We start from the raw sequence: 72,089 nt of genomic DNA on the forward strand, positions 1-72,089 counted from the left end.
GTCTTTCCATTTTGTAATATCTTCTACAATATACTTTTGCAGAGTATTGTACTTTTCAATGTCTTTTACATCCTTAGTTAGACCAATTCCTAGGTATTTCATTTTTTTGGGATGCTATTGTGAAAGGTGCTGTTTCTCTGATTTCTATCAGTAAGTTTTTATTCGTATATTTGTGCATTGATTTGTGAGTACGACAGGAAATGAAGATTTAAATAAGCTTTCAGAAAATGCAAGATATAGACTTTTCCACAATAGACCATCATTTAAAAAAATATATCTAAAGAATATAACTCACAAAAGGGAAGTTATACTGTAAAAATGTATGGAATGAAAGAAATGGGAGCAAAAATAATAAATGTGTAGCTAAATGTAAACAAATAATAGTATAAATGTCTAAAAATGAAGAGTAGAAAACAAGCAAAAAAGGTATTTACACATGGAGGCAATAATTTTTAGTTAAAAGGTTGTACGTTCTTTTACTTTGTTGTATTTTATTTTATTTTATTTCATTTCATTTTGATACCAGGGATCAAACTCATGAGCTTATGCTTACCAGGCAAGGGCTTGAGCCACTGAGCTAAATCCCCAGCTGCAAGTTCTTTTTAATATTTTATTGCTTTCTACCAGTCAAGGAGTAATATATTCTATATTCCTTTATTTAGTTACTGATCTGAAAACATACTTAATATATAAAGTTAACCAACACAAGGAAATCAGAATAATACAACTCACAAAATTAAGACTCTAATAATACCAAGTACAAGTGATGAAAGACAACCATGTATAATAAGAACATAAATTTTTAAAATTTGGGAAAACAACAGGGTAGTGCCTTTAGACTGGATTTCCCATCATCTGATTCTGATCAGGAATTCATCTATTAAGACATGATAGAAACATAGTGACAGGGGAGTGTGAAAGTGGAACAAGGAGGGAAGAAAGTCAAACAATATTTTGAAAACAACCAAGCTGCCAGTGGAGGTTCACTTTGGCACAGTCGAATAGAAAGACTCTAGAAATAATACAGATGACACTTTGAAGCTGTCCTAATCAGAGGCAAAAGAAGCAGCATGTTTATACTCACATCTGTACCACACATTAGCTAAAGTATGCTCTCTGGAGAATTTCAGTTCCCAGGCACTGGTTCTTCATACAGGTAGACAAGGTTCTAAAGTCTGGTGACAATGAACCACATATCCTAGCTATTGGGAGAAAAGGCTTACGGGAGCTGATGAACACAAAAATGGTCAAGAGTTCCAAGAGGATAAATGTTGGGGACCACGAATGATAAATAACTGGGACATGAAAAGGCCCAGTTAGCTAATAGACAAAGACAATTAGCCATATCTGCTTCAATGGTATAGTTTTAATATTCTTAAACTCTGAAAATAATATGTCAGCTTGAGTCTGAGCCTCTAACTAACTCTGCTTACAAGTATCTGCACTAAGAGCATAAAATAACAACTTAAAATATCTGGAATACATTTTGTTATTTGCAAATGTGTTTCTGTCTTGATCTGTCCTGGTCTGAAGATGTAAAAAGAAATCTTGGTCTCATCTTAAAATTATGAAATAAGGTCATGTACATAAGGCACATCTAATATATTCCTGTACATATTAGGACCTCAATACACATAAGTCTCCTTTCATATATTTAAGATACTAGCATGTTACGCAAGGTGAGGTAGTACTTGCCTGTAGCTCCAGCTAAACAGAAGGCTGAGGCTGGAGGCTCCCTTGAGCCCATTTGTTCCAGACTAGCCTAAACATTGAAGCAAGATTTCATCACAAAAGAAAAGCAAAAACAAACAAGAAAACAACCCAAAGATATTAGTGTGTTTTAGGAGAGATAACATTAAATCCCAACCCATGCATCACATTCCATTCTCAGTCATTTTATCTTATTTTATTTTATTTTATTTTATTTTATTTTATTTTATTTTATGTTGAAACAAAGTCTTTCTGAATTGCTAAGTTCCCTGGGCTGGGCTTGAATTGTTGACTCTCCTGTCTCAGCCTCCCAGAGCACTGGGATTATAGATGTACACCACCATGCCTGATCAACATGCTTTATTTTTGGCAAATGAACAGGGATGGCTCTGATGTTATGGCTAGGTACACTGCAAGTTCTTTGCTCCTCATCTTTATGGCTTTACTTACACAAATTGCATAGATGCCAATTCATCAAATAATGGGCTCAAATGATCTGTGATTGTCTGAAGTTTTAAGGCTGCCCAGGAATGAACTGTTTCTGTTGTCAGCAACCTGTTAAAACCAGACATACAAGCCGAATATTCATTAAAGTCACTTGGGAGATGACTGGATGGTTGGTCTGGAGTATAGTCAGGGACTTATACTTCCTGTCAAGTAATGACTGTACAGGAAAGTGTTGAGGAGGATGACTGTAGATAGGGCATTGACCCAGTTTTTACTTCCAAGATAGGCTGTCTGTGTGATTTTAGATCAATGTGAGTGTGGTGAAATCCTTGAAGTATTATAGATAATCCTTCAAAATTTAAAGTACATTTAAATGTAAATAACATTCAAACTTTTATTCCCTTGTAGGACTAGTCTAGAACCACTTTAGCCTAACTGGCCCTCCACATTTTAGTGGATGTAAATGTGGGTCCAAATTATATCACTTCTATGATTTTGTTTGATGGCTGGTCTTTGTTGTCTTACATTTACAGGCAGGTATTTTTTCCTTTTCTTTCACCACTCTATTTGGCAATTTTGCCAGTTCATTACTTGAATATGCATTCGTTTATCCCTTTGGGAAGATGGGAACACATCTGTGTCAGAGATCTTCCTGAATTCTGAAAAAGTGTAAATTCAACTTGCCATTATATTTATCCTTTAAGACAGTGATACCTTGGTTGATGTTTCCACACTTCTCATTGCAAAATGATTTGGACTAGAACCAAATCAAATTCAGTGTTGTGGTTCAATGTTGACCTTATAGGGAAATTTGACTCAGTTTTTGTCCAGTTCAGTTTCTGACCAGGATTATGGAAATAATTAAATTCATAAACTGAGGCACCACTCTATCTTGTAATGCTCAGTGTCTGAAAGTTGATGATATGCTTTTGTACTATAAATTAATGATCCCTGTAGAGTCCTAAATATGATATTAGAATTTCTGTTATTTCCATATTTCCTAGAACCTAATGATTTGAGAGATGAGAGTCAAATGTGGAAGTTAAAATGTCCCAAATATCCCCATTTTGGTAACATAAAAGAGAAAATCAAAGAAAGTCAAAGTTTTTACAGAGTCTCATCATTTTATAGACAAATAAGATAGAACCAAAAGAAGACATTTTAATTCTGGAGAAAGTATTTCTTGTTAGGAATATTTTCTCTATATTAAAAGTTTAATGATGACAAGGGCAAAGGCAAAGGAAATCCTCTCATATTACTCATGAGAATGTAATTTAAAAACAAACTATCTGGAGCAAGATTTTAACAGGCCATAGTATTAACATATTACATGGTCTTCAACCTTCACATTCATTTTGAGAACATATCCTACGAATCTTACAAAAATGCGTTTGGCTTCCAGTGTAAATATAGTCTTCTATTCAAGGTTTCGGAAAAGTACTACTGAAGCCTTTAGACTAAGGCCCAAATTAACAGGCTTATTATAGTCTTACATACAACAAGGCTGTGAAATTCTACATGATCCTTTTTGATCATGTGACAATTTGTTGTCTGCTGCCTTAAGACACAGAATCAGTCAGGCTCCACTGCATGACCTCTGCCATCAGTGGGCTGGAGAGGGCAGATGATTCGGATCTGGCAGGGGCTCAGGTGGGGAGAAGGGACCCACACATTGTGTGAGATTCAGGAGCAATATGGATTTGGCCAGTGTGCTATGGAGATCAGTAAGAGGGTGAAGACACAGAGGAGAGAGGATGGGTGGAGACGGTGGTGCAGTCACTAGAAGGGCTCACAGAGGAGAAGCAGGAGTTGTTATGGCCCAATGCCTACATCTCAGGCCCAGCAGCTTTCTCTGAACCACATTCTCCATCTTTACAAGGTCAAGGATTGTTTTCCATTTCCAGATACACACAAAGTCTGGGTACTTTCCGTATAAGATCTGTGATAAGCAGCTGTGGTGATAAGACAGAAGGACCTGATTGCCCTCAGTGTTTTGTTTTGTGGCTCTTTTTATTTCCTAGTGTTAAGATGCAACCATGTTCACATGCTATTAAACAGTCTGTAATGACAATTGGTTTTCATATTACTTAATTTCACTGGGTATGGTGCTAATTTCTGTCTCATTTCCATGTATCAAAAGTTATTAGTTATCATTTTACATAGAATCATAGGTGTTCATAACTTCTTGTTGGAATACCTTAATTTCCGTACCTCCACAGAGGAAAACAAAGCAGTATGTCAACACCTATTGAAGCAGGTAGGTCATATGACCACAACGGAAACCCATGGAGGAAGGGTTCTTTCATCCAGAACTTTAGTTTATGAACTCTTAGCCAACTACTTCAGCTCTCTCCAGCCTTTTTATAGGAAAACAGCTGAGACACACTTCTAAGGGGTCCCTTGGGGATTCCCCTTTCTTATACCAATGACGCGATGTTATGGTCATAAACTTCTCTAATAATTGAAGAAAAAACAAATCACTGTACACTTCTATGCATGTTAACCTCAAATCTACTATGCTGAAAAGCTTCTATCACATCTATCAACTGGGAAAAAATCTCCCACAAGAGCCTGATAATCTCTTTCAACTCTGCCTTGCTACTAGGGTTAAGGGGAGTAAAGTTTTTCACTAGTACATTCTATCAGGATTCTCCTGAGACCCAAGGCCTTGGGACATTAAACCAAAGGCTTTTCTGTGTCTTTAGGCAGCAGATAGCATATTGTCACTTGTATCTAAGAATATTAATTAGACTCTCCCAGTCATTATGGGACCAAACACACACACAAAAAAAGGTTAACTGAATTTTTCTCTTACATTCATTTTCTTTATTTCCAATCTTTATGTTTCCTGAAACTTACAGGTAAGGCTCTTTGGATTTGGATTGAATACATCGATGAGAAAGAAGTAAAAGGCAAGCAGAAAAGCTATTGCAAGGGTGAGATTGGAAAGTAATAAAAGAGAAACTCCCTTCTACATTTAAAAATGCTGTTCCTTTGCCCCCATCTATGGAATCCTATTAAAGTGCACTTGATTGGTTCTTGTGAACTATAGGCCTCCCCAAGACAGTTCTAACACAACAGAACTGAGGACGACAGAACTACTGTGAACCAAAGAAAAACTCCTTAACACAAGCGTTCCTGTAGAAGAAACTGCAGGGGCATTGTAGGTGAGGTGGACAGGGGAATAAATATTGCTCAAAGGATACCCAGGAGGTCTCTGGCCATTCTAACTACCTCCATAGCCAGGTGGACAGACCATGGGGAATATGCTTGACTTACCTGGTAAACTGCACTCAAGACACTTTTTAAACCAAGTCAGTAGAAATCTGTTTAAAAACCAAGTAATGAACATGTTTAATGCACTCATTCATTATCTCCGCCCAGGAAGGCTGATGCCAGCACCTTGAAATAGGTCTCTTAATTAGTTAGGCTTCAATTGTTTTAAGAATCCTGCTAGTTATAAAAACTTCGCTTTATTAAGTTACTCAAATATTCCCACTGGATTCAAGAAGCATTTCATCTACTCCAACCCAAATTATAAACTAATGATTTTAATCATTTCTGGGAATAAAAAAGTTGTGAAATACAAATGGAGTTAAGGTACCTCTGGCTCCATGGACAGCCCTATGAACCACTGGATATGGCACATGTAGCAAAGGTTTCCCTCTTTAAATGAAGAGAGGGGATAATGGGAAAAAATTTGTGATTTATTCCTCATTTGTAAGGTCTGGAAAAAATCAAGCACATAAGAAATAAAACATACAGTTAACTGTTACACTACAGGCACGACAGGATTAGTTTTCTCTATGTGTATATTCAACTTTTCCCAGGGATATATGAGTAAGAAGAGCTTTTCAATATAATAGATTTGAGATTAACATGCAGAAAAATGTGAGGAAGTAATTCTTCTATTTATTATTAGAAATAGTTACAGTTGTAATACTGGGACATCAGCCAAGTTGCACCTGACTTAACTACAGATCTGAGTTTTTTTCTATTACAAAGCCAAGTAAGAAAAAGGTAAAGGCTTTTACTGGAATATGTATGCCATTTCACTGGTTCTCTAATGGATTAAATAAGACTTTAACAAGGGCTCACCAACACATGTACAGAACATATGGTAAAAATTAGGAACTGTGCAGATTTCTGGAAATGAAGGAATCTTTCCCACAAGCAACTCTCAGACTTCTCCATACCTTGCCTTGACAACATCAGATCAAGGTCCATTTCCTAATAGACATGAAAGTGACTGCATTAGAAAATGATCATTTGAGATGGGATGGCAGCCAATAAGATCTCTACCCTTAGGACCACCACAGGACTCAATCTCCAGGTCCATATAATGAATGAGTCAACTTCACACACTGAGCTGCATGACATACATACATATATATATATATATATTTTTTTTTTTTTTTTTTGGAATAGGAAGTGGGTCCCATTTCAGGCCCAGTGAGAAAAAGATATCATATGGAATAAGACTCAGTTTTTCTTTGCAAATAGTGTCTGACATTTATTGAAAGGAAAAGACTTTTGTACAGGTAGTGTATGTAGAAGAACTGGAAAGACCACAGGGGTGACTGTGTTGAAACAAAGGCACACACGCCAGAGAGAAGTTGCAAACTCTGAAGAAAACTGGACACCAGGGAGAACTGAGCAGTCCTCAGGAGAAAGCAAGGACTGACTGTGGCTGCCAGGAGGAACACAAAGAGGTCTCTGGGAGAGGGCAGGGAATGAGTCCCATTGAAGGAGAGGCTGGTGTGGTCCTGCAGAGGGAGGAGCGGCCTTCTGAATCCCAGTCCAGGGACCTTGGCCAGCTCAGGTACCTCCGAGATGAGTCCAGATCACAAAGGGTGGCAGTCCGTGGGTGGGTGCGGTGGATGGGCAGAGTAGGATGGGCAGGCAATAGTGTGGGCAGTGGTGCAGTCAAGTGGCTGGCAGGGCAGGACAGGACCAGGCCGGGTGTGAGTGGTCTGTCCAGCTCTGGGTAGCAGCCCGAGACAGTGTCCCGAGTGCGCGGGAGGGGGCAGCTGCAGCGGGAGCCTGGAGTACTGTTCTTGGTCTTTTTTTTTTTTTTTTTTTTTTTTTGAGACAGAGTCTCTATGCAGTTCAGGCTGGCCTTGAGTTCACTTTGTAGCCCAGGCTGGTTTCGAACTCGCATCGCTCCTCATGCCTCAGCCTCCCGAGTGCTGGGATTACAGGCATGAGCCACCATGCCCGGCAAGCCTGGAGTACTGTTCCTGGAACAAAGGCAAGCAGGGCAGGGGCAGGAGGGGACAAGAGCGCAGAGACAGAGAGCCAGCCCAGCGCGGTGACTCGCGGCTGGCGGGGGAGGGCTGCAGGGCGCAGGCAGGGCGCCCGCGGCGTGGCCACAGGCACAGCCCGCCCTCCCCGAGCACCGGGCCGGCCCGAGGGCCTGCGGCCTAGAAGTCCTCCTCGTCATCCTCCCATCCGAAGACCAGCTTCATCTCGGCCAGGAAGGCCCGGTAATTATTGAGCAGCGGGCTGTCCTTCTGGATGTAGGGCATCACCCACTCCAGAGCCCGGCCCGTGAGGCGGGTGATGAGGAACGTCACCTTGAGAGCGTCGCTGGAGAAGGTCTTGTCATCCATGAACATGTAGGAGCCGGTCTGCACGATGAACTCGGGGAGCCGGTCGGTGTCCCCGTTGAACGTCTCGGGGAAAGGAATCGGGTTCCTCCAGCGGCGCTGGTTGCGCCGGGGCCAAGCCATTAATACCTTGGTCAGCTGCACCCGACCATCCATCGGGCCTGGCGGGCTGAGTCTGCAGCTCTGCCCGGGTCTCCGTGGAGACCAACGGCGAGCTGTGGCCGGAAATATTTTTGGAAGGGGGCACAGCCTTGGGAGGGCTGGCTGTGCCAGGAGCCACGGGCTGAGCTAGTGCGCCTGCGCAGAGACAGGCTCAGGCGTCCTGGTCATCTCTGTTGCGCAGGCGTGTCTCTGGGCAGGTAGGCAATAGGGAGAGAAAGGCAAGTGTAATGCCTTTGAGTTGAGGAGTTCGTTAGAGGAGCATATCTTCGATTTTCTAAGATGGAGTAGAGGCAAGGATAGGGTTCACGGGAAGACCCCCAAAAACTTGGAAATGTGTTATGAGAGCTCAGCCTACCTGTGAGGCTGAGGAGGTGGGTGTTCTGAAAGTGTATGAGTCCTCCAGCCATACCCAGCTTCCTGACCCCTCATTCTTCTAGTGTCTTGTAAACTTCTTTGCTGACACATGTCCATGGACACAGTTGAATGACATATTGAAAACACATTTTACTTCTTCATTCATCTCAGCCAGGGAAGTGTTGACACTTGCCCACAAATGTGGTTATTTTACAGCATTAACAAGAAAAGTCCACATATTATCAAACACAATGTACAGCAGCCTGTACAAATAATCACCAGGTGAAGTTAATGCAAGGATAGTTAAATGTCTTAATTTTCTGAATTAAGGGAAGGTAATCACAATAGAACCAAAAATTAATTTTAGGTTATCTTGAAATAGTATTTCAAATTATGTCTTGTGGCCTGGCTAACCCAGAAATTTTAAAGGAAAAGAATTTGTAAAGTTTTGTCTCATTAAGTTTCAGTTGACATAATGCAAATACATTACAAGAGTGACCACAGTTGTGATCAATACACTGCAGTGCAACTCCTATTTCACTGTAGTTCAACACTTGTGACTTTCAATGGTCTTAGGTCAACACTGACGATATGATGGTGGTTGGAAACAGGCTCTTTCTGGGGTAGAATGAAATGAAGTCATGAGGATAGGACTCAAAATAAAATTATAAGAAGAAGCACCAAGGAATATTCCTTCTCTGTCTTGCATGTGAAGACATTTTGAGAAGGGGATATTTGCAGGTGTGAAAGAGAGCCTTATCAGAGTCCAAACATGCTGGTATCTAGAATGATGACAAATACATTTTTTAAACCATGCAGTCTGTGTTGTTTTGTTGCACCACAAGTTGATTAAGATCATCACTAATCCAACTGTTTGAAATTTTCTTTTAAAAATTATTTAACTGAAGAAAAAATCTTCAGGCAGGAAGATACTCATAGTAATCCTCAAAAAAACTTTCAAATATCTATGGAGGTTTTAACTTACCCACAGTTATTCATTAGCACCTTAGAACTACATTTAAATAATTATAGAAACTATGCAGAAACAAGAAGTGTTTTAACAGAATATTAAATTAAGAAGCAAAGTCAAAAATTATGTATTATTTTATAACTATACCAAAATCAAAATGGAAATATGTAGAAGCTCCAAACATCTAGTGCTATGAAGCGGCTGTCTAGTCAGGTAGTATACTTTTAGTCTCCATTTCTGTATCTTCATGGGTTTATGTTTAAATGTAGAACTTTCATTGCCTTTCCCGAAATACAGAACTTTATAGCTGCTACTATGAAGCTAGCAAAGCATAACATGAGAACCTGCCATGGATATTATGAAACAAGACAGTCATAGGCCAATCTCACTCATAAGCACAGATGAAAAATCTGAACCAACATGTTAGCATATAGAAGCTTTCACCATATAAAAAGAATACTACAGCACAACTATGCTTAGTTTATTCTAGGGCTATGTAATAAAAAATAAATACTGTAATTCACCATATTTAGTAGCAAATGGGAAAATAATTATTGTGGTTATTTCTCTAGATCAAGAAAAAAAGCATTTAATGCAATTCAACTACTATTCATGATAATTCCTAGTAAGCTGGGGGAGGTATGGATCACTGTTATTATGCTGAAGGGCACTTGTGGAAAATCTATAGTGAACAACACACATCTTGGGGAAATGCTGAACATTTTTCCTCTGAAGTAAAGAATGAGACTAGGATGCTTGACATTATCATTTCTAGTCAAAGTTATTGAGGTAGTATAAATTAGTATAATAAAACTAGAAATAATAAATTTATCAAAACTGGAATAGAAAAATTCTATTATGTATAGGATAGAGTATTATTTATAGAAAAATTAAAGAAGATACAGGTACATTACTAGAAAATATGAGTTTATGAAGTTTGATGGAATCCAAAATATATAATGTACAAATAATAATTTTACATACTTGCATGAGATTAAAAAATAGGGAATATATTTTACATATCTGATGTGAGAACATCAGATGTGTGGAAAATGTAACAAGATACATAAAATTTGAAGCATTGAGAAAAATCAATGATAAAAATAAATGGAGTAAAGCTAAGTGTTGTGGTGCACACCTATAATCCAAAGCACTTGAGAGGCTGAGGCAGGAAGATCACTGTGAGTTTGCGATCAGCCTGGGTTACAAAGGGAGCTCAAGACCAGCCCAAACTGCACAGTGAGACTATGTCTCAAAAAAGATAAATAAATAAATGGACTACTTGTGTATTGAAATAGTCAACATGATATATATGTTGATTCTCTACTATTACTTAAAGTAGTATATTACTTATCCCAGGGTCTTTAAATGGACAAATCAAATTATAACAAAAATCTCAGAATCAACCAATACATATATAGTTATTTGATTTGCAAAGGTGAGGTTTATTGCAAACCAATAAATGATGAAAGGGAAATTGAATATCCATGTGAAACAAAATGAAATTTGATACCAACTTACACTACCCATAAAAATGAATTGCAGGCAGTAGTTAAACTTTAAAGTAAATAACAAAAATGACTAAATTTCCGCAAACCAATGTTGAATTCTTTCAATAATTGGGAAAACATCATTTTAAAAGACACAAAAAGCTGACATTCCTGACGAGCCTGAAATCCCTGCTCCCTGGAATGCTGAAGCATACCACTCATATCTCAGTGTTGGCCTAGCTACCAATCTACTAAAAGGAGTTAAGGCTAAAAGAGACAAGCCTACATTTAGGGAGTCTAAAAAGGTCAGAACTCTCTCTAGGAGCTGGGACAATAACTTCTCTGGAGCACACATTTATTGAGTTACAGAGCAGGGGATGTATAGAAAAGTGGAGGACACATCTTGAGGCAAAGGCCCTCACGAGTGGGCAGTCTTGAGAAAAAGAAGAAAGACAGTAATTTTGTTAACTAAGAAATCTGTTTCATCTAATACTGACAGCTTTATAGCTCTAGAATAGGGGGTGTCAGCAGCCCACATTCTTCAGGTGCCTCAGCTGTGGTGTTATCTTGTCTTTAGAGCACTGTGAACATCAGGTTCTCCAACATGGTGAGGGGCCCTTTTATGGTCAGCAATTTATCCCTAACAGCCCACTTCCCAACACACTCGCAATTTAGTGACTAACATGGAGAAATCAAGAGAACCTAGTCTCAAAAACAAAATTTAAAAGGGTCAGGAAATATAGATGAGTGGTAACATGCCCCTGATATTAACCAGAGTATAAAGAAGGACACAATTCTCCATAAAAACAGAAACATAAATTAGATGACTTTGAAATTAAAGCAAAGTTTATATTCAAATGACATGATAAATGTATATTCATAGCAATGAATGAAAGACAGTCAAAGAATGAAGGAAAATATTTAAAAATCATTACCAATGCAAGTATCATATGTAGAACAAATTTGTTTAAAAGCCACATACAAGTCATTGAGAAAAAAATAGACAAGGGATTTGAGTAAGTACTTTAAAATGTGCTATCCAGCTCAGTGGCACAAGCCAAAGGCCTGAACAGCAAAACCAATCCAGCCTTATTACCTCACTTGAAACCTGATAGGGTCCCACCTAGTGTCACCAATCAGCCAAGGACCTTCAGGTAGGCCCCTTGGGGCCTGGTTGGGCCTTGCCCAGTGACACCAAGCAGCTCAGTAGATTTGATGCACCTTATACCATGAGGTGAATGCTGACATAGCTTATTCCATCTAGCTGTTCAACCTTGGTAAACCACTTAGAACCTGGTAGAGTCCTGCCCAGCAAACTCAAGCAGCTGGGGAGCTGCAGAGTCCCACATGGGGTGTGTTGAAGGCCCATCTAGCATACTCTCCAGATTTGAGGAGTTTTCAGTTGCCAATAGGGACCTGGTAAGGCCTGACTAGTAATATCCACTCAGCCAGGAAAACTCCCTGCAGTAAAGACAGCTATCCTCAACCCAGGAAGAAACTGACTCCTAGAATTCAGTATCTCAAGCAGAATATAGGAAAATGACAAAATGAAAGAGCAAAATGCAATCTCTAACCTCCAGGTCATCCGAAACAAGATTAGGAGATAGGGAAATAAAAGACATTGTAAGACATGGACCTGAAATTTCTGAAATGAGAGCAACTGATATAAAGAAACAATGCCACGAAACTGCAAATGAACTCAGATCAGAAATACTTTCTCAGGTAAAAGAAGAAATAATAAACATAAAAGAAATGTTGAACACATCTAAAGAAGACATAGTATAAAAAGCGTGAGGAGCACTGCAAAAAGATGGAAACGTTGAACTAACAATATAACAAAGAAACAGAATGTGTGAAATATATTCAAAGAGATATACAGGAAATCAAAATTCTATCAAAGGTTGGCAAAACTGCCTAAATGAAAGTGAAGACGGATTTTCAGAACTTGAAGATAAGACTGCAGCTAGTGATCAGGGAAGGAAAGATCTTTTTAAAAATAACAAGGAATTAGGAAATAACAATTCAACAGTTGCAAGATGATGCAAAGAAAAACAATATAAGATTGATAGCTATAAATGAAAAAGGTGACAACACAACTGATATCAAAATACTATTTACAGAAGTAATAGCGGAAAATTTCCCAAACATGGGAAAAGAAACTGACATACACATAAGTGAAGCATGTAGAACTCTAATTAGCCATAACCAAAATACACCCAGACATATAATAACTAACATGCCAGAAATTCAAAATAAGAACACAAAATTAAAAGCTGTTAGAGAGAAGAGACAAGTCACCTATAAAGGAAAGCCTATCAGAATCACAACAGACTTCTCAACACAAGCAATGAAGTCAAGATGAACATGGAGTGAAGTATTTCAAATCCTAAAGGTAAGCGACTTCCAACCCAGATTGATGTACCCTGCAAAACTGTCCTTCAAAAGGGATGGAGAAATAAGATACTTCCACAAAAAGAAGAGCTGAAGAACTTCATGATTCCAAAACCAACCCTGCAAAGAATATTGTAAGACATTCTAGATAGACATAGGAAAAACCCCACTAAACAAGTAAAATAATTAAATAAAATGGAAAGATAAAGAATCAACAGTAGGAAGATAATATGTCAAAATAAATGAATATATTTCAGTGATAACCATTAATATAAATGGCCTCAAATCATCAATTAAAAGAAACAGATTGGCAGAATGGATCAAGAAACAACATCCAATCATATGCTATATACAAGAAACACATCTAACCCAAAAGAAAACTCATAGAAATGAAATTCAAAGGGGGGAAAACAATACTCCAACCAACAGGAACCCACTCCGAAAAGCAGGGGTAGCTATTCTGTTTGCAGACAATGTGAGCTTCAAACCATGAATGATCAAAAGAGATAAAGAAGGTCACTACATACTATTTAGGGGAAAACTTCAAGAGGAATACATAACAATCCTAAATATCTATGCACCAAATTTGGGAGCACCCAGCTATACAAAATAAATATTAATAGAAATGAAAAATCATATAAACAATAACACAATTATAACAGGAGACCCTAACACCACCATTAACACAAAGAGACAGATCAACTAGACAGAAAATCAGCAAAGAAATAACAGAATTGAATCACACCTGTGAACAAATGGACATGGTGGACATATACAGAATGTTCCACCCAACAACATTAGAATAAACAGTCTTCTTAGCTTCACATGGGACATTCTCTAAAACAGACAATAAAAAATAAAATAAAATAGACTATATATTAGCCCATAGAACATGCTTAAGTAAATGCAAAAGAATTGAAATCATCCCATGTATATTATCTGATCATAGTGCCATGAAGCCAGAAATTAATGACTAAAGAAAGTGCAGAAACTCTGTAAACACATAGAAATTAAATAATATACTCCTGAACAATCAGTGGATCACAGAGGAAATTAAAGAAAAAGTTAAACAATATCTACAAGCAAATGAAAATACAAGTTCAGCTTACTGGAACCTGTGGGATGCAGTGAAAGTAGTCCTCAGAGGAAAAATCTATTGCAGTGACTGCCTGTGTTAGGAAAACAGAACAAATACAAATAAACAACCTGATGCTAAACCTCAAACATCTAGAAAAAGAAGGAAAATTCAAGTATAAAGCCAAAAGAAAGGAGGAAATTATAAAGACCAGAGCAGAAATTAATGCAATAGAGACAAAGAAAACAATACAAAGAATTAATTTATCAAACAGTTGCTTCTTTGATAGAATAAATAAAATTGACAAGCCCCTAACCAACCTTATTTTAAAAAGGAAGGAAGGAAAAAACTCAAATTCATGCAATAAGGAAAGAGAAGGGCAAAATCACTACAGGCCCTGTGGAAATACAGAAGACCAATATCTACTTTGAAAACCTTTACTCTTGTAGCTTTGATAACATGAAAGAAATGGACAGATTCTAAGAAACATATGAATTACCAAAGCTGGATAGAGAAAATGTAACAGTGCTGAATAACCCAATTTAAATTAAAGAAATTAAAAGTACAACAAAACCTTACCAACAAAGAAAAGCCCAGGTCCTGATGGATTCACTGCTGAATTCTACAACACATTCAGCACTCCTCACACTCCTCAAACTCTTGAAGGAAGTTGAAAGGGAAACAATTCTCTCAAACTCATTCCTGGAAGCAAATATTACCTTATTATCAAAATCAGGGAAATACCCAACCAAAAAAGAGTACAACAGGCCGATCTCTCTAATGAACATAGGTGCAAAAATTCTCAGTAAAATACTGGCAAAAAGAATCCAGCAAATCATCAAGAAGATTATATACCAACCATCAAGTTGGATTCATCCCAGGAATGCAAAACTGATGCAACATGTTCAAATCAATAAATATAATACACCATATCAATAGAACCAAAGATAAGAATCACATGATCATTTAAGTAGATGCAGAAAATGCTTTTGTCAAGGTCCAACACTCATTCATGATAGGAATCCTACAGAATATCAGAATAGATGGTCATTACCTCAATCTGATAAAAGCCAGCTGTGACAAACCAACAGCCAGCTTCCTATTAAATAATCAAAAACTGAAAGCTTTTGCTTTAAAATCAAGAACAAGACAAGGATTCCATTAGCACCACTCCTATTCAATATATTGCTGAAAATATTAACCAGAGAAATAAAAGGAATAAGTATAGGAAAAGAAGAAGTTAAATTATCATTATTTGCAGATGACATGATCCTCTACATAGAAGACCTCCCAAACTCCATTGATAGACTTCTAGTATAATAACCACATTCAGTAATGCAGCTAGATACAAAGCCAACACTCAAAAATCAGTAGCATTCCAGTACACAAACAACAAACTCACTGAGTGAGAAATAAGTGGAGTTTCAGCCTTCACAGCAGGATGCAAAAAATAAAATACTTAGGGATCAATCTAACAAAGGAAGTAAAAGATCTTTTAAGTGGACATAACAGTACTCTGAAAAAAAGAAACTGAAGAGGATCTCAGAAAATTGAAAGACATTCCCTATTCATGGATAGGAAGAATAACCATTGAGAAAATGTCCATTTGTCAAAATTGTTATACAGATTTAATGCAATTACAATCAAAACACATTTATCACACCTCAAAGATTTGTAGAAATCATTCCTAAAATTCATCTGGAACCATATATGGCCTCGAGTAGCAAAGGCAATTCTGGCCATCAATGGCAAGGCAGGAGATACCACACTTCCTGACTTCAAGTTACACCACAAAGTCACTGTGATAAAATCAGCATGGTGTTGGAATAAAAACAGACCTGAATATCAATGGAAAATGTTAGAAGTTATAGCTACAACTACAAACACACTCATCCACCTTATCTGTGACAAAAGGGCCAAATATGTTCACTGGAAAAAAGATAGCCTTTTTAATAAGTGGTGCTGGAAAAACTGGCTTTCCATATGCTGAAAACTAAAACTAAACCCATGCTTATCACCATGCACTAAACTAAAGTCAAATGGATCAAAGATCTAAATATTAAAACAGAAACACTAAATCTGATGGAAGATGAAGTAGGTAGAAATCTTTAAGACGTAGGAGTAGGCAGAGAATTCATGAACAATATCAAACTGCAAGGAGTTACCTTCCAGAATCAACAACAGGGGCCTTGTCTTATTAAAATTTTTTGCATGTCAAAAGAAATCTCCAAAAAGGCGAAATGAAAATCCATGAACTGGGAAAATATTGTAACCAACTGTCTCTCAGACAAAGGACTCCCATCTAGAACATATAAAGAATGAAAAAAAAAATCAGACCATCAAAATTCAAAGGCCCAATCCAAAAATGGACATCTGAGATGAACACACAGTTCTCAGCTGAAGAAACATAAATAGCAATTAAATACATGAAAAAATGTTCAGCATCATTGGTCATTAGAGAAATGCAAATTAAGCCCGCACTGAGATTCCATCTCACTCCAGAAAGAATGGCCAGGATCAAGAAAACTACCAACAACAAATGCTAGAGAGGCTTCAGGGAAAAAAGGAACTTTTCTGCAATTTTGGTTGGAGTACAGATGGGTACAACCACTGTGGAGGTCAGTCTGGAGGTTCCTCTAAAAGCTGGGATTGGAAGTCCCATTTGACCCAGGTATTCCACATCCAGACATATTCCCAGAAGAACTGAAAACATCATACCACAGTGATATACGTGTACCCATGTTTATAGAAGTACAATTTGTAATAGCAAAGTTTGGAAACAACCTAAATGCTGATCAACTGAGAAATGGATAAAAAAAGATGTGGTAGGGCCGGGGATTTGGCTCAGCACCATAAGTGGCTGCTTGCCAAGTGCAAGGTCATGAGTTCAATCCCTGGTACAAAAAAAAAAAGAGAGAGAGAATATGTAGTATTTTTATATAATGCAGTATTACTGAGCTATAAAGAAGTATCACATTGAGGTTTTTATAAGTAAATGGATATGACTTGAGACTATACTCATAAGTGAAACAAACCAAACTCACATGTGTAAATACCATATTGCTCCCTAGTGTAAGAAACTAAAAGAGTAAATAAGATACAAAATCTTCAATAAGTATTTTGAAAGGGTAAGGAAATACTCAAAGGAGAAAAATAACTTAGGGAAAAAGAGAAAAGAAGGAAGGGAAGAGAAAAAAGATGCAAATTTGTATAAACACACTTAAGATAGCTAAGATGATTGTGCTAGAAATTCTATTAGTTCTTTGAACAAAATTGTTAACATTCATCATATTAGATCAAGTTTGCATTGCTACCTAAACCTAACCCTAACCCTAACCCTAACCCTAACCCTAGCCCTAACCTTGAGTAATTCTTGTGAAGATAACTATGGAAAATAACCACCTTAGTTATGTTGCTACCACCTTGTTTTGAAAATGATATTGTAATTGTTTGGGGCTCTTTGATACTATTATTTATTTGTCTCTTTTATTTCTTTTTTTTTTTATAATATGTTTTGTTTTTGTTTTCCCTCTAAAACAGAAAGGATAGATTACATGCATAGCTTTATACATGCCTAGAACTTCTCCTAAATAGTTTACAAAAATTGATTTTATTACATGTGATGTTATCAACAGCTACTTTGAACAAAATGAGACATTATGCTAGCCATTGCTGATTTCCTATCGTCTTGTTGTGAAGCTCAGTAATGTTTTTATTCTTCCTTTTGATTTATTTTAGTTGGTTTTGTGTTATTTAGTTTCAAAATGTTTGAAGGTCAGCCAGTGGCACACTCAGGGCCAGAAAAGAGCCGAGCCCCTCCTGCAGCCCAGAATTCCTGGTCACCCACCTTGGGACCCAGGAACTCTAGCCAGTGGTGTTCGTAGGACCAGTCCAAAGCTGGACCTCCTGTGCTCCTGCAGTCCAACCGCTGCCATTGGGGACACCCTGCCTCCTGGACCTAGTATTGCTGTTGACCCCATTCTTCACCCCAGAATCTTGGACAGCAATGAATTAGCCATACTGTGTGGAGGGGAGACTGTATGAGGTCTTCAAAAGAAGACCTCAGTAGGCTTCCATCAGTGAGGTGGGTTTGCCCCTAAAATAGGGATAGAGTTCCCAAAAGCAAAGCCTCCTCTAGATGTAGACCCTTGGCGAGCTTGGCCAGAGTGTGGGTGAGTCCTTCTTCCACAAAGAGAACATCAAGTAGGTTGAGGAGGGTACCAGTAAGGCCTCCCTCAATGTGGAGAAAATTAAAAGGGCTGATGAGACACCCAGTGACACAGTAGGATCCCAGCTGAGACATACACTATAAACAGGGAGATCTGATGACTCTGAACAACCTGAAGACATAATAGCAGTAGGAATTGAAGGTTATTTCCATTAATACTCTTAGGCTTCTCGGCCTAGAAAAAATATAGGACTCACCCAACAGGCCCTGCAGGGGAAATTCAGATGACTGGCCAACCTCTTCATTGTGGGACCCAGCAACTGGACAAGCATCAACTTTACAGCAGGATCCTAAGATACCCACTACCAAAAGTTGACACTAGTGGGATTGAAAGACTGAATATTAATCTGAAAGGGGAAAATGGCAAACGAAAAAGCAAAATGCAATCTCAAACATCCAGTCCATCAGGAGCAAGTATAGGAGATGCTGAAATAGAAGACTTCAAATGTCACAAACTGGAAATCTCTGAAAAGTTAGCAAATAAAATAAAAAAACAAATCCATGATGCTACAGAAGAAATCAAATTAGAAGTAATCTCCATGTAAAGACAGAAATAACAACCTTAGTAAAGGAGTTCCTCAGTGCAACTAGAGAAGAAATAGATTTTAAAAAAGTACAGAAACATGAGAAACTGATTGAAACCTTGAATTAACAATATAGAAAACAAGCAGAATTAAAGAAACAAACTCAAAGATACATCTAAGAAACACAAAATTCCATTGAAAGCTAGCAAAACCATTTAAATGAAGCTGAGGTTAGAATTTCACACCTTGAGGAAAGGATTGCAATTAGTGATCATGAAAGGATAGCATTTTTTAAAACACCAAAGCAGCATGGAATGACAATGCAGCAGCTTCAAGATGATTCCAAGAGAACAATCGGACTGGGGATTTAGCTCAGTGGCGTAAGTGCCTGCCTTGCAAGCAGGCAGTCGTGAGTTCGATTCCTGGTACCAATAAAAAAAAGAAAAAAGAAAAAAAAAAAGACTATAGGTATCAGTGAAAATGCAGGAGTCAATGCAAATGACATCAGTAAACTATTATTCACAAATTAAGAGTAGAAATTTTCCCAAATATGGGGAAAGAATCTGATATGCAGATAAGTGAAGCATATAGAACATCAAGCAGGCACAACCAACATAAATCTACACCCAGACATATAATAATTAAGATCCCAAACATAAAAACAGAATATGAAAAGCTGTTAGAGAAAAGACACAACTCATCTATCAAGGAAAGCCCATTAGGATCATGACAGAATTTTCAGCACAAACCTTCAAGTCAAGATGAGCTTGGAGTGAGGTATTTCCAGACCTAAAAGAAAATAATTTTCAACCCAGACTAATGTACCCAGAAAAACGTTCATTCAGATTTAATGAGAAACAAGATACTCACATGACAAAGGGCAACTGAAGAAATTCATGTCCACCAAACTAACCCTAGAAAGGTATTGAAAGACATACTACATAGAGATAAAAATGACCACGATCTCCAGAAAAACAACAACATAATAAACCATCAGGAAGAACAAGCAACTAAACCAGGGGAAGAGCAGGAAACAACTGGAACATAACATTGGAAAGTCAAGCCAGTACATATCAGGTATACCCATAAATGTAAATGGCCCCAATTCACCTATCAAAAGAAACAGGTTGACAGAATGGATCAAGAAACATGATCCCACAATATGCTGTATACAAGAAACATATCTGACTCAAAGGAAACTCATAGATTAAAAGTCAAAGGGTAGAAAACAATATTCCATGCAACAGGAACCCAGAAAACAGCATGGCTAACTATTCTCTTTGCAGACAATGTGAACTTCAAACCTAAAATGATTAAAAGAGATAAGAAAGGTCATTACACACTTGTTAGTGGAAGAATTCAAAAATAAGAATTAACAATTATAAATATATATGCACCAAATACAAGAGGACTCAACTATGTAAGACAAATATTAGTGGACATGAAAAAACAAATACACAAGAACACAATTATAACAGGTGACCTTAATACCCCATTGTCACAAAGAGATAGATCAACTAGACAAAGTGACTCTTTGCTGACTGCAAAGAAATAACATAACTTCACCATACCTGTGAGCAAATGGACTTAGTAGATGTTTACACAGTGTTCCAGCGAAAGCACATCAGAATATATATCTTTCTCATCGTGCATGGGACAAAATAGACCTATACTAACCCATTAAACATTCTTAAGTAAATGCAAAATAGACCTATAATAACCCATTAAGCATTCTTAAGTAAATGCAAAAGTATTGAAATTATTCCATGCATATTATCTGACCATTGCACACTAAAATTGGAAATTAATGGTGAAAGAAATTGCAAAACCTGCATAAATACATGGAAATTAAATAACAACCTTCTGAACAACCTGTGTGCTACAGATGAAATTAAATAAGAAATGAAGCAATACCTACAATTCAATGAAAATGTAGAAACAGCATACCGTAATTTGTGGGGTGCAATGAAAGTGGTCTTAAGAGGGAAATATATAGCAATAAATTGTCATATCAAGAAAACAGATTGTGCACAAATAAACTACTGAATACTTCATCTCCAGCTTCTAGGAAAAGAAGAACAAGTAAACCCAAAGCTACAGAAACGAGGAATTTGTAAAGATCAGAGCAGAAATTAATGCAATTGAAACTAAAAAAAAATCAATACAAAGAGTTAATGAATCAAAAAGCTGGTTTTGGGGGAGAATAAATAAAATTGACAAACCTTTGCCTAACCTTATCAAGAAAAAGAAAGAAAAAAACCCAAATTCACGCAATAAAGACTGTAAAGGGGGAAATCACTACAGACCCCATGGAATTTCAAAAGATCAGGAATGTCTACTTTGAAAATCTCTACTCACATACAGTGGAAAACATAGAGGAAATAGATTTCTAGAAACATGAACTACCAAAGCTCAACCAAGAAGATATAGTAATTTTGATTAACCCAATATCAGCTATTAAAATTGAAAATGTAATTATAAACTTACCAACAAAGAAAATCCCAGAATACATGGCCGAATTATACAAGAAATTTAGAGAAAATTTGATGCCAAGTTAATCCCAATCTACCACTTCCAGTGCAGCCCATGGAGAAAATAAAGGCACTAATATATTTATAATTATGAGGAGCTTGAGTCCAGTCCAGAAGAAGGTTCATGGAACAAAGGCCTTGGCCCAGGACCTAATCTATATTTTATTAATTCCTAAATAAAGGAGTGGCTATAGGACGAGTATGAGAATGGTGAGAATTACATTAGAGCTGAGCAAGCTAGGAGGGCAAAAAGCACCTCTGCAATATGCAGAAGGACATGCAGAAAGACGAATCTGTGTAACACAGTTGACGGTGCATTTAATGTCTAAGGCTAGTGCTTTAGCTTCTGATGTGTGAACTTTTCCACCCTGGGAAGTCATAGCCATTTATCTCAGTGATCAGTGGCTCATCCATCCCACCCAGCTCAACCATGTTTAGGGATCACCGAGGCAGGGAAACAGCAACTGTCGCCTAGCTTCAGTGATTACACATCAGCACCTCAGCCTAGCCATATTTACATTGCTTAGAGCCAACTGAAGGGAAAAAGAAATGGTCTAGCCAGCTCTGTACATATCAGTACATGGAGATAGGGCTAGGTTTAGCTAAAGTTGAAGTAATTGCTCTTTTTTGAAGGGGAGCTGTCCAGGTGGTTCTTCACACAATACCCCTTATTTCATGTTCTTTTCTTCCTCTCTTTTTCTTAAACCTTCAGTGCCTGCAAGGGAGTGTATGTAGCAGGTGAGAAATAGAGGACAAAATGCAGACAAGGGAGAATGAGTGTTAACTGTTTCCATGAACACATAGTGTGTGTTCGTGTGTGTGTGTGTGGGGGGGGGTTAATTTCAGCTTCTATTTCTCCAGCCCTTCCTATGTGCCAGGAAGTTTCCCATTCATGGGCTGCATTTAGTTTCTACACTAACCTGCAGAAGGATATCAAACATTCTAATCTCTTCAATTATGAGTTTGGGGCTCATCCAGACTGGTATTCCTGGAAGCCCTAATTGTTATGACTTGTGTCTACATGTCCTTCCAAAGCCTCACATGGTCATAGGTAAGGCTTTCTAAAGGTGGCTGGATCTAGAGTGTGTAATGCTGGGATCAAGGGTGTGTGATTACTAATTTAGTCTACTGGCTGGTTTGGCATAGTTTTTGGAGTGGATAATGGGAAGGCCTCCCTAAGTGTGAGTGCTACCTGTTCTAAATACGAATACGGTGGGCAGAAAGAGGGTTGATGTGGTCACTTGTTGCTTGCTACTTGTCACTTGCTGCTTTTTCTGCCTTCTGCCTTACATGAATTGTTTCAACTCTTGTTGCTGAAAACAGACAAAACACAGGAATAAATGGCACAAAAGACATTAAGGAGGCAACTTATTACACCAGTGGGCTTCTGACTATGATCTCTCACAAAGAGACAGAGCCTCAAGGCTATTAAAGGGAAAGTCAGCAAGGAGATACAAAGGCAAATTCGGTGCATGTGATTGGAAGGCTGCATGACATCATGGGTTGCTGAAGGAGTTTAAGCATTTCAGGTTACATCATAAGACTAGTGTTTATACAAAGCATGGGTTATACAAGGGGAGAAAAGTCCTTTTACGTTTTGTTACGTTGTAATACCATGAGTTACAGGAAGGCAGCAAAGACAGGAATTTACATAATTGAAGAAGAGTTCTGTTTGTTATCCAGCCTGTTGGACATATCTGCTTCATTTTGGTAGGCATCCTGAGCAGGCTTTTATTTAAAATTTTAATTTCCCTCCTTCACTGTGAGATGCCCCTCTGCTATGCCACCCTGCCTTGGAGCCAGGAAACTATGAAATAAACCCTCTACAAACCTTTAAATTTGCATATTGAGGACTTAGGCTCTGCAATAAGAAAACTAACTAAGACACTTATTAAGTAGCAGAGCTGCTACTTTAAAGCATAAGCTTGTGCTACTGAGCATGGACATGGTGCTATCTTTTGGATATCCCTGAAACTCCATATGAATAGCTATAAAGAAAGCTAATAGCTAATAATGACCAACACTCATGTACTGACCATCTTCATGTGTGAGTCAGTCACTGTACTGGGCTGAGTAGTGTCCCTGAAAGTCCATGTCTACCTGGGACCTAAGAATATAACCTTATTTGGGATAAGGACTTTGTGAATGTTATTAAAGTAAAATGACATCATACTACGTTAACATGGACCTTACATTCAATATGACTAGTGTCTCTATAAGGATAGCAAAATCACAGAGACACACAGGGGTGAAAGCCATGGGGTGACAAAAAGCAAGAGATTTCTGGAAATCACCAGAAACTGGAAGAAGCAAGAAATCCCTTCTTAGAACTTTTAGAGAAAGCTTGTTCTGACGAATGCCTTAATTTCAGACCTCTAGCATCCAGATGTCAGAGGTCACACTTCCCTTGCTTTGTTTGTAGTAATTGCTTATTGCAGCCCTAGAACTTAGTGCAGACACTATGATAAGTGTTTATTTATTGTGTGCATTGTTTTACTGATTCTTCACAGAACCCTAAATACTAATCATTTTCAGGAATAAAGACAGTAGAGCTCTAGAATGTAGAGTCAGACCCGACCAATGTCACCCAGCTCATAATGTGAAAAGCTAGGATTCAACTCAGCTGGTCGTCCTCTATAAAGCCTGCCTATGCCTTGCGCTATGCCTTGTTTAAACCATGAGCTGGGAAAAAGAAAGAAAACTAAAACCAAAACCAAAACCAAAACAATAAACCATGAATTGAACATTCTTTCGTGTATACTGAAAAGAGCCTGATGCCTTACTGGGATTACTGGGACGTTCTTTCCCTTGATTTTATTTTCAAATTATTGTTGGAGACCAAGAGAAAGAGAGAGAGAGAGAGAGAGAGAGAGAGAGAGAGAGAGAGAGAATATCAAAAACAGATAACCTCATAGATTGTTCTTTTCTTAACTTCTTGCAACTCATACTACTTTTGAAAAGCTGTATGTGTCATCAGGATAGATTTTTCATTTATAGAAAGCTAATTTTGTCAAAGCTTTTTGGTGAAATGCTGCTTGCTCTGCCTCAAATTCTTCCTGCACATGTAAGAATACCGACATCTACTGGCGGACCCCTTGACCTACATCCAAAACCTCTTGGGAGGGTGTTAAGAGGCCCTTTTGGGAAAGACAATCACCATTGCCATATTCGCCGATTTTAATAAGGGAAAGAGGGAAAGTCGACGAGTTCTTGGGGCATAGCAAGAGAGTGAGAGAAGTGGGAGCCAGCGTGAGGCTGTAAAAGCTCGGTTTAAATTATTTTGCTGTGATTCTCAGAATGGTCTGACGTTTTACTAAATTTGATGTGAGAAAAAGCGAACTCAACAGTGCAGTTTGGGATTGCAGTCATTTTCAGAAGGTGGACATTCATGAGTGTGCGTGTGCGTGCGTGTGCGTGTGCGTGTAGTTGCTGTCACTGTCAACCGGCTTAGAAAGTAAAAAACGAGGAGACCGGAAAAGAGGGAGGAGCTAGTCGATCCAGAGGAAGCTGCAGAAACAAGGTCATGTGTAACTGCTGGTGACTAAGGCTAATGACCAGTAGCCAAAGAAGAAAACATTCCTCTGGAGGTAAAGTACATTGCACCAATCTCACCCTACTCCACTTTTTGACCTAAAAATAGAAAAGTCTCATTCTGTATCACCATACCACATCCCATTCTTTGCCTAAGATAAAAACAGGAGGGGTCTAAGCCAACATGAGTGAATTTTGCCCCAGAGACCTGAACCAAGGTAACAGAAACACTCATTCACATGCTAAAAAAGATGCCTACACAATGCCTTCCCATGCATACACATGATATGCTTGCCACACTCCTTCTATACATGCAAATGATTTACTAAAAGTGCACATAATTTCATTGTACCCCAAGCATGCGCATGTTTTGTTTGTGGAGTAGCTTGGTTGTTGTTTTCTCAGGGCTTTTCAATCTATAGGCAGCCTGTTGCTGAATTCTATATCACTTTAATAACTATATACTAATTCTCACTGACTGTGTCTTATTTCCATCTTTCATGAGCCAAAGAAACTGTAGAGGCAGTGACACACAGTTCTTGAAAAGCTAATACATGGGATTTGTCCCTGCAGCAGAAAACAAAATAAGTGTGGGCAGTGTTAAGGCAACAATAGTTCTCCCTGTTGAAAATAAGAGATTGCTATCCACTTTTTTCTTCCAGGTTGACTTTTCTTAATGGCCAAATAAACCTTTGGTGAGGCTCACAACTCAAGAATGTTTTCTTAAGGAGTTTGGATCATCCAGAAAGGTAAAGCTCTATCTACATGTTTCCAGGAAAGAGGGGTGCCTAGTTTATCACCAAATTCCAAATTTAAAAACCTACTTAAAACAATGGATTGCATTCTTCATTTAGTTAGATAAAAGACTTACTTTTGTCTTTGCAATCTCTGTAGTTGGTTACCTGGGATATACATCACATTTTGGTTTCACGTACATTTAATTAAAAAATTATTCTCTTTTTCTACTACCTTTATGGAGAGGTGTTCTGTGTTGGGAGAAGATTTTGTTTGTAATTGCATTTCCTCAACTGTAGTACCTAGAGCAGTCCTGATGAACCTATGGCATGTGTGCTGCAGCCAGTATGCAGAGCCTTCACTGTCAGCATGCAAGCCAAGTCACTCCGGCAGCCAAGCACTGGATACACATGTTTATTTGCAGTACTGGCACTTCGTAATAAATAAGAGGGTTTTGAGTTGCAGTTTGGACACTCATTCCCTACAAGCTTTGCCATCACTGACCTAGCATGACCCAAAGCATAGTTGTAAAAGAGTCTCCTTTAAAACTGCAGCTGTTTTCTGAAAACAAAGGCAGTTTTCTGAACTATCTTAGTGATTCGGCCCAAATGAAAACATTTCTTTCCTGTTTCACCCGCACTTCTCATTTTCTTAATTCACTTCTAGACGTAGCAGATGAGGCACCAGATAGCCCTAGAACCAGACATTTGGCCTAGGACTCCAATACATGGGACTCTGAGATTATGTGGCAACCTGTGCTCAAACAGAAAGCTAAGAGTTGAATCAGAAATTCAACCAAGAAAGAATAAGTCAGCATCTCCCAAGAATCAGCCACACTGCAACTCTATTCAATATTCTGTTTTGATTGGTTTTATAGTGTTCTGTCTTTGGCTTGATTTTACTATACCTAATTGAGTGAACATCTATTGTGAAGATGACAAGATATACTATGGTAGCTTTATTGTTATCCCAGTATCCTGCTCTGAAGTTTTGTACCACTTTCACTGCATTGTCTTGATTAGCTTTGTTCTCTTTTTTTGTTGTATTTTACTATCCTTAAAATAAAATTTAAAAAATAATAATAAAGAAATTCAGCCAATATCCTTTATACATTTCATCCCTGGAGCTTGGACACTGACCCAGCATGACCAAGTGAAGGCTAGGAGAGTGAGTGGATGGCATAGAAGTGGTAAGCAAGGAGTTCCTACATTGAAAAAGAATCTCACTTTGATACTCCTGGGGCCCTAGAACTGGCCATCTTTGGCATCTTCTGGGGAACTCTGAAAGAGGAAGAACAGGCTGGGAGTTATTTTCTTCATGCCCATGGAGTCATCACACATTCTGTGTCCATTAACCTTTTCCCTTTCCTGCTCAAGAGAGGCCAACCTGCTTTCTATGGTCACATTGTGAGTCTGGTAACTGTGGGGACATCCCTCTATACACTGGACTTTTTTTTTTTTTTCTCTTTTTCCTTTTTATCAGTACCGGGGATCGAACTCACAACTGCCTGCTTGCAAGGCAGGCACTTATGCCGCTGAGCTAAATCCCCAGCCCCTGGACTTTTTTACATTACTCTGAAAGGCTGCCTTGTGCTCTCCTTGTTTACGATTTGTTTGTCTGGCTGAACTTCCCAAAAGGGTTAAGTTAGAAAACTGTTCTCTCTATTCTTCAGTCCTTTGGTTTCTGAAATGACTTCACCTTTTCTTTTGTTAATACTTAATTCCCAAAACTAAATAGATGGTGGTTAAGCACTTACAAAGAACTTTTGTGGTCACAATGCTTTTCCCTGCACCCTGCCATCATGAGGAGCCCCCATGATTTCCTCTCTAGAGACACCACACTAATGAGATTGACTAGCTTTTCCAGTGTTGGACTGAGAAGAAATCTAGGGAGACAGAGTGCTCCCTCCTTCTGGAGTGCTGGCCTGGTAAAGAAGCCTCAGTTGGATCTCGTCAAAGCAATTTCTCCATGTTGGAGTAGACATGCTACTTTCTAAGGTAGATGACTGAGTCCTAGCAGACTCTTAGGGCCACTTTACTTCCCATTTTCCTCTGCTTTGCAACCAAAGTCTATGAATTCCTTCTCTTCACACTGATCATCTTGGCCCTGAAGCATCTGGCTTCTCTTTGCACTGTTCTGCTCTTCCTAGATTTATTAACTCCTTTTGGCCACTTTGCCCCTACTCTTCTGCTTATATTCCACTGCAGGATAAAGCTATGATCTTGATCTCCTTGAGAAGCTCAGTTCATAGTATTTGTAACGTTTATGAGTAGGTATTTGTATATATTGTTGATTAATGAACATTCAATTGTATGGACATATATCAATTTTTATTTATTTCTTACGATCAATTTTTAATCCATTCACCTCTGCACAGACATTTATATAGTTTCCAACTTGGGCAACTATGAGGGAAGGTGCTGCTATCACTATCATTGTTATTGTTGCTGTTTTTACTCTCATTATTGTCATTATCATTATCATTACTTTGCAGTGCGGGTGTTGGAACCCAGGGTACCATGCATACTAAGCAAGCACTGTACTATTCAACTAGTCCCTCAGCATGGAGCTGCTTTGAATATTTCTGTGCAAACCTTTATATGGACACATTTTTTCTTTTCTTTGTGGTAACTATCACAGTGTGATTACCAGGCAATGTGAAGAAGGGTGTGTTTAGATTTTCAAGTAATTGGCACACTGGTCTCCATGGTGGTTATATGAGTTCACATTCTCCACAGAAGGGCATGAGTTTCAGTTGCTCTATATCTCTGCCAACATTTGTTCAGTAGGAGTTTTTAATTTTACACTTTTTATGGTGTATAGTGAACAGTATTTCCTTGTAATTTGAATATCCATTCCCCCTAATGATTTATGATGCATGAACATAGTTTTAGGTCATCATTGATCATGTACGCAGTTTCTTCAGTGAACTATTGAAACTTGTTGCTCCTTTTATTGAAATGTTTGTCTTATTCTGCTATAATTACAGACATTATATTATTTCACATATTATATGCAATATGTATTATTCTGGATACTATGTGCATTCTATATCCAAGTCTTTCATCTAACAGCCATTTTGTAAAAAGTTTTAGCTAACCTGTGGCTTACCTATTTATTCCGTTTTCTCTGTCTCTCTCCCTCTGTCTTTTTCTCATATTTGACATTGAACCCAGAGTCTTTTCACTGAGCTACACACCCAGCTATTTTTAAGCTTTTCTTTTTAAAACAGGGTGGCACTGTCACTAAATTGTCCAGGCTAGTCTCTAACTTTTGATCCTCCTGCCTCATCTTCCACAGGAACTAAGATTACAGGCATGGTTCAATATAGCCAACTTCTTTTTATTTTCTTAATGGTGACCTTAAAACAATATATTTTGCTGCCTTCCACATACTTTTCTAAATGTATCCCCCCAAAACTCAGAGCATTAAAATTTCATAATTTTATTCTGAGAGCCTGAGGCATAGGCAGGCTTTGAAAATCTGACAAAGTAAATGGGCACTCTCCTCAGCAAATGCCGTGAGCCACACTGGTATATTTCACCATCACCCAGGATTGTAGTCAAGGAGCCTTGCTTAAAGATTCCTACCTTAAAGATTCCTAATAGTACTTCAACCATGTGAATCCCATCCTTCTATCACATTTCTGAGTGGCCAGACATATCTAAACTTATTTTGATTTACTAAACATCCCTTTCCCCGGGGTCTTTACCTCTACGTAGGGAATTTTTCTTAAAGGAAGGCAGTAAATAGTTTAAGGATGAGTGTACACTCAGTAAGTTAAAAAAAAAAAATAACATGGGCCCTAAGTATGACACTGAACTTACACATGCCAATGACAGAGACAGGATATTTGAACCAAAATCCACGTTTTCCCCTAGGCAAGTGGCTCAAATTCCTGTTGCCTTGGAGTTTTCGTTTACCAAAAAAAGCAATAATAATCTCTGTCTTGCAGAGCTTTGAGGATTAAATTGGTTATCACGCGTAATGGATTCAGAACAATGCCCAGCAATGTGTTACCAACTCACTTTTCTTTCTCCTGCCTCATGATTTTCATACTGACTCATTGAATGGACAGGCCATGCTCTCTAAACGCCCTTCATGACCTACTGCTGTCCAAGTCCATTCTGCAGCCTCTGGTGATACTCTAAATCCAGTGACACTTCAAGCGCATTGCACAAAACACAACCATCATCAAATAATTCTCTGATAAATTACTACTGGGATATATAAAGAGAGTGCTAGTATTAAAGAGAAAAAAACAGACACTGAGGAAATGTTACATGCCTACAGGATGCCCCACATATCGGGGCTGAAGAGTAATCGCTGACTACCCACTGTGAGCCCAGTCCGCAAACTAAGTATCAGTCTGGTCCCCCACAAACACATATACACACAGGTTTCTGCCACACTTTCCAAACCAGGTCTGTAGTCCTTCAAGGGGATCACACAAGAGAACATGCTCGCCCAACATTTCCCTGAGAACACATCAGAGGCTCAGCCCAAAATCATTTTCCAGACCTAACTTCGAGGCCTTCAGCTTTTAGGGGAGGAGCCATGATTTACCCGCCTACCACTTCTTATTGGCCATAGGTGCCCACATGACCACTCACGGGCTTCACCTACCACCAAGACCATTGGCTGAACTGAGGAAGGCCAAAACCTTGCAAATGCCCTTCTGGAGAGGGAGATTTTAAGGGCACCTTTGATCACCTGTAGTTGTACTGTGTCCCTAGTTCTCTGAGTTCCATTTACAAGGGACTCTGTCCTACTTCACAGAGACTGAATGAGTGAAGCTGGGGGGGGGGGTTTTCTCAAGGTGTTCCCTCCATTTTGATGGGAGGAGCTATGATTTCCCCACCCACTGCCTCCTATTGGGCATAAGTCTCATGTGACCATTCACTGCAACCTCATTGACTGGGCTGACCAAGCAATAACCCTTAAGGGCCCGCCCTTCCGGCGAAGGAGTTCAACCGCCACCTTCAACTCCTGTGGTGACGGGGTGTCCTTGGGTCTCCCCTAGGACTCATTACTAGGGTCTCGGTTAAGCCTCACAGAGGCTGAGGCAGTATAGTCGTCTGGTCCCAGTGACCTGAGGCTGCCAAGACCCAGCCAGGAGTCCTTGTGCTCCTTCTGTTGAAGGCGGCGTCCCGGTGTGTGGTGAGGGCGACATGCTGAGGCTTCTGAACCGGGCTTTGGCCTTCTTCCAGAGGCGGCGGGCAAACCTCCATGAAGGATGGCAAAGGCTGATGCCAGGTACTCCTTGATGTGGGCCTTTATCCACTCTGCAAGAAGTGGCTTCAAGGGCGCGTGCCCATCCCTTCTCCTGCTCCGGAGCCTGGTGGAGGGCGGCCATCTTTTTTTTTTTTTTTTTTTTTTTGAGGGCGTCCATCTTGTGCATGTGTGTGCCAGGGGAAGGGGATCCTCAAGAGTCAGAGGCCTCTGCCAATCTAGGCCCATCCTTCTTTTGTTGGTTCTAAATTAGAAAGTTTTGGGATCAACAAAAAAATATAGTGACATAAAAGAGAATATTGATACCTACCTCTAATCTCAGTACTCTGGGAGGCAGAAGCAGGAGGATTTCAGGTTCTGTTCCAACCCAGGGCAAGTTAACGACTTAGAATATATATATTTAAACTTTTTTGGCTGTACTGGGCAAGCAATTTACCATAAACTGAGCTATATCCTCAGCCTTTTATTTTATTCTAAGGCAGGTGCTTACTAAGTTCCCCAATTATCCTCGAACTTATGGTCTTCCTGCATTAGCCTCCCAAGTATCCAGGATTAGAGGTCTTTGCCATCACGCCTGCCAAATTATTCTATTTTAAGGGTATAATTCATTGATTTTTTTTGTAGATTTGCAGAGGCATGAAACTATTACCACTGTCCACATACATACTATTTTGATGGAAAATGTCAAATTACCTCTTAGCTCTATTTTACTAATTGGTATTCTTAGCAGTAGGCTATGAGAGATGTCATTCAGTATTGGCAAGGATAGAAATATCAATCTGAAATCTTTGCTAATGTTAGAAGTGAAACTCAGTCTCATAATTTCGCTTGGAATTTCCTTTTCATGAGGTCACAGCAACTTTTATTTTCTTACAACTGTATGTATTTTAGAAATATTATAGGCATTTTGTTAACAACCTTAAAGAGCCAGGGATTTAGTTCAGTGGCATAAACACCTGCCTTACAAGTGTGCAGTTGTGAGTTTGATACCTACTTTAAAGATCTATTAGGAAAATTAATTTATGGAGATTTGCATTATTTCACAACACCATAATTTGACTTTATTTTGTGGTGCTTAGTTTTGATATACTACATATGTGTGACAGGGGAAGCATGTCCTCAAGAATCAGAGGCCCACCCATCCATGCCTACCCCTCTCCTGTTGTTCCAAAGCTGAAAAATGTACCAACATAGAGACAAGTGATAGAGAAACAGGTACTGGTGCACTTCTTTAACCCTAGCAGTCTGGGAGGCAGACAAAGAGGATCTCAGTTTGAGCTAAATCCCAGCCTGGGTACTTTAGTGATTTAGGGAGAACATGACTAGAAAGAGAGACAGAGAAAAAGAGACAAAGGAAGAGATGTTTGCTTATCCAACAGAGAATGGAAGAGAAGGGGGAAAAGGGAGGGGATGAGAGGAGAGAAAGAAAAGGAGAGAGAGAGGGTACATGGAGAGGGAAAAGAGTGGGGAGGGAGATGGGGCAGGAGGGGGAAAAGAGGGGAGGAAAGAGAGTAGAGGGAGAGCAAGATAGAAAGAGAGGGAGGGGTAGTGAAGTAGAAAGGAAAAGAAAGCAAGGTAGATATATTTGGGGATGCAGCTCAAGTGTGAAATGTTTGGGTACAATTCCTAGTATCAGAAAGAAGAAAAAAAAAATCATGACACAGAGAAGGTCCTAAAGGCTGCACCACCCCTTTGTTCCCCCTTGCTGTATGCCTTTCTATATTTTTGGATTTATAGGAAAAGTGAAATGCTTGATTTGAGGGTGAATTTTGTCTTGTATCCCAAATGGGAGTGCACTTGAAGACAAGTGGGTAAGTCACGTGTCTGTCACTCGTTTAACAACAAGAGCTACATTTGGCTTTCTTATTTTGTGTCCTGACACCTGCCTGAGGTCACTCAGGACATGCAGGGGAAGTACATGTTGTAGTTTGTGTCTAGATGTCCCCCCAAAGCCTCTTGTGGTCATAGGGCTTTTTCAGAAGTGGCTGAATCTAGAATGTATGACACTGGGAATAAGGGTGTGTGATTACCAAATCAGTCTACTGGTTGGTTTGCTACCACTCTAATCCAGGTAAACTAGAATATAAATGAGGCAGAAAGAAGCTGCTAAATCCCCTTGTTTGCTTGCTTTGCTACCTGTTGCCCACCATGAACTGTTTCTTCTCTGCCATGCTGCCCTGCCTTGGAGCCAGCTGATTACAGATTGAAACCTCTATAAACTGAGTGAAATAAACCTTTTCCCGATTCACTTTGGGTGTTGGGTATTTTGTCTCAGAAATGATAGAAAAGTAACTAAGACAGTGCATAAAGGCCTTGCAGGTAGTGGGCTAGGTTCCAATAAAATATGGGAAGGTTTGCAGGTGGGTGATGTCTCTGCTTTGCATCATGTGTATTCTAATTTGTTCCCAGCCTTTGTATGTGCCAAGCAGTGCACTCTTGGCTCTTGGAGCTGAGTGTCAGACTTGGAGCTGCATGTCATTTATATCCACAAAAATCCAAAGTGAGAATTCCTAGTATTGGTATGTTCATTCAGCAACCAAATCAGGGGCACAGACAGAAAAGTTTTCATGGTCCCAAGTAGTGGTTGCCTCATTTACCCTTCTTCTCTAATATGATGCTACTAACAAATTCAATCAAGTTTTTTTAAGTTGTCAGCTTTTCTTATTTAATTTGAGTAATCTAATCTAATTAAGTTTTTATCCACTATGCTTTTAATCTATCCATTTTGTAGGGTAGGCAGCTGTGGCCCTGTGCTAGTGAACTTAATTTCTGTAGGTAGACTGTCCTGGGTCAGACCCCAAAAGTCAGAAAAAAAGGTTCAAAAATGAATTCCCCATTTGCTTGGTTGTACTTTTTGACTAGGTTTAAATCTGTTATTTTTTTTGCTTTGGTAAAATGTTTAATATTTTTCTCTTGCTAATCGACATGCTGCTTCATTATGTTGACAAAACTCATGAAGTTGTATAATAACAGTGTCTTCCTCTGGTATGACTTATTGTATGAATGTTTACGTTTGGAATTAATTAATTGAATTTGTTGTCTCCCTATCCCATAGGTCCTGTCAAAGTGAGAACTATGCAAGGAATTGTCACAAAATTATGTGATGATCATGGCTTGATTGATGAATGCATCTACTTCAGTACTGATGTTGTGACTGGCAATATACCTCTCACAGTGGGACACAGAGTTTTTGCAGTTGTAGAAGAAGATCAAGTATCTTCTGAAGTGAAAGCAATCAAAGTAAGATTTATGTGTATTTGGCACAGTGTCTTTTTTTCTTGCGGGCTTTCAATCTTGCTAGCTTGTTTTCATGCAACCTCTAATATAATCTCTACAGTGGACGTGAAGTAGAATTTATAATTCCACTTCTGTGAAGCATAAATTTTTCTGTTGTATTTGTAGAGAATTCTGATGTTTTCTTTGTTCACTGGGGGTGGAGGCTAGTTATAGTCTCCCTCTAGTTCTGCCATCTCTGCTTTGGTCTTTCTTTTACATTTATTTTTTGAGACAAGTTGTCACTATATTGCCCAGGTTGGGTTGGGACTCTTGAGCTCAAGCAATCCTCCTATCACTGCCTCCTGAGTACCTGGAATTATTGGCATGTGCTACTAGACCCAGGCCTGATTTCTGTTTCTTAATGTAAAAATTATTTATCTATTTTAGTATTTAAACAATATGATTAACAGTGTTAATTGTTGGACTCTTTAGTTTCCTGTGACTTTTCTTCAGGTATAAAGGTATTTTCCACTAGACATGATAGCAAATACCTGTAATCCTAGCACTCTGGGAGGCTGAGGCAGGAGGGTCACAAGTTCTAGCCTAGTTTGAGCAATTTAGTAACTTTGCAAGACTCTGTCTCACATTAAAAAAAAATTAAAAGAGATGTGTAAATAGTTCACTGCAAAGTCTGGGTTCAATATCTGATGTTAGAAAAATAATTCTGGGGCTGGAGGCTTACTCCACTTTGAGATGGCTTTACAAGATTGTGTGAGGCATTAGGTACAAAACCCAGCACCACAAACATAAAAACAAAAGCGACCAAACACACTCTAAGAAAAACATTTTATGCACTATGAGTTGATGGACATAGAACCGTGGTTCCCCAATGATGTACATTTTTTTTTGAGACAGGGTCTCAATATGCAGATTAGGCTGGCTTGAACTCATGGTTGTCTTCCTGCCTCAGCCTCCCCAAGTACTGGGATTACAGGCATATGCCATCACACCTAGGGATGATATATATATATATATATATATATATATATATATTTTTTTTTTTTTTTTTAATCGGTACCGGGGATTGAACTCATGACCGCCTGCTTACAAGGCAGGTGCTTATGCCGCTGAGCTAAATCCCCAGCCCCTAGGAATAATGTGTATTTTAAACTTGTAAAAACTTTTACAAAGGAGCATTTTGGAGTGTAATTTACATATCACAAATTCTCCTCATTGCTGTAAATTTTTGTGGTCCTATGCAAGCACTGTACCACTGAGCTACATCTCAAGCGCTTTTTAATTTGAGAGAGGATCTCACCAAACTGCCAAAACTGTCCTTACATTTGTAATCCTCCTACATTAGCTCTCTAGGTAACTGGGATCACAGGCCTGTAACACCACACCTGTCATATTATCTCGTTTTAGTCTTTCTGTTAAACTATAATTACAGTACAGGCTTCCTAAAATGATTTTAGAATTAAGGCTGAGGAGAATTAGGGGTAGGATATGGAGAGTTATTACGGAGTTTTCTCTGGTGAATGGTGGGGTCGCATTAGTAATGTGATGTGGCAACTTTCCTCGTTGTGTTGAAATAAGTATGAATAATGTGTACAGGGCTGTGACTAGTATGTCAAGGCCAGTAAGGATGATTAAGTTGGATCAGGTGAAGGTAGAGAGGATAATACAGAGTTCTCTGAATAGATTAGTTGGGGAAAGGGTCAGGTTAGTTAGGCTTGATAGTAGTCATCAAACTATTATTAATGAAAGATGGTTTGGAGCCCTTGATCCAAGATTATGGATCAGTTGTGGATGCATTTGTAGTTAGAATTTGCTAGACAGAATAGTAAGGAAGATATGAGACCATAGCCAATTATTAGGGCTGTTACCCCTGTAAAGCTTAAAGGGGTTTGGATTACAATAGCTATGATAACTAGGACTATGTGACTGACAGAGGAGTAAGCAATGAAGGATTTTAAGTCTGTTTGGTGTAAGCAAATAGAACTGGTTTATGATTATGCCTCATAAGGATAGAAGGATAAAGGGATATGCTATGTAGTTTGTTAAGGGGTCTAGGAGTTGTAATTATTCCATAACCCCCTATCTTTAGTAAAATGGCCAATTGTACTATTGAGCCTGCAATTGAGGCTTCTACATAGGCTTTTGGAAGTTATAGGCAGAGGCTGTAAAGTGGTATTTTTACGATAAAGGCCATCATGCATGCTAATCATATTCTGTTGTTGGATCAAGTTGTAAGTGTCAATATTTTGTTATAATTAAATAAGAGAAAATTCAATGAGCCTAAGAGGTTTTGTAGATAGATCAGGGTGATTAGTAGTAAGAGTGATCCTATTAATGTATATAATAGGAAATGTAGGCCTGCTTTCATTATTCTGTTGGATTACCCCATCGAGTAATGATAATTAGGGTAGGAATTAAGGTTGCTTCAATTAAAATGTAAAATATTATTTCTGTGGTTGAAAAATGTTATAATTAGTAAAGTTTGGAGAAAAATGAATAGGGTGACGTATATTATTTTTTCGTATTTCTGTCTCATTGCTTAAGTGGTGCTGGCTAAGCAATAATTATTAGAGGAAGGAGTCATGTTGTTAAAACTAGTTATGGAGAGGACAGTGAGTCAGAGGAGAAGTTTAGTGAGTGGTTTTGTCTGGTGAAGTCAACTTTATTTACGACTGTCAGACAAATTAGTGCAATTAGTAGGCTGTGCAGTGTTGTGTTGATTCATATTGTTGAATTATTAATCAGGTGGTAGGGATGAGTATAATTGTAGGGATAATTTTTAGCATTGTAGTAGGTTTAAGTGTTGTACATAATCAATTCCATAGATGTTTGAAATTATGACTAGGAATGCTAATCCTATGGCTGCTTCGCAGGCAGCAAATACTAGCACGATAATAGGGAAAGCAAAAGATACTAGATAGTGTGAGTTAAGTATGACTAGAGCTCCAAAGATAAAGGTTGATAGTATCATACCTTCTAGACATAAGAGGGAGGATATTATATGGGATTGGTATGTTATTGTACCTAGAAATGATATAGTATAAGCTATAATCAGGTTAAAAGTAAATTGAGAGTGGGCTGGGGATTTAGCTCAGCGGCATAAGCGCCTGCCTTGCCAGCAGGCAGTTGTGAGTTCGATCCCTGGTACTGATAAAAACAAAAAAAGACAAAAAAAATTGAATTGAGGACATTTTTGATAATTACAAACTTGTAAACATAATCTATTGAGTTGAAATCATTTGTTTTGTTTGTTAAACTACTCACCATATTCAGTTTATTCTAGACCATTTTAAGTCATTCATCTGCTAGGCCTAATGTTAGGATTAAGATCAATATTAATGAGACTAACAGTATTAGTTTTAGGTTACTAATTTGGGATGCTCATGGTAGTGGAAGTAGAAGGGCAATTTCTAATCAAATAGAAGAAAGATGATTGCAATCAGTAAGAATTTCATTGAAAATGATAGTTGTGCAGATTCTGTTGAATTAAATCCACATTCATAAGGGCTGGTTTTTTTCTGTGTAAGCATTTGTTTGAGGAAGTCAGAATGCGATTGTGATTAATAGAAAGGTTAGGAGATAGTTGGTTAAGAGGGAGATTATATATTTATTGCTTTATCTCAGGTGTGCTCTGAGGCCTACTGAGTGGAAGTCAGTGGTCCTGCGCTATACTAAGAAAGCAGGAGCCCCATCAGTAAATGGAGACATAGAGGAATAGTCATACTACATCTGTGAAGTGTCAGTATCAAGCAGCTCCTTCAAAGCCAAAGTGGTGCTTTGATGTGAAGTGGTAGTATAGTTGGCGAAGGAGGCATACAGCTAAAAATGTGGATCCAATAATTACATGTAGGCCGTGAAATCCTGTGGTGACAAAAAAGTGGACCCGTAAACCCCATCTGAAATAGAGAATGATGTTTCAAAATATTCCTGAAGCTTGAAGTAGGGTGAAGTAAATACTTAATATAACTGTAATGGTTAGAGCTTGAATTATTTGTTTTCGGTTGCCTTCTATTAAGCTGTGATGTGATCAAGTGATGCTAGAAGGACTGATGTGTTAAGAAGGGACACTTCTATGGAGTTTATGCGCTTAATTCCTGCGGGAGGTCAGAATCCATCTAATTCTGGTGTTGGAGCCAGAATGGAGTGGTAAAAGTCTCAGAAGAAGCCTAAGAAGAAGAATGCTTCAGAGATACTAAATAAGATTATACCGTATCGCTGCCCTTTTTGTATGATCATTGTATGGTGGCACTGGTATGTTTCTTCTTGTACAATGTCTCGACATCATTGGTATATATAGTGAGGACATTGGTTAGGAAACGATGTTAGTAGTGTCTTAGTGTTAAAGTGAAAGCATATAATTAAGCCTGAAGTGAGTAGAAGAGCGGATAATGCTCCTCTAATTAGTCAGGGGCTTGGGTTTACTATGTGATAGACATGTTTTTTGGTGAGTCCTTAGGACTCATCATGTAAATACAGGCTTACTAAACAGAGTGAACATATAGGCTTTGATTATTGCTACAGCACATTCTAGGATTGTCAGTAACAGTAAAATAATGAATGTAATTAGAGCTGTTGAAGGGCTAATTGAGGCTAGTGCTAATGTGGCTCCTTCAATTAGATGTATCAATAAGTGCCCAGCAGTAATGTTAGTGGTTAGTCAAACTGCTAGAGCTATTGATTGAATGAACAGGCTAACTGTCTCAATCACTATAAGTATTGGAATGAATAGGATTGGTGTTCCTTGGGGGAGAAAGTGTGCTAGCGATGATTTAGTTTTATGTCAGAATCCTAAAATTATTGTTCCTGCTCGTAGTGAAATAGCCATGCCTAGGTTTATGGATAGTTGTGTCTTAGGGGTAAAAGAGTGGGTGGGGCAAGTGGCCTAAAAGATCGTTGGAACCGATAAATAAGATGAGGGAAAATAATATTAGTGATCAAGTTCCCCCCTTGATATTATGTTTCATTATTATTTATTTTAAGATTAGTTTAATTGTTCATTATTGTATTGTAATTGGGTGGTTGGAAGAGGGAAATAAGATGCTAGAGGATACAATAATAATTGCGATAGGTATTCCTATTAATGTAGGTGTAATGAAAGAGACAAATCGATTTTCATTCATTTGTTTTCTCAAGGTGACTTTCGTTGTGTATTTTCTACGTAGGTTTTTTGGGGCTCTATGTTGAGGTGTGATGAGATTTTTAGTTGAAAAAAATAGGAATAGGGAAATAATCATTGATGAGATAATGATAAATCATGTTGATATATCTAGTTGTGGCATTTCATTATGGAGGAAATACTCCTCTGATCTTGTAACTTAAAAGGTTAACACTAGAGTAGTATTGAAGTTGATCAGTTTTTGAATTCTGTTAGTGGCACCATTTCAAGAATGATGGGTATAAAGTTGGGATTTGAACCACAGATTTCTGAACATTGACTATAGTATAATCCTGGGTATGACGATGTGAGGGTTGCTCGGTTTAAGCATCCTGGGATTGCATCTGTTTTAAGCCCTAGAGATGGTATTGCTCATGAGTGGAGTACATTTTCCGATTAAATTAATATACGGATTGGTATTTCTATGGGAAAAACAACTCAATTGTGTACTTCAAGTAGTCAGAGTTCTCTCAGTTTTAAATCAGCTGTAGGTACCATATAAGAATCAAAGTTGAGTTCTTCATAGTCTGTGTACTTGTAGCTTCAGTATCATTGATATCCTATTGTTTGACAGTTAATGATAGGTTACTAATTTTGTCTATTACATGCAAAATTCGAAGAGAAGGAAGGGCAACGAGAATGAGAATGATAGCAGGTAGGATGGTTCAAATTGTTTCAATTTCTTGAACATCAGTAGTGCTTGTGTGGGTAAGCTCTGTAGTAAGTATAAGAAAAATAAGTTACAGTACTAATGTACTGAGTAGAAATACAATTACTAGTGTGTGGTCGTGAACATGTAGTAATTCTTCTATAATAGGGGAGGCAGCATCTTGGAAACCTAATTCGTAAGGATATGCCTTGAAGATATATAGGGTTTAACCAATAATTTAACTTTGACAAAGTTACGTTTTTCCTAATGTCTTTCTAGTTGAGAAAGTGATAGGGGTTGTAGAGCTGGCTTGAAACCAGTTTTAGGAAGCTCAATTCCTTCCTTTCTTGTTCCTAGGACTTGATGTATGTAGGCTCCTCAATTGTGTGGTATGGAGGGGGTAGTTTTGGAGCCATTCTAGGTTAACTGGAGTTAGTTTAGTGTCTGTGACTTCTTGTTTTGAAGCAAATGCTTATCAGACTATGACAATTATTACTATAACAGCTGTTAGAGAAATGAAGGAGCTATTGATGAAACAGTGTTTCACAGTGTATATGCGTCTAGATAGTCAGAGCATCTACAAGGTATACTGGAGAGTTCTAAGAAATGTTGAGGAAAAAAGGTTAGGTTTACTCCTAAGAATATTATGGAGAAATGTTTAAAATATTTCTGGAACACCTATGTTAAGAGTCATGTTGGAGAGAGACTGTTCGTTCTCTGACACAAGACTCTTTTGTCTTGCAAGAATCCATAAAACTGTGACAAGCTAACTGGCGAAATTGTAATTTTTCTGGTGGGGATTCTTTGGGAGTCATACAAGTTCCTGTTGTGAAGCTTTATTTTGTTTGAAGTAACTCTGTATCTTACAGGTGGAGCCTGTCTATGATTATTTCGCTAATTTTGGAATGCCAGATCCTGGAACAAAAATTCTAATTGGTTGTGTTGTTTCTATAATGGAGGACATGATCTATATTCATAAAGGAACTTCCTTCTGCCTAGATACTGTTTGTGAAGGTATGATTAAGTTTTTAGGTAACTTTAGCAGAAGAGGTACTATTATTACGCATTTGGCTCTAGTGAGCAGCTCTTGAATATGTGTATCAGGCACATGAAAATAAAAAGGTAATGTTTATAGAAATGCTTGCTATGATTTCTTATGTGTGAGTAGAATTAGTAATGTTTGCATACATTTTCAATAATAAATGTATTTAATTATTAAATGATGGAAACATGTTATAATGTAAAGGACACTATTTGCAACATAAACAAAAATGCTTCACATTAACTTGGAGATAATCTCATAGCACATGGGGTATGTGTGTGTGTGTATGTTTGTGTGTATACTCACTGTTGAATTCTTTTTAAGAACCAGCATACATGTTCTAAATTTTTGTGTACATCTAAAGCTGTATTGGCATGCAGCCCGGCTTACACCTGCACTCTCACCCGTGTACTTCACCACCCCTGCCAAAGGAGATGCCAGCGTGGCCAGTTAAGAAATCCTGTGGGCACCGAAACAGTTGGCTGTAAAACACAATTGACACTTTTCCCCATTCGACTTCGTTAAACCAGTAAAGGAGAATTAATGGTTAAAGGATTGTAAATTTCCCTTCTGACGGGAAGATTTACCAGGTGTCTGTTTTACACATGTGCCAAGCACACTCTGCATCCAGTAGAAGGTATGTGAAGGTGTTAGAACACCAGAGGAACCTGTGAAACTGAACTGACCTCACTGCACTCTCGCTCTCCATGCTTGTTTTAGGTTTTGTGCCCTATAAGGGTGACTGGCTGGAGGTCGTGTATTCCATGGAGCCAGGTGCGGCACACATCAAGGCGCACTCCGTGAGGCCTCTCAGCTCTCGGCAGGTGGAAGAGGTAATTTGTCTCCATGTCATGCTTGACATTAGTTTGTGCCAGTTGTTCTTTTAGCGCAAACTTAGTTCTCCAGGATCCTACTGGGTGTGGTTGGAAAACATGAAAATATATTCTTGTCAAAAGAGGCCTGTTTTCTTACTGAAAAGAACAGACTTCCAAAAGTGAACAAATATACAGTAATGTAGAACATGCATACAGTTGATTTCCAAGATATGTTAATTGGCTATTAGGATGTTCTGAGATAAACAGAAGAATTTGCTTGCAAGAATGTTGTAGGAGTCGAGGACTTAGCTCAGTGCCACCAGTGCCTGCCTGGCAAGTGCCAGGTACAAAAAGAAAAAAAAAAAGAGAGAATGTGGTAGGGGCAACTGGGATGGGAGAATAGGGAAACGGAGAAAAGAAAGAAGGGAAAAGATTGTTTGTATATAGGTATACACGTATATGTGTGTGTGTGTGTGTGTGTGTGTGTGTGTGTGTGTATACATACACACAAGATAGATAACTATACCAATCTCTGTAAATTCATCAAAAAGAAGTTTGTGTTTTCATTGTTCAATTGTTTGATCATTTTTTCATGCCTAAATCTTGTAATCGGAACAACTACTTTTAAGATAACGATACGTAATATATTAGTGTTGATTCATACTATTTTTTAAAATTCTGTAATGTTTTTATCCTTTTGTTTAAAAAAAGAATGTGGTGGGGAAAGAATGAAGCGGGTTGTGGGTTGTGAGCGTCCTAGTGAAAACTGAGTAATGCCTGGGGTGGTGCAGCCTGAAAGTGAGTAGAATATACAGTGAGTGGCCACGGTGGATCAAATTTGGAGCAAGGTTTCTCACCTGAGAACAGAGGGCCTCTTCCCAGAGACTCTGACTGCACTGGGGTGAAGTGTGATCTGGAGACAGGTGTGTGTCATGACTCCAGCAGGTTGGGAATCAGTGGTACGGGTGGACTGACCTGCAGGTTATGGCCAGGGTGAGGCGGTGCAGAGCTGGTTACCATGTAGTATGCTTTTCCCCACTCATCTCCATCATTTCTCGTCACAGGTCAAAATTAGTAGTGTCCATGGAAGAGAAGGAGTGATTGATGACAGTATCTTTTTCACCCTGGATTCACTGCAGTTCCCTGCTGGTTATGTACCTCAGCCATGTGACATCGTCAACGTGGTCATAGTGGAGAGCACTCAGTCCTGCTATCTGTGGAGGGCGATTTCCATGACCCCTGTTTACAAATACTAATATCCAAACCTTTCATTCCCTGCTCATTCTTCCTTCTATGTGCAGTAAATTTCCTGGTTTAATGGAGAAGCTTTGCTTAATAAAGTTAATATGTTAAATATCAAATTGTCTTGTGAACGTTGCTCCCTGCCCCAGGATTCCTGACCTGTGGCTCAGTAGGTCCTATTTGTCTTGGGAGAATGAACCAGCTATAGGAAAGTACCTTATTAATTCTAAAACCTGTTAAAGCTACCTCTGCATTGTAAGAAATAACACTGCCACTCAGCTACATTCCTTTTTTTCCACTCAAGGAGTAGACTATGCTGGCAGAGACTTAAGGCTTTGAAGTAACCTAAAGGGTTGAAAGATTTAAGAGGTAGCAGGGCCAGCATGGTAATAGGCAAGATTTAAACTACAGGTAGCCTACCTGTGAAGATTCGGTTCCCCTTGTGCTATCTGTCCAGTTTTCATTTGTCGTTACCGTTGTTCATCTCCTGTTATCCACTTAAGTATATAAAGTTAGTGGTTCCTTATGTCCCTTCTCCGTGCTACAATGTAACCTCCATTACAACCAGGTGTATTTTTTCATTAAATCATTGGTAAGCATCTAGAATAGCACCTGTTAGAAACCAGGCCAGAGTTAATGTTGTTAACTTCATTAAATCCATTATCTGAGCTGCAGTAATGTCTACCAACCAGTGTTTAACTTGTCATTCATTCTATGGGCATAAAATAGTTTAGCAACCTATTACATCTTGTTTGCTTTTTAGAACAAAAGTGTAGCCATAGGTGATACCTGCGGCTCCCATGAACTAACTGCCTTGTTGGAGAGGTGCAGCCCACCTGCAGGTGAGCCCAGAGCTCCTTGAAGGAGGGGGAGGGCATTTCCTCTTGCGGTTGTATAGTGCCAAAGCTCCACAAGCACACTCTCTGAAACTATTTTCTCTTATCCAGGCAACAATCTCTTAGGGGAAGGGTTATTTTAAAACATTCAGCGTAACGGGGAAGGGGCTTCAAGCTCACCTCCAGTTCTGGGATTGATAAACATCCTGGTCCTTGAATAAACATACTTTAGTCCAGAGTTTGTTTTACAGGTCATAGGGGACCTGGCACCCACCCAACGATTAATGCTCCCCTTCATAATAAAGGAACATACAGCAGGACCAAGTATGTTGTACATTTTAAGCTGCTACTCCTCGGTATATTCTACAGTCTTATAGATTCAATATCATGTGCCAGCCACCATTCTAGCTGCTGGAGTTAAAGCGAAAGGACAAAGTTCCAGACCATAACGGGTAATGGAGCATGGCTTCTGTTATTGCTCCCTGTCCCAGGGTTCCTGAGCCATAGCTCAGTAGCTTCTGGCAGAAAAAGTCCAGGGACGGGCTTGTGGCATGTCTGGATCCCTGTGAGAGTTCACACAAAGCAAAGCACAGTTATGCCTAAGAAACTGGTACAGGAAGCTGAGTGAGTTAGAAATATTACAGGCAGTCAAACAGATTTGGACCCTCAAAGGAGCCAGTGCAGAAGTTCAGATACTTTGTAACTTTGGAGGAGATAAACACCTCTGCTGCAGGCCAGATTGCAAGACAAAAGGCAAAACAAATGCAATCACACCCTAAGTATAAACATCAGATATTGGTATTCTAAATAGGTATTGATCTCCCTGTGGGAGCTGAGAGTTACCATCCCAACCCCCTACAGAAAGTCACTGCTCTTTAAGCATGCCCACTTGCTGTGTGGCTGGTTTCCCCATTTGTCCATGATTTGGTCAGTTTTTACCTGAACAGTTAATCTTATCTGTTGACCATAGTTCTGTCCCATCTCAGGCCTGTTTGCCTTGCAAGTTCCCATGTTTTTCCCGTCTGCCCTTGTGGTTTTGCTCTGTAAAATACATTGAGAAGACTGTCTTTGGCAACAGGTTCGGGATCCTTTCTGTCTCTCTCCTAGACAGAAGCTTTCTTTCTCTCAAAAAATATATTCTACTCTGGGGGCTGGGGATTTAGCTCAGCGGCATAAGCACCTGTCTTGCAAGAAGGTAGTCGTGAGTTTGATCCCCTGTACCGATATATATATATATATATATATATATATATATATATATATTCTGCTCTTAACTTCCATTGTTCCTAAACTTCATTGTTCAATTCCAGAGAGCACAAACTCCTACCAGACATCTAGTAGGTTGACAGTTTGATTTTCCTATATCAAAATCATGTCACAACCTATAGAAAAGAATGGGATTAAACCAGACGTAGAACCAATTGAAGGAATTGATGCAAGATACCCAGGAGATGGTAACCAAAAGGAAGAACCAAAGGTCTAAAGAGGTGATAAGACTATATAGAGATAACCAAACTGAAACTTGAATGAAAGAAAGGGCTACCCAAGTTACTAGTCTTCTGAAGTTAAAATACAAAATATATGTTATAGATAAAACTTTGTCCTTTCCAAATTCTTTTATAAGAGATCTGTGCTAATTGACCTATCACAAATCTGGCTAGCCTATTTATAATTACAAATTCTACAATTATAAAATGTTAATGTAGAGCCAGAGATTTAGCTTAGTGGCTCAAATGCTTGCCTGGTAAGTGATAGGATTCCAAATGATAGGATTATTTCCAAAAGTTATGAAGTATAAAACAAAAGAGGCCTTTATTCTGAGAACACAGAGAAAGATAACCCACACCCCTCACCCCCCACACTCCCCCCATCCCCCCTGCCGCTGGAGTCCAGAGATCTCTCTAGGAGACACTTGGCATGGGGGGTATATAAATAGCCTAAGCTTAGGGTAGTGCCCTAGGGCCATTAGAGATGCACAGGTATTTCATTGGCACACTTTGGCGCCAGGGGCAGATTCCTAAGGACGGGAGGAGACAGAGTTACAGGTAAATCTCTAGGGGCGGGGAAGATAGGAGCTCCCTGGTTCCTGCTGAGGCTTTTTCAGCTACAGTGTCCGGTCTGGGCCAAAACCCTTTCAGTAAGCGCAAGGTCATGAGTTCGATCTCCAGTACACAAAAAAAGTGTAATTTAATTTTGCTAAAAATATATTTGAGGGCACGCTGATTTTGTAAGGTGTTTGTCAATCTGCTTATGTATCTGCCTGCCCAGGCTGTTAAGCAGTTGTTGGAAGTTAACTGAGCTAGTGATTTTTTACACATACGGAGCCAAAAGCACAAGTGCTCGTACAGGAATGTCCCAATGGCACAGAGCACCTAAGAAACGCTCTGAGGGCATGGGGTACTGGCAGTGAACAGGTGTTCCACCCAAGAGCACAGGGAGAAGTGAGCTAGTTCAGCAAAAGGGAATGATGCAAGTTTAAATACCCCCCTAAAACTTAGAGTTCTCACAGACACCCACAAACTGTACTGGTTTCTATGTCTGTCCATGTTTGTGCATTTGTCCACTCTGTAAACAGCTATTCCTTTTATTTGAGCTTAAAAATTGTTCTTTTTCTTTCTTTTGCATTTTTGAATCACTTAATCAAAGCTTAATTTGGGTTATAGACTTAAAAGCATGTTTCCTTCTGGGTTGCCAGCTAGTAAAAATGATGCTAAAACTGGTTGTGTGACTGTGATGTATATTGATGTTTATGATGGACTTTAGAGTCTCTAATTGCTTAAAAATTAAAGTGGTAGGGCTAGGGATTTAGCTCAGTGGCATAAACACCTGCCTGTCAAGTGTGAGGTGGTTAAATTCGATCCTTGGAACAAAAAAAAAAAATTAAAGTGTTAAATGTTATGGTTGGATTTTTTTTTATAAGTCATCAAAATTGTTAAGATGCATAAACAAATTCCCTTAGGGTTTTGATATTTTGACAGGATTCCAATTGATGAGTAAGAAAGCAGCTGCATGGTAACATTTTCAACCAGTTTTTGTTCATTGATTGGAGGCCTCAGTGATCTATGTAGCCTTCTGGGAGATATGCCAATCAAAGTTATAAAAAGTACTATTTTAATATGTTCACATTGGTCATCATCAATAAAAAATAATAGAATAAGGCTTTTGATTTATTTTTATTTTTTCTTTATATATTTTTTCTTTATGGGACAGAGACTCACTCTGCAGTTTGGGCTGGCCTTGAGCGCACTTTATTATAGCCAGGCTAGTCTCGAATTTGCAATGATCCTCCTGTTTCAGCCTTGTGAATGCTGGGATTACAGGTGTGCCACCATGCCTGGCTTAAGGATTTTATTTAAAAATGCCCATACAAAGTTTTTTTGCATGGTTATGACAAATGATTGTTGTTAACCTATGGTTTATTCATGTATTCATGCTTCCAGGTATACGGGTTGTCAAAAATTTAAAACATGGATTGTTTAATTTTGTTTCAGATTCAGACCTTGGCCTTCAACAAATGCTTATGATATGTATATCTCATTAAAGGTGAAAAGTTAGGTAAAAGTCCTTATGTATTAAATAGGGAGGACTGACCAAAAACGGGGTATCTTATGTCAAAAATACAAATTCAAGTGTGTTACAGAATATCATCATGATTATCATAATATTAGGTATGGCTTTGATTTCTACTTTTCTGTGTAAAATCTGTAACTGATAACATTCTACATGTATTCAAATGTTAAAACATCCATAGTTAATAGGAAATAATAGTTCCATTTAATGCTCTAAGATGCTTGATATTTATATAAGATAATAACGTTAGTAAGTTAATAATGTTAGGCTCACTATCTCTACCGCACTTGTACTGTTGTCAGTCTTTTCTTCTAGATGTTCAACAACTGAGGTTGAGAGATAAATGGGCTAAAAAGCTAGCCAGTATTTTGGCCCCAGCCCTCCAAGGTCAATGAGGACCCAGGACGTAAGAGAACTGTGCTTCAGTCATCTTATACTCACTGAGACCCTGATCTTCTGATCAAGAAGATTGTGAGACTACAGAGAAAAGTGATCATCAATGTAGGGTGCCTAAGCAGAGTCACTAGGAGATAAAAATCTCTCAAGGTTTCATGGAAAGGAACATGATCAAGCAATGGCCATGACTCATCCAGATGGCTGACTCTGACAATAGAGCTAAGACGTGCTATGCATGGTTCCAAGGTAACTCTTGAGGACATTTGTGACCTTGACACAGATAGCAAGAAACTAGGAGGAGCACCAGTAAGAAATGTGCCTCCAAAAAGCCAGCCCCCCGTGACTCACCCCTACCAGCACATTCAGTGGTAAGCACCAGTGAGTGAGTCCACTGACAAGTACAGTGCCCCCAAGACTCAATGCCCCCTTGGCAGTCTCCTTCCCGTCTGCTGACAGTTTGGCTCACCTGAAACACTGATGGAAATGCAAAGTTCTCAATGAACAGAAAGCATTGTTTTTCCTTCTCTTTTCCCCTTAGTCACCAGTGCATGTGGAGATTCTGAAACCATTTTCCATGAGTATTTACTTGCTATCATTGCTTGCCTTCTTTTGGGCTTATGGTTTTCATAGCTCACACAACCTTTAGTAATCCTACCAGCAAGATTTGATAGATAGTAAATTTAAATTCTGATGTGTGACATTTGTTTCACATTCACACTCACACTCTCAGCTCACAGGAGTTTTCTCTCACTGCTCTGAGGGCACTGATGCATACTGGGAATTGGGACTCAGTGTCTTTCCCAGGCTCCTAAAGCAGTGCAGAGAGGCAAAGTCTGTATTTCCTGGTAGCCCAGCAGTAAGACTATCTGGGTGTAAATTAGAGTCCACTGGCAAGGTGCCCTTGGGTGAGTCTTGTAATGGACAAGAAACGGTGCCCCTCTTTCCACTTCACTGATTTCTTCTGCTGTCCAGTGAAGTTCTACAGCCTTTTTGTTTGCCTGCTGCAGGGTTTCTGTTCTAGTCCCTACTACATGAGTGTTAAAGGTTGTGCTAGTGGCCGCAGCTTTCTGCCCCTGCATCCCAGCCACGGGAGTGTGTTGTGGAAGCGGATGACTCCAGTGTGGAGTTTCTGATTTCCTTACCACCTTGATTGGGTGCAAGAGCTTTCTCCGTGGTTGAGGCAGTGCTTTTGTGGAATGCTGGGTGTGTGTTTGCAGGACCAGCCTCACCCTCACTTCTTCAGTGTTGGAAATCATTCACCAAGCACCTGGCCTGTGCCTGAGTCTAACTTGTGAATAAAAATGGCACAGTGGAGCCGAGAATTTAGCTCAGTGGCATAAGTGCCTGCTTTGCAAGCTCGAGGTCCTGATTTCAATCCCTGGTACCAAAAAAAAAAAAAAAAAAAAAAAAAAAAAAAGGTCCTGCTATAGTGCTAGATGTTGGGTGAGGGGAGGACAGTGAGAGAATGAGAAAATAAGGAAAACTGTGGGAACCTGGGGTCAGGTGGAGCCCTCTCTTCAGATGGGAGGAAAGGAACTATTCATTTACTCTAGGGGCATTTATACATTTAGCAGGATAAAGGCACGTGACACCCCTCACTCATTGTTTGGACAGTGTTTGCTGCCTAACTGGTTGTTATTCATTTGTGGAGTGCCTTGCTTTTCCTCTCCAGTGGGTATTAGGTTATTCACTTTGTCCTGAATGTTCCTCAGGTTCATAGAAATGTGTCCAGCAGTACATCTTGTGTACTTACATATTCACATTACTCACCACCTGGATTGTTTGTCACATAGCATCTGGACTCGCAATGAGCACAGGGCAGCCTTGGGATTGGAGACTTGAATGTGACTCCGTTTCAACCCATGGCTCGGGCAGGCCACTTGTTTTGAAGAGCCCCCCCAGGTAGGCAGGTCAAGGTGCCCTGGTTCGCAGTCTTTGGCAGACAACATATTTCTGCCTCCTAAATCCCCACAGAATGCCTCGGTCTGCTCCCCACCACACACAGTGCCTGCCTGGGCTTGCTGACTCCCTGGCTTGTCAGACCCATTTCCATCCCAGCCTACAAGTGTTGCACAGCATCAGGTCCCCTTGCTGCCCTGCATGCCCACTGCTTCTGGCCCTGATGCTTTCCTGGTGCGAGTGGCTAGTGTTTTTAAGTTCCTTTACCCATCACTAGCATGTGTTTGGAAAAGTGGGTGGGGATGGAGTGGCTCAGGGTGGTGCAGAGCGAGTCCAAGCTGACATCTGACATCCATCGTGACCTGAATAAGTCATTTCCCAACAGTCAGTGATAAAAGGCATGTCTCATTCCTTTGTGAAAAAAATCCGTATAATTAGAAGGGGAAGTAGAAATGGTCAATAGAAGTATGAAAGTATTTCATTCTGATTATGGATGCAAAATAAACCATTTTAAGGTGTCAAATTGAGAGTTTTATAAGCCTGATTAAATACAGGCAAAGGGGAGGGAAGGGAAGGTCCCAGTTCTCTGTTCTAGGAGACTGGATTGAACTTTCAATAAAGTGGAGATGATGAATGCGGAAAAGTTATAGGAAAGCAACTTAAACTAAACATTATGTTGGTCTTGAAAAGGGAGAAATGCATCCAGCTTGAGCCAACCAAAGGTAAGTCACGAAATTTTAAACATCTACTTTGACTCAGAACTGTCTCCATATATCGGAAACTCTCATTGCTGACTGAGGCGACTAGAGTAACTTGGTCTCACAGAGCTGGAGGTTATCAAGGGCACACACTGTGCCTACCCTTGGCCCAGTTCTAGGAATGTGCATGTAGGATCTGGTCATGAGTATTCTACAACATCTTTCACTGCACCATCCATCAAAGAAACATTAACCCAAACCCAGCTTCCAAAACCTTCCCAGATTCTCCAAACAACAACAAGGGTAAATAACCACAAAACAGTGGGAAATGCCCGAGGACACCTTCCTTCATACAAGGGAGCAGTAGCCAGCTTTGGATGCAGAGAAATACTTAATGACTTGGAAAGATGAACACTGGAGCTCATCCTTCCAGCCCAACCACACACACACACACACACACACACACACACACACACACACACACACACACGGTCGTCTAGGGTAGATACTGATTCACACAGCAGAAATTTAGCCAAAACCCAGAGGCTTCCCTTAGGCCCAGTGTGGGGTAGAAATGGATGTGACTTGGCATGTTTTGGCTCTTACTACCCCAGAAACTGCCCACTTCCTGCTCTCTTGCTGTCTCCTGACTCAGTTGTTTAGATTCAACCCATCTCTGGAGGTGGGGTGGACAGGAGGAGGTAGGTGGCCCATCTTGGCACTGTCCTAGCTCCTCCCAGTGGGGAGCTGCATTGGAGAAGTTCCCAGACCTTCTCCACGGAGCCGAGATTTCCTATCCATCTCCTGGATTGAACAAGAAAGGACAGGGTCATCTTCTGCCTTTGCCACTGCACCATCCTTCCAGTCCAATTGCCTGGTCCTCCAGGGCAGAGGAATTCCTAAAAGAGCTTCTGCTCAGGGATGTGTTTCAGACTAGGCTGCCACCCTCGGCTTCACTGTGATGTGGACCAAGGGATGGATGAGTGTGGGTCTCTGCTGAGAGTAGCAGCCCAATGCTCCCAGCACAGTGCGTGGCACACACTGCACCCTCCCAGGAGGTTCACAATGATCCTCCTGCCTCAGCCTCCCAGGTGCTGGGATTATAGGCATGCACCAGCGAGTCGGGTTCCTTCACTTAGCTATTTCCCCACTTCAACAAGGCTGCTCCAAGTGAGGCCTGGTGACAAATGTTTGGCACATTTCATACATTGAACTTCCATGAGCACCCATAGGGTCTTTCCTAATGTCAAGGGGTTGTGTGTGGCAAATGAGAGCTCTGCAGAAGTAAAAGAGCTGGGCTCAGGGTCTCCTGCCTGAGTGTTTTCCTTCACCACTGCATGCCTACACCTCCTGGAGCTGGTCCTCTTGTCCCCATACCTGTGAGCCTGTCCTTTGTGCTCTGCTGGACAAGATGATTTCAGTGGAGACGGGGCCATCAGGGATTGGACAGGGTGATGCTGAGGAGTCTAGCAAAGCTCAGGAACCTGGGTGTGTCCCTCCAGTGGTGGAAGATGCCACACAGCACCCACACCAGTGCTGCTGGGAGGGTTGTCTTTCTCAGGATGCTGGGGGATTCTTCTGCGACAGACAGTGGAGTACAATCAGGGCATCTAACCCCAGGCTGTGCTCTTCAGTGTGAGCATAAATCTGTGTGCCCGGATACCTCCCTCCTGGGGCCCTGCAAGCCTTCCTTCCACGTGCTCAGCTTTCCCCTCCCCAGCGCTGCCCTCAGCCTCCTGGCCTGCACCCCACCCCCACCCCAGCCTCTACCTCTGCTCCCAGCCTTCTGCTCAACCCTGTTCCCCAGCTTTCAGCCCTCTTGCCAGCCATCAGCTCCCCTCAGCCCTTGGTCTCTGGCTTCTCTGAGGAGCCAGTAGAAATTTGGTTCTAAGGTAGGGGAGGGAAGTGGGCTTCCAGGTTCCTGGCCTGGTGGGTGGCTGGTCTCCTCCAAGTGTTCCCAGCAACCTGCCCACAGGGAGGCAGTGGTGACTTTATCACCTGCTGCTCCAGAGGTGACTCTGGGCTGCACACAAAGTGACCTGCAGGAAGGCAGATTCATTTCCCTTTATCCTCAAGGTTCACCTGCACTGAGTGCTTTCAATACTCAGCTCTTAGATGGACAAACAGACTTGCTTCAGGTTTGACCAAGGACGGGAACAGGAGCAACTCCCCTGTCCTGGGTCAGGCTCTGCTGCTGCCTGCTTAGGTGGGGGCAGGGATCCTACAAGTGGGGACCAGACAGGGCTTCTGAGCAGGTTGTCTGCATGCCAATGCCAGGCTCTCAGAGGTCCCTCAGCTCAAGGGCCCAGAGCGTGACTCCTCCCTCCCCTGAAGTTCTGCCATCACACCCAGCAGAAAAAGGAGGCCTCCAGTCAGAATTGCAGTGTATTGAACTCAAGGACTTTTTTTTTTCAGTTGGGGAGACAAGATGTGACAACACCAGAAATAAGACAAGGTTTCTGAAAGGCAGTGGTGGCCAGTGCAGAATTAATCACACAGTAATGGAGTCATCAAGGCCGTGTCTACATCTGTAGAAGTTGTATCGCCTGGAACAGACTGCAAATAAATAAAGTGCATCGAGGCCCCATCACACAGCAAGGGGCCCACGGGGAGAGAAAGCAGAGCCAGAGGGGAGGCTGAGAAGCAGTTTGCTGACTACTCAAGGCCAGGCCAGTGCCAGGAACACAAGGCTGAAGCCTGCTCCCTGACCTCTCCTTGAGGACCTCTTTGGACACAGCCAGCCAGAGGCCACGGTAGGGCTCTGGGCAGGTGTGGAGCCTCCAGCATTGGCCGCTGAGGGTGGGGTCTGGAAGCTGCATGCCACTTCCTGCCTCTAAGGCCCAGGCCAGCCTCTGGCACAGGGGGTGCTGGGAACCTGAAGTGGCTACTCCTGCTCATCAGCTCCCCTCTCTCAAAAGCATCTGCATGCCCACACTGCTCCCATGTGCACACACATGTGCTCCCATGTGCACACATATCCACATGCACACACCCAAATGTGAACGCTCAGGGACGGCACCTCCTTTTTCCTTCAGGTTGGCCCAAGAAGAGGCTAGAGCTGGAACTCCTGTCACTCAGGGTGGGTCCAGCTTTGGAAAAGGCCACATCTGGGTAGCAGACTCTAGCAGGCCCCAGCTCCTGCTTTTTCCTTCTCCAGTCAGTGTGTGGCTCCTGCCTCTCACATGTGGCTCCCAGAGAGCACCTGTGCCTGGGGGACAGAGGCTGAAAGATCACCACAGGGGGTTCTGGGGAGACAGGAGAGGGGAAAGGAGAGAGAACAACAGGATCTGTTGCAACAGGACCTGGGGAGATGTGGCACAGGGAAGAAAGTCATCAGGTCCAGGCTATGGCAAACCTCAGGGAGCAAGTGACTGCTACCTTCCAGTTTTTGTATTTAGGGTGAGGCAAACCAAGGTCTTCATCCAGGACGTAGGCTCCAATGGGAAGCTGAGGGGAGTTGGAAGGAAGCTGGGCCACTCTGTCCCTGGGGCAGCCAGACTGCTGCAGGTTTCAATGCCAGGAACTGAGGAGTGTGTGGGCCTCAGAAAGGGTGCTCCTTGGTGCTCCTGGACAATTCAGTCTCCTCTCGCAGCACCTGGCTGCTCTGGGACCCCAGTTCCTCTCCAGGCCAATCTCATCCATGGGGATGTGATTTATACAGTGTGATCCTAGGGATGGGGGTTTAAGTCTGGGGCCAGAGATGGAGTCATGCCATGGGTTTCAGCCCTATCTGAGCCAGGTTTATCTCTTCACCTTCTGGTCACCTCAAGTCCCCAGAGGCACGTGGCCACCATGATTCACACTCTACCACCAAACTAGGAGGCTTGTGTCACACAACTGCAAAGGTGCTTCTGGACAAGCTCAGATAGAGAGGGAAGGTAGGTTCCGTGGGGAGGACTTGGCTCCCCACTAAGTCCTGGGACAAGTACCACCTCTTGTCTACTTCAGTTTGCTGTTCTGTATTTCCGGTGACCCCTGATCGCTCTTCAAGGAAAGCCAGATCCCCAGATTCCCTAACCCTGCACCTCTTTCTCTCAGTGCCCTGGAGCTCTGTGCTCCCTTCCCTTCTTCCCTTCACTGTCTGGTCTGGGAGAAGCCTGCAGAAGGCCTAGGCAAGTTCCAGTGCAGGGGCCAGCTCACCTTCCACCTCCTCCTGTCTGTGACAAGATCCAATCCCAGCCCCTTCCGGGAGCCCACTTTGGCTCATTAGGTGGGAGAATATACCTCCCTCATAGTGTTGATAGGAGATTTCCTGGCCCAGTGCACCCCACTCCTCTGTGCCTGGCCCCTGTGGGTTCACTGTCAGGAAGGCCTCTCCTGGGCAGGTCCTTCACTCTGCTGCTTCCCAGGAAGCTGCTAAACCAGAATGCCACTCTTGATAAGTCCAAAGAAGCAGGAAACCATCCATAAGGACCAGGGTCTGAAAAAGAAAGAAAGAGGAGACTTTAAGCTGCCAGGTAACCAAGAACGGTCTTGTCCTCCTTGTGGCCTCCTTTGCAACCTTCCCCAACTGTCTGGGCAATACTGCCGGCTCAGAGGCCTCCTCCCACTGGCTCAAATCCTCTGGGTGTACAGTGTGCTCCCTGGGCTGTCCATGGCTAGAGTATGGGCTTCTGTGTGCCTGGGAGGGCAGTGGCAGCCCCTGAAGGGACCCTGGGCTGACAGGGCCAAGGAGCAAGCCCAGGGGTAGAGAACAACCAGTAACAACTTTCCCACTCTGAAAGTTGTCCTCAGGTGTGGCTACTGGTACAAGGGGTACAACAGGTGCAGGAGAGGCCAGTCCCCTGTCCTCAAATGCAAGGCAGGAGATAGGTTGGGGAAGGGCTGTGGACAGCTGTAGTGAGGTCCAGGGACCTGAGGACTGAGCAGCAGATGCCGGGGTTCAGCTGCAAAGAGAAGCAGTATTCTCCATCTGGCCTCAGAGGAACAGGGGAAGGGTGGGCAACTCTATTCTCCCCAGTCCTTCCATGGAGTTTTTTGGCCTGTTCTTCCTTATTGCCAAGGGTTCAGGTGACATCACCCAGACCTCTGAGTAAGAGGGTGTGACTGGCAGATGGGGCTCTTGTTTCTCTGTTGGCCATGGCCTGACCCTCTGCGATGCCCATGGTGGACTCACAACAGGGGAGCAGAGAGGTGCCTGCCTACGTCTTCCGAAGCTCAGCTGGGAAGCTTTTTGGGCTGCTCTCTCGGGCTTAAGTTCCTATTTCTCCCAAATTATCAGGCAGCCTCAAGGTCTAGAGGTCAAGTAAGCGGATGTCACCCAGCTTTCATTCAAACCTGTGGCCTCCTACCTTTCAGTGCAGGGCCTGGAAAATTAAGCTGCTGCAGAACTCGTCCTTCCCGGTTACCTCCTTCGGCCGCTGTGAGGCAACAAGTCAGTTGGACCCGAACAATGTTCGCGAGCCCACCAGCAAGGAGTCTTTGCGTGGGTTCCTGCAGGCGGCGCGGGTGGAGTCCGAGCCCGGGTGTTAAAGCTGCTGCGTAGCCGTCGCTCCACCGGGGAGGTCCAGGGCAAAGGCCTCAGGCTGTGCCGCCTCCTGCCGCTTACTGGTGTCCAGGGCGGCCCCGCCGTCCTTCCTGCAGCATCCCGGCCCTTTGCGGTGGGGCAGGCGAGTCTCCCTCCCGCCGGCCCGGCCGCCGCAGCCACCGCCACCGGCAGCGCCACCGTCGCGGCGCTCACTCGATCCGCACCTGCAGACGCACGTTGAGCATCACCGAGGCCACCACGTAGAAGTAGGGGAAGTTGGAGCGCAGCCGCCAGGCCAGGTCGAAGAAGGTGAGCAGCGTGCGCGTGAGTCCTTTGCAGAAGGCGCCATAGGAGCCGCGCACCGCCGCCGAGCGCGACAGTCGCACCGCCAGGCCCGACAGGGCCGCCGCCGCTGCCGCCGCCGCCGCCGACAGAGCCGCGGACGCCGCCATGAACCCCGATCGCCGCCGGCCCCCAGACCCGGCGACCCGCAGGCGCGGGAGCCTAGAAGACGCGGGACGCTTGTCCCCGAGCGCTCCCAGCGGCCCAGAGCCCCGCCCGCCGGCTCCCCGCCCCCGCCCCCGGCCCGCTCTCACCCCCGCAGAGCTCCTGCCTCTGCAGCAGCCACCACCTCCGCTCCTTCTGACTGGGACCAGCAGCGGAGTCCAGCACAGCACCACCTCAGCCTCCTCCCGCAACCACCCGCAGTGCAGCCCCGCCCCCTGTGAGGCCCTGCCCCCTTCCGGGAGTCGCCTAGTGGCCACAGCCCTGGGAGAGGGTCATCCTGAGACTAGCCCACCCACTTCCCCAGCCTCGCCCGCGAGGCTACAGCCAATAGGAGGACTCTGCGGCAAGAGCCCTACCCCAGGGGAGAGCCCCGCCTCCTCCCGAGCTCTCTGGCCTAGCCCAAGGCCTGGCACGATTGGAAGATGTGTCCACCAGGCATCGGGCTGCAGAAGTCCTAGGGGTGAGGTGGGAGTGGAGGGCTGGCTGTTCTGGAGCACTGTGCTGACCGTGCCCTGGAAGATCCTCCAGAAACACTCGCTCACGCACACAGGCAGCCTTCTCCCAAAAACTCCCCCAGGACCGCCGGCCAGCCAACCCCTTGGGCCTTGAGTTGCCTTTCTCCTCCTTTAGTTCCCATCGCTGGGGTACTGCAGCACGGGTGACAACACTCCCTCACCTCTGCTTCAGGCGCCTGGCTGGCTCATTTGCTCGTGGGGAGTCTGTCCATACCTAGGAATTTCCCTTTCTAAACGTGCCTCTTAACTTGCTGGGTGCCCTGCTGGCCACCCAAGCAGTCTGCCTTTCATCTGCCCTTATTTATGGCCTTTTCTGTTGACGGTTTCACAGCCATTCATTTCGCTGTTTCGTAAATAGTTCATCTGTAGAAACCAATTTGAACCAAACTTGACTGCGTTTCTTCAGACTGCTTAATAAAGCAAAGAAATGCTCCGATTTCCTCATGGTTGTGACTTTCAAAGGGGTCTCTGAGACCCCATCCCAGTTTTACCAATGACTGACCTGAGCTGGCCCTCTTGAAATGCCTCCTCTGCTTCAGTCCTCAAGGTCTCTTAAAGTACCCCACACAACTGTGTTAAGAAGCACTGCAGATTCACACACACACACACACACACACACACGGGCTGTTGTCCTACCTACCTGGCTGAGTTTTTTAAAGATCCAAAAGGGGCAAAACAGAAGCATCAAGGAAACAGGAGATACGGTAGTGCAGAACAGGATCTGGGCAGTCCGATTTCCCAACTGCTGCCAAACACAGATTCTACATCTATTAATACATCCTTTTAGGAATTAAAGGGAAACAAACACATCCTCAGAAAAACAAGGCAGCCCATTTCTCATGTTGTACAAATATAGTTTCAATCCATGGCTTAAATTCTTAATTTGGGAAACATAATGGTAGGCTAATCCTATTCGTGTGTGTGTGTGTGTGTGTGTGTGTGTGTGTGTGTGTGGAAAGGGAATCGACCTCAGGACCTTTGTGCTTGGCATGCAGGCACTGCACCACTGAGCCTATCCCTGGCCCTAGACTACTCCTTTTCTTAAAACATAGTTGATTTTCAGGTAGCTGAAGAACACTCATGTCCCCTGACTATGTATTTCTTCTATAAACATTAACTTTTGCTTTAAATTATTCCTGATGAGATCTGTTCCTTTATCAGCTGCATTACCTCTAAGAATGCTCTACCAACGTTCCTCTAAAAATGAGGCATCTACAATGAAACACTGTAATATTACATGCAGGCTACTGGTTTTACATTTTCATTTAGACATTGCCTTCAAATAATATTCAATAAGCACATACTTATGAACAAATTCATGTTTATAAATAACAGCTCTACTCAAATATAATTCACAACACATAAAAGTTATTCTTTTTAACGTGCAATTCTATAGTTTTTATTATATTTCAAAGCTGTCTACCATCACCACTAATTTTATTTTATCTTTTCAGTCCGTTATTTATACAGATGAATGGGTTTTATTGGTATACATGCATACATTGTGATCATTTTTACCGTACACATCATCTAATTTTAGAGCAGTGTTCCCACCAAAAAAGAAATGTGGTACTCCTTACCAGTGAAATACCATGTCCTACGCCAACCCTCCAGTCTCCCTACCTGGTCTCAGGCAAACACTAGTGTACTTTATGTTTTGAGACAAAGTCTCACTCTGCTGCCTCAAATTGGTGATTTTCTGACATCAGCCTCCCAAATAATTGATCAAGGATCAAACTTACAACCTTGCGGGGCTGGGGACTTAGCTTGGGGCTGGGGACTTAGCTCAGGGGCTGGGGATTTAGCTCTGTGGCATAAGCACCTGCCTTGCAAGCAGGTGGTTGTGAGTTGGATCCCTGGTACCCATAAAAAGTTAAAAAAAAAAAAAAAAACTTACAACCTTGCATTTGTCAGGCAGGCACTTACTCTATTGTGCTAAATCCTCAGCCCAATAATTGAGATTCTAGGTACCTACCATGATTCCTGACTCAGTAATGAATTTTCTTTTCTTTTTGGTACTGGGGGTTGAACTCTAGACCTCACACTTACCAGGCAAGCACTTGAGCCACTGAGCTGAACCAGCCACTGAGCTCCCTGGCCCACTAATGTACTTTCTATCTCTCTTGGATTTGTCTATGCTGGATGTTTTATATAAATGTTGTAAGTTATATGTATGATTTTGGAATGATCTTCTTTCATTTAGCAAGAAATTTTCAAAGTTCATCATGTAGAATGTGTTTCATTTTATTTTTTATCAGTACCGGCGATCGAACTCACACCTGTGTGCTTGCAAGGCAGGCACTTATGCTGCTGAGCTAAATCCTCAGCCCCTATGTGTTTCATTTTAAATCTGATTGATAATCTGTTTTATGGAGGGAATAAATTTTATTCATCCACTGACCAGCTGATGGACATTTCAGTAGTTTCACTATCTGGCTACTACAAATAACGCTTCTATTCACATTTGTGTACAAATTTTTAGTTTTCACTGGGCATGGCTGTAATTGCAGCATTTGAGAGGCTGCAGCAGGAGGATCACCATCACTTTGAGGCCAGCCTGGGCTGTATAAGCGAGTTCAAGGTCAGCTTGCACCACATAGTGAGATATTGTCTCAAGAAGAATTTATCTTTATTTTGTTTTGGGTGTAGATCTAGCAGTAGAATTGCTGGGCTAATATTTACAATGTTTAACTTTTTGAGGAAAAGCCAGAGGGTTGCCAAATTAGCTATGCTGTTTACCAGTCCTTCCTTCTCACGATATATGAGGATAGACACTTGCTCTTCTTTGTTTTCTTTTTTGTTATAAACCTTCTAGCAGAAGACACGTAGCAGCTAATGGTGCTTTTGATTTTTATTTCCCTAATGACTAATGATACTGGCCAGGTTTTCTTGTTGGTCATCTGTGGAGAACAGTCTGTCCATAATCCTTTGCTGATTTTTATTGCAGTTATAGAGACATAACATGATACATGCCATTTTTTTTTCTTTTTTTCTATTTTTACCTGTACCAGGGATCGAACTCAGGACCACACGCTTGTAAAGCAGGCGCTTATGCCGCTGAGCCAAATCCCCAGCCCCCAATACATGCTATTTTAATACCTTTAAAATGTGTAATTATCAGCATTAAGTTCATTCACATTAATGAGCATCCATCACCACCAACCAGTTCCTGAAACTCTGCATTATTACAGTTTCAGACCCCATACCCAGTAAGGAGTCAAACTAAATCCCTTTCCTTTGCCCAGTCCACAGTAACCACTTATAGACAATATGTCCTGTAAAATAGGTATTTATATAAGTAGAATCATATATACATAACCTGTGTCATCTGTGACTGGCTTGTTTCAGTTACCATAATGACTTTGAATTTTATCCATGTTGCAACATGCATGAGGCCTTTATTTCTTTATATGTGTGAATAATATTTCATTGTATGAATGCACCACATTTAGTTTTTTCATTCATCGATTGGAAGGCATTTGGAAAGACAGTAGAATAAAGGCCTCAACACTTGCTTGCTCCTTCACATGTGTCTTACTTACTTTTCTCATTGCTGAGACAAAATACCTGATATGCAAAGTTGAAGTTGAAAGGTTTATTTGGCTTACAGTTTGTAGAGGTTTCAGTCCATAATCAGCTGGCTTCAAAGCAGGTTGGAAGTAGCTGAAGCTGAAATTTGGCCACACCTGTGGGGTAAAGACAATCCAGGTCTGAGAGCAGAGACCTCCCAGGGAGAGCCACAGAAACAAGTGACTTCAGGCCCAAAAATCAAGCCCTTAGGTTGCCATACACCCAGATTACTAGGCAACTGGGTGTCACGTGATATTAAGTTGCTGAATGTATAAATAAACACATTCCTTTAGGGGAGTAGCTCCTTTCCTCTCATTGGGAGGGAGAAGGCACCTCCTGACATTAGCTTTCATCTTTATTTTCCTATCCTGTCTTGGTCCTTCCCCTGGAAACATCAAGAGCCAATGATGGTCACAGCAAAGGCAGGGTGGCATGGCAGAGGGGCATCACAGAGAAAAAATAGCCCCTGATAAACGGCAAGTGAGAACATAGTGGCCCTCTTTCTGCCCCTTATATTTTCTGCCATCTATGTGTCCTCAGCTGAGTGTAGTGCTTACTGCTTGAATCCCAGGGTTGCATATTCTGGATCCAGCTACCTCTGAAAAAGCCCCATTTATGATGACATGAGGCTTTGGAGGGGTGCATCTAGACACAAACCACAACAATAGGACAGAACCAAAGCAAAAGCAGCAGGTATGTAGTGACACACGGAGGAGAACGGCTGTGAGACAGCACTGAAATTCAACAGCAGATAGAAGGACACCTGGGGAAACCCAGAGACTATCAGCATGTAGCATAGCAAGAGAAACAGTGTCCCAGACCCTGTCACATGATGTTACACTGTGTGGGGGGACACTAAGACCACTTTGAAGTGGCGCTGAGCAGGCTTTAGAGTTACTCTGGTGGCTTTTCTATATTTACTTGTGAGTGTGTCCCCCTTTGTGACTTACCATAAGAGCCAGTGGCTGGCATGCAGAAAATGTAACTCTTCACACCAGCAATCCCAGTACAGACCTTCAGTGGTCTGTGACACTGTAACATCTCCAAAGACAAGATAAGATTGAAGCTGAGGACATTTGCCTCTCACTCCTATTCCAGGGCAACAACCACCAGCATAAGAGATAAGACAGTTCTCGCAATTAGTAAGACATTTTGCTTGGAATGTCTTTGTTCTAACTTTTCAAGGCCTTGCTGATTTTCTCACACCTTTTGCCTCAGGTATGAGGCACTCCCTGATTTGTTAAGGACCAGTAGATACTGAGAGCCCAGAGAAGTCTTTGTCTTTACTCCAAGAGAGCACTGACTTTCCTGGATCCCCACAAACCATATTACATTGTGTCTTTAATTCTTTTCTGTAAGCATTTCAATAAGATTGTAAACTTTATCAGCTCCTAATAGAGGGGGATTCACCTCTCTCTCTGAGAGACAATCTCGGGTCTACATTAAACCAGTACCTTACAGGCACAGCCTAAATTAACAAGAGCTACAGACTTTGCAGCAGGGTAGCTTTGTGGAACCGTGTACTGCATCTCCCTGGGACATGAGGAGAGACCTATTGTCTGTATTCATCGTGATCTGATCATAAAAAAACCCTTAAGTTAACATCTTTGGTACCTCATGAGCATTCTATTGCACTGTCTCAGTGGCTGAGATTTAGCTGAGTGCAAAGGCCCTGGGTTCAAGTCCCAGGATCAGGAAAAAATTATTGTACATATAATGATTAATGGAGCAAGTCAATAAGCAGACTTAACAATTATAAATATGTATGTACCAACTAGCCAAACACGAAATTTCACAAAACAAATACTTTAGACCTAAAGGGAGAGACAGGCCACAATATAATATTATTGGTGGACTTCAAACCCCTTTCTCATAGATTCTTTCAGGCAGAAAAATCAAAAAATACCAGAGCTTTATTAACCTATAGACCAAAAGAACTTAATAAATAGTTACAGATTATTACATCAAATAACAGCAGAATATCTTTATATTACTGATGGAACTATTTCTAGAACAAACAATATATCAGACCATATAAGAAGTTGTTCAAATATTCAAAGGTAGACATTGTGGTCCAAGCCTGTAATTTCAGAATTCTGGGAGCCTGAGACAAGAGGACGAAAATTTCAAACCCAGACTGGTCAGTTTAGAAACTTAGCAAGACCCTGTCTCAAAGTAAAAAGTGAAAAAAGGCCCAGTAATGTAGCTCAGTGAAAAGGCCCTGGGTTTCATCTCCAATATAGCCCTCCCCAAGGGAAATAATATCATGCATCCTCTCTGATCCTAATGGAAACAAAGTAGAAATAACCAGGAAGAGAAACTGTAGGACATACGCAATCAAGTGGACACTAAATAACTTACATTTGAATGAACTGTGGATCACTGAAGAAGTGAAAGGGAAAATTTTAAAAATCCTGGGTCAAATAAAAATGAAATCAAAACATATCAAACCCCAAGGATACAGCAAAAGCAGAATCACAAGGGAAGATTATGGCAATGAGTGCTATATAAAAAAGTAAAGAGTTCTCAAAAAGATAGCCTAATGACAGATCTCAAGGTCAGGGAAAAACAAGAACAAACTAAACCCAAGTAGAAGGAAAGAAAAGAGAAAGCTCCTAGAGGAGCCAAATGTGCACATGCTTGTAATCTCAGCTATTTGGCAGGAAGATAGCAACTTCAGGCCAGCCTGGGAAATTTTGTGAGACCCTGTCTCAAAATTAAAAAATGAAAATGGGCTTGGATGCTGTGCCTAAGATGTGGGGCACCGTGGATTCAATTCCCAGTATCTAAAAATAAAGGCAGAAACAAAAGAAATAAAAATTATAGGAATAAAATAGATAATAACACAAAAAGTTGGTTCTGGATTTTTGTTTTCTTTTTGAGACAGGATCTCACTATTTACCTCAAGCTGGCCATGAACTACCAGCAATCCTCCTGCCTCTGCCTACTGAGTGCTGGGATTATAGGTGTAAGCCACCATACCTGGCCTAAATTTGGTTCTTTGAAAAGAGAATTAAAATTAACAAACCTTTACCCAGACTTAGGAGAGAGAAAGAGAGAGGATCAAGAAGCCTAGCAAATACAATTAGTGATAGAAATAAGATATTAAAACTATTCTCAGATAAAATCAAAGAACAAATAAAGAGTATTTTGAAAAACAACATGGATGATAAAAACTGGAAAATAGAGAATGAACAGACAAATTTCTGGACACAAAATTCAGTCAAAAAGATATAAAAAAGTTAACCAACAAATAATGGTATAGAGTCAGTAGTAAATTGTCTTTTAGAAAAGAAAAAGTCAATGGGATGGCTTCATTGTGGAAATTTACTAAACTTTTAAAGAAGATTCAACATCAGGGCTTCTCCAGTTGAGTCATGGAACTGCAAGACAAGGAGCCTTTCTAGTCTCATTCTATGAGGCCAGTGATGCACTGTCACCAAAATCTGCAAGCACACAGCAACATCAACCAGAAGGAAAATATATTCCTGAGACATGGCTTGGAGCAGCCTCAACAAAGTGCTGCAAATCAAATTCAAAAGCATATTTAAGAGATCATAGTGTGATCAAGCTGTTTTTATTTCAGGGATGCAAAGTTGGTTTAACGCATGCAATTCAGTAAATGTAGTACAATCTGTAAGTAGAATCAAAGATTAAAAATCATATGAGCTTCTTAGTAAATGCCAAAAAACATTTGATAAAATCCAACATCGCTGCATGGTAGAAACCCCGAGTATACTGGCATGAAAGGAACACATTGCAACATCATAAAGGTGTAGGTGTGTTAAACCCATAGTCAGTATCCTACTGAGTGGGGAAAACCGAAAGCATTTCCTCTGGATACGGTTGTCTGCTCTCATCGCTTGTGAAATAAGCCACTGACAGAAGGACAAGTGCCTGTTTTCTCTCATAGCTGGAAATTAAACAATCAAACAAACAAAAAGACCCGAAAGGAAAAGAGGGCCTATTAGGGAGTGTCGAGGGTGCAAAGGTGCAGGGGTCTGGTGCTAGGTGGTCGGTACTAGATGGACATCATCCATCAACACACGACTTATCCATGCGTGGAAGTGTCACAGCGAATACCATCACTTTGCAATTAATACATGCTAATAATTATGATTTTTTTAAAGACAAGTAAAACAAGAAAACATAAATAAAACTTTGGGCTCTCCACACAGTACACCCTTCCCTCCCATTGCTAGTCCGATTTCTGCTTGTGGCAAGTATGTACAATTGGCAACAAATAAAAAGCCTGTTGAGTACTACTTCCTCAATGTGATTACATCTTTTCCTTGTTCAGTACAGAGCTCACCCAAACTCCTCCATTGTCTCAGTACAGATGTGTTGGAGGAGGCTTTACTGATGTGGGAGCCCTTGCTGCAGCAACTGCACCCTGACATGCCCTGCCTCTGAGAAAGCCAGTCAAATCTGCTCCCCACTTCTTTACTGCACCCTACAGCCTCCCACAACAGGTCATCACAGCTGGAGAGAGGAAAGTGCCCTCGCCTCAGGAATAAGTGTTCCTCACATCAGCCTGGCTCCCAGCAGCTGTATAAGGGGAACTTAGCACTCAGGCTCAGTCTACCTAGGTGACTCTCCTGTCCCCACTTTCAGGTCACTTGCAGTCTTGGACAAGCTGTGCTTTGTAGTGGCTCTTAGACTACAACAACCAATACAGATTCCTTTGTCCTGAAAGAACAAAAAGAGCCTTGTTGATATAGGGGAATGAAACTCCCAACCTACCATATGTCCGGTATGAGTTCATGTTCTCTAAGAATGAATTTTAGGAACAATGGAGGTTAAAAATGGAATATATGTATTAAGAGAAAGAAAGCTGTTGTGCGAGATAGACCGGAATAGGTGGCTAAAGACTGTTTTCTAGGGACTTTTATAGAATAAATTCATGGGATGAGACAGGTTCAAGGTGGGGAAAACTGGGAACTCCCAAGGCAGATGGGTATAAGGTGGGACAGAACTATGGTTCACTAATAAGATTAATTGTGCCAGTAAGATTGATTAAATGGGGATGAATGTGGGAAGCCAGTCACATAGAAAGCAGGCATTCTTAGGGAGCAGTGACTCTTCCTGTAGGGGGTTGGATCCTGTCTCCTGACTTCCTCAGGGTGATAGAGAACTATTTACATTTTCAGTCCTTAGGATAGGTGCATTTGTTTGATGGTTTCTCTTGAGGCCTGGCCCACAGCAGGAGGTGTCTGTCTCCCCCAAAGTTGCTAGGTATCTGGGCTTCTGCACTGGCTCCTCGGAGGACCTAGCCCTGTCTCCCTGCCTATATTTCTAACTAACTCAGCTGAGCTGCGTGTAACTTTGTGAGTTTCTGGTCACCACTGAGATTTAGAGGAAACTAGCCCTGCTTCCTTGTCTGGCTTTCCCTCTCCTGGTTTTCAGTGTCCTTTCTCAAACTCAAATCCCAAATTCTGACAGAATCCGCTGAACTTTCATTTTCTTTCCAATACCAAAGGCTTTTTTGCCATCTGGAAGTCAACTTGGGCCCCGAAGGCAGCTACCACCTTCCTGTGAGGAGATTATGTAAATCGTGCCATCGATCTGTTTTGGAGGTGAGAGAAGGGCCCTCTCATCTTTAGAGTTTCTAAAAACACTTGTGTTTTCACAGACCAGTTCCTATGTGTGGCCAGCTCTGACAGGCAACTTGTCTGTGGGGAAATTAAGAACTGGGCCTCTCTAACGATATCCCATGGTGAGTGTAATTAATCATTATGTACTGTGAGCACATAGTAATAAAAAAAAAAAGAAAGAAAAGAAAAGGGTCTCCTCCAAATTAGAGTAGCTTTTTCCATCTTGCTTGGGTCCCAGAATGGCTGGCACTCTAGGGGGGGAAGGGCTCTGCTGGTGGTGGTGTCAGGTTACTACCCAGTCCTGGAATGTTTCCCTTTAAGGACTCTGATCATCATATGCTTCTTGCATCCTAGTTTTCAGTCCCTTTATATCTGTCAGCAGCCACCCTGAAGGTGATCATTATCTGAATTCCAGATGTTGAGAGGGGAGGGGAGGAAATAGCTTGACTGGTCCATGCCGCCTGCATAATGGGGGTAGAGGGTAAGGAAGTGGAAACCAGGGCTCTGAGTCAGGTGAGATGGAGTCTGCAAACCCAGTTAATCTGTGTTCATAGTCAGCATAATTATCTAAGTGATAACCACAGGTCATATGTGGGACCCTTAGCTAAGGAAAAGGATTTTCGAATAAGGATAAAATTGACTCTATCATTATATGAAAGTGAGAAATGTCCTTTTACTAAAAAAGTAGTTGAAATTAAAAAACATACAACAAACTGTGAACGACATCCACAACAAGTACAGAAGAGAAAGGACTGACTGGTTCTTTGTATAAAGACGTCCTATATACTGGTTACATAGTGATCATGAGCAGACCAGTGGTAGTGTGTTTATACACATAAAAACATGAACATTGATATGAAAGCAAAAAAAGTTAAGGAGACACTCTGCCTACTGTGACTAAAATAGTACAAATAAAAGTGATTTATACTCAATCTGGAGCAGCACAAAATATTAGAGAGGAGGCAAGTAGATAAGGAAAGAGTTTTGTAAGCTGGGAGGATAGCGGGGGAGTCACCCCAAGGAAGACTGTGGCAGCTCTCTACAAACAAAGGACAGGTTCTGCCTGACACAGGCTCTGATGGGGGCAGGGCTCTGGTGGCTGGTGTGAGCTGATTTATTTTGTGAGATTGCAAGGATTGGGTAAACCTTTACATTCCTGAGCTTTGGCAGACTTTTGGGAGGGAGAAGCCATAAGGGCTTCTGCGAAGGAGGACTGTGCATTATCATGGCACAGCTTTGAACCATTGCCATAGTGATTGTGCTATCTCTGAGATGGGGGATCTAGCAAAAAGAACATTACAGAAATACTAATACTCAGAATATAAAAGAATGTGGCAAGTAGAGTGACTTATACACATTGTTTGTTGGAAAGTAAATTGTAGTGATCTTTTGAAAATATATAATATAAAGAAATCCCTAAAATATTTATAACTTTGACCTGTACTTTTCTTTTTGGCAGTGTCATGGTGTACATATTCCCACATATGTGCTGTGGACTGAATTGTGCTTTCCTAAAGTTTATGTATTGAAACCTGAACATTTGATGTGCTAGTATTTGGAGATGAAGACTTTGGGAGGTAGTTAAGTTTAGATCAGATCCTGAGAGTGAGGGTCCTCATGGTAGGATTAATATCCTTCTAAGAAAAAATGCTAGAAGAACTTATCTCCTTCACCCCCTGCTGCCACTACCCAGTGAGGACTCACTCAGCCAGAAGGTTGTCATGTACAATCCAGGAAGACAACACTCAGTAGGAACTAACCCTGCTGGCCCCTTGCTCTTGGACTTGCAATCTTCAAGATAGTATCAAAACATTTTTACTGGGGAAAACAACTAATCTGTGCCATTGTCTAAGACCTTCTCACATTTAACTGTTCTGCAAATATTAAGTAAGAATGGATTATCTACCAGGTATTTTACTAGGTGCTGAAGGTGCAGAAACAAACAAACATCAACAACAAAACTCTTTCTCTTCAAAAACTCATGCGGAAGAAATAATCATGGAAAAGCTAGAGGAAGTTCTGCCTCAGGGAACAATAGCAGAGGCATTGAGGTTGATTCTCAGTTGATGAGGTCTTTGTTTAAGCTCCTTTTTGAAGGGAATTAATACTTATCCTGCAAACAAAGATGCAGAGTCACATGGGGGAGGGATAGCTGTCACCTCAACATTTCAATGCGCTTGAGAGCCTGAAGCAGGAGGGTTGCAAGTTTGACTCCTGATTTAACAATTTAGGAAGATCCTATCTCAAAAATTAAAAAAAAATAGTAGAGGGCTGGGATTATAGCTCTGTGTGAATACGTTCAATTCAATCCCCGGTGCTGAGGGAGAGACAGAGAGAGACAGAGAGATAGAGGAGGGGAAGAAAAGAGGGGGAAGAAGAAGGAGGAGAGGGGAGAGGAGGAGGAGAAGGAGGAGGAGAAGGAGGAGGAAGAGGAGGAAGAGGAGGAGGAGGAGGAGGAGGAGGAAAACAGGCAGGTAAGTAAAACAGATTGGTATGTATATGAGGCAATACTATGCAGCTGAGCAGTAGCTGAAAGTAAGAAACTAGCCACACACACAGCACCATGGAACGTGCTAAAAACTGTGTAAATAGGAAAAGGATGGCAGGATGAGATCTATAATAAAAGCAGGAGGGCAGGTTGAGCTCTATAATAAAGCTGACACTGGCACAATGAAAATGTACTCACACGTATTGGAATACAGGCTCCCCACTTTTACAAACAGAAGTTATGGAGAAGCAAGAAAGAACTAGGTGATACTGGGCCACACAGTAGAAAGCTTGATGTGTGCTGTGTTATAATTGAACAAATACAGGAATGAATAAGTCGACTGAAGGCATGTCATCCCAGTTCGTTTTTGTTTCTATAACAAAATGCAGCAAAGAAATATCTTCAGTGAGAATGGTTTTAAGAATGAGTTTTGTAGGGCTTGATGGCTCAGTCCTGTAATCCCACTACTCAGGAGTCTGAGGTAGGAGAATCACAAACTGGAGACCAGCCTGGTCAATTTAGTGAGCTCGTGTCTCAAATATAACAAACATGAAGAAATGTGCATGGATGTAGCTCACTGAAAGGCCCTGGATTTACTCTCTACCGCACACACACACACACACACACACACACTCACACATTTTTTTAAAAGGGAGGATTCTTTTAAGCCAGGCAGCGTGGCACATGGTGCTGTGCATTTCACCTTAGACAGTTGCTAACCTGTCATAACATTTACCTCACACAACTCTTAACTTCCTCCAAGTTCTTGCTCAGTGCTTTTTTGGTAACGAGGTAGACCTCAAATCACTAGCACATTCCAAAATACAGCCATCGACCCTGTTCAGCACTCCAGCACCTACTTATCCTGCTATAATTTTTGATCACATTTATTACTACCCAGCGTACTGTAACAGAAAATGCCCTCCTCCCCCCACCAGTCTACTTCAGTTTCTGAGTTGCCCAGGTAATAGTTTCTGTTCTAGTTCCGGTTGCTTCTGTCTCTTTGAAATGACTGGCCACTGTGATGTATAGCTGGTCACTATGATGCACATTGTATAAAGCCATTCTGCTTGTGTACTTTCTGCTTGCATATGCCATATAAGCAATAATCCATCAGAGATCAAGGTCTGATATTCTGGGAATGATCCTGACCAGTGCCAGTCGATGTAAATAAACCTGCCTCCAAATCCTGGGTGTTGCTTCTGTGTTTCTGTTTGCCATTGCAACATTACATAATTTACTTGGTTTTATCTTCTACCGTCCGATGACCCCATGAAAATGTTAGCCTCACGCAGACTAAGCATTTTTCTCTCTGTCCAATTTCTTTTTTCTTTTCTTTCTTTCTTTTTTTTTTTTTTTTTTTTTGGCTTTTTCCTTGGTACCGGGGATTGAACTCACGACTGCCTGCTTGCAAGGCAGGTGCGTACGCCGCTGAGCTAAATCCCCAGCCCCATCCAATTTCAAAGTACACTATCTGACACATAGTTCACACTCAATGAATATTAATCAAATGAATAAATTAATGGAAAGGATTTCCCAAAGTACCTGGCTGGCTTAGTGAGGTAAGCACTAGTAAATGGCAGTGATGATTATGAAATGATTCCATGAGTATTATGAATCAAACCAAATCCAGAGACATGTAGAAGGATCACATGCAATGATGGTATTAGTTTCCATAACAACTTTCCACAGAGGTTAGATGTCTGAGACTAAGGTACCAGCATGACTGTTTTCTTCTGATGCCTCTCTCCTTGGCTCGTAGATGACCTCAAAAGAAATTCTGTCTCCACGTGCTCTTCCCTGCATTTATTTGTGATATAAGCTAAGATGCCTTCTCTGAGCCGGCAGTTACTTCCAGTATTTCAATTCTAGTTGGAGCTCATGTTCAGGTTTGTTAGGAGTCCATATTGGTGCACTGGCTCTATCTCAGCACTAGAGTGCAATGCAAGCCCAGGTTTGTCCCAAATACTGTGTTGGTGCATTGCTGAGAATGAAGTGGGAGAGCACAGACAGCATTTTGTCTTTAGGAGCCTCTCCCTGTGGCCAAGGTAGGCCTGGAATTCTCGTCCATTGTTACTGATCTGTGGTCAGACACTACAGGATTTTGTCTGCCTGTAGGTCATGTTTCTGTGGATGCACCCACCCTAGCCTCCATGTCATCACTGTGGCCACCAGTGCCATGAAGCTGTATCCCACTGAGCCCATTGCCCATGGAATTTAGAACAAATGGATAGGATCAAGGTGCGCTCTATTGTGGGCTTCTTACTGCTGAGACAGGTTCTTGGCTCAAGACCACTGCAACCAGCCAGAGGTGATGTGAGCTGACATACAAATCAGTAGACTGGGGGTCATGTGTCCTTCCCTGCCCCTGAAGCTCTTCCAGAGGCCTCATTCACAAGTAGGACTAGGAACAGGCCATTAGGAGTTGGCCAGTGTTAGGTTTCACTGGCCCGGCACTGAAGTTCGGGTGTTCCGTGATATCTACAGTGCACAGTATTAATGCTGCTCAGAGAGCTGCTGCTCACAGCTCATCACCAAAGCCTCTGGGAGGGGTGATGCAGGGAAATGGGGCTGTGGAGGGAGCTCTAGGGAACACTCTGGGGTGGGAAGAGGAATTCCCACCCCAGCAGTCAGGGGTGACAGAGCAGAGCCTGGAAGCTCATCCCGTTAGCCAGGACAGTCTGCTGCCCCTCCTCCCAAGCCAGGGCACGCCTTCCCCTCAAAACCGCACAGAGAGGAGCCCATGCCCTACAAAGTGCACGCAGTGTCCCTTAGGCGGCATCTCCACAGCTCTGCCCTGTCCTGTGGTGGCAGGAGCCCTGAGGTCCTGCACACATCTCTGGAGCAGGAGCCCTGAGATCCAGGACCTCTCTGGCTGAGGAGAGGAAGCCTGTGCACAGAGCTCCTCAGGGGACAGTGATGACCTGCAGGTGGCAGTGAGGGCTTCTCAGGGAGGGCAGCACCTGCTGATTTCCAGGTTCCCACTACTCTCAGGAGGAGAAGGGTCTCAGGGCTGAGAGGAACAGTGTCTGAGGCTCTTGGGATGTGCCCCACTGATGCTACCCCAAGGGACCGGCCCCTGGCGGTGTGCCCATCCCTGTTCTCAGCCTCAGGGTCTCAGTACTTCTCTGCATGCTCAGGGTGGCTTCACCTTAGGGGACACCGCTGTTAGCGGGTCCCACAGTGGGATTACCCTTGCGGGGTGTCCTTGCGTGGATTCAGACACCGAATTTTCCTGTACAAAGTGAGGACGGTGTCCCTCAGGGCTCTGCCCTACCCGTGTATGTCCCGAGACGCCTTTAGTACTGGCAGAGGTCACGTGAATGCACAACAGATTCCTTTCTGCACATACAGAGTTGTGTATCTTCCCACTTGAGCATGAGTTTGATTTTGCTTCCCAAAGAGGCCCGTGTTTGAAGCCAA

At 41.5% G+C, this 72,089-nt stretch overlaps 2 protein-coding genes across 2 annotated transcripts; one reads left to right on the forward strand and one right to left on the reverse strand.

Annotated features, from left to right (window-relative positions):
- Positions 1 to 30,928: 30,928 nt before the first annotated feature.
- Ct55 (cancer/testis antigen 55) lies at positions 30,929 to 43,189 on the forward strand. The gene is made up of 5 exons (XM_063245597.1): positions 30,929 to 31,013; positions 34,045 to 34,229; positions 40,897 to 41,041; positions 41,790 to 41,902; positions 42,949 to 43,189. The coding sequence occupies exons 1-5, from the start codon at positions 30,929 to 30,931 to the stop codon at positions 43,138 to 43,140; spliced, it is 720 nt and encodes a 239-aa protein (XP_063101667.1). The 3' UTR covers positions 43,141 to 43,189.
- Positions 43,190 to 52,903: 9,714 nt separating this feature from the next.
- LOC100723703 (small integral membrane protein 10-like protein 2A) lies at positions 52,904 to 56,742 on the reverse strand. Its single transcript, XM_063246443.1, has 3 exons — positions 56,589 to 56,742; positions 55,817 to 56,496; positions 52,904 to 54,945 (listed from the first exon to the last, which is right to left on the reverse strand). Exon 2 carries the CDS (start codon positions 56,442 to 56,444, stop codon positions 56,202 to 56,204), a length of 243 nt encoding a protein of 80 aa, XP_063102513.1. The 5' UTR covers positions 56,445 to 56,496; positions 56,589 to 56,742; the 3' UTR covers positions 52,904 to 54,945; positions 55,817 to 56,201.
- Between the last annotated feature and the right edge of the window lie 15,347 nt (positions 56,743 to 72,089).

This window comes from Cavia porcellus, unplaced genomic scaffold, assembly GCF_034190915.1.
Source record: "Cavia porcellus strain 051 isolate PalLab524CR breed Dunkin Hartley unplaced genomic scaffold, mCavPor4.1 scaffold_3, whole genome shotgun sequence".
Taxonomy (NCBI): domain Eukaryota; kingdom Metazoa; phylum Chordata; class Mammalia; order Rodentia; family Caviidae; genus Cavia; species Cavia porcellus.

Coding starts and splice junctions, on each gene's coding strand:
- Ct55 (XM_063245597.1), top strand. CDS start 30,929: ATGCTGAGGCTTCTGAACCGGGCTTTGGCCTTCTTCCAGAGGCGGCGG. Junction 41,042..41,789: donor CCTAGATACTGTTTGTGAAG/GTATGATTAAGT, acceptor TGCTTGTTTTAG/GTTTTGTGCCCTATAAGGGT. Junction 41,903..42,948: donor GCTCTCGGCAGGTGGAAGAG/GTAATTTGTCTC, acceptor TTCTCGTCACAG/GTCAAAATTAGTAGTGTCCA.
- LOC100723703 (XM_063246443.1), bottom strand. CDS start 56,444: ATGGCGGCGTCCGCGGCTCTGTCGGCGGCGGCGGCGGCAGCGGCGGCG.